This window comes from Cucumis sativus, chromosome 3 (genome assembly GCF_000004075.3).
Source record: "Cucumis sativus cultivar 9930 chromosome 3, Cucumber_9930_V3, whole genome shotgun sequence".
In the NCBI taxonomy this organism is placed as follows: domain Eukaryota; kingdom Viridiplantae; phylum Streptophyta; class Magnoliopsida; order Cucurbitales; family Cucurbitaceae; genus Cucumis; species Cucumis sativus.
This window is the reverse complement of record NC_026657.2, coordinates 23,588,245-23,660,333: the sequence shown is the minus strand read 5'-3', so window position 1 is coordinate 23,660,333 and position 72,089 is coordinate 23,588,245. Positions and strand designations below refer to the sequence as shown.

The 72,089-nt window shown below is 33.2% G+C and overlaps 6 protein-coding genes across 9 annotated transcripts; 1 reads left to right on the top strand and 5 right to left on the bottom strand.

Annotated features, from left to right (window-relative positions):
- Positions 1-15,079: 15,079 nt before the first annotated feature.
- Positions 15,080-22,433, bottom strand: LOC101218866 (AUGMIN subunit 6). 2 transcript variants are annotated; one of them, XM_004145631.3, is made up of 13 exons: positions 22,087-22,433; positions 21,931-21,987; positions 21,680-21,774; positions 21,276-21,426; positions 20,778-20,903; positions 20,511-20,667; positions 19,038-19,098; positions 18,676-18,955; positions 17,675-17,800; positions 16,844-17,008; positions 16,513-16,762; positions 15,908-16,384; positions 15,080-15,792 (listed from the first exon to the last, which is right to left on the bottom strand). In XM_004145631.3, the coding sequence occupies exons 1-13, from the start codon at positions 22,300-22,302 to the stop codon at positions 15,752-15,754; spliced, it is 2,202 nt and encodes a 733-aa protein (XP_004145679.1). In that variant the 5' UTR covers positions 22,303-22,433; the 3' UTR covers positions 15,080-15,751. The 2 variants fall into 2 exon arrangements, with proteins under 2 accessions (XP_004145679.1, XP_031738805.1); XM_031882945.1 differs by lacking the exons at positions 21,276-21,426; positions 21,680-21,774; positions 21,931-21,987; positions 22,087-22,433 and adding an exon at positions 21,064-21,249.
- A 15,735-nt stretch (positions 22,434-38,168) lies between these two features.
- LOC101218627 (lysine histidine transporter 2) lies at positions 38,169-42,241 on the top strand. Its single transcript, XM_004145630.3, has 8 exons — positions 38,169-38,338; positions 40,012-40,169; positions 40,278-40,661; positions 40,762-41,155; positions 41,241-41,346; positions 41,461-41,552; positions 41,706-41,774; positions 41,880-42,241. Exons 1-8 carry the CDS (start codon positions 38,288-38,290, stop codon positions 41,976-41,978), a joined length of 1,353 nt encoding a protein of 450 aa, XP_004145678.1. The 5' UTR covers positions 38,169-38,287; the 3' UTR covers positions 41,979-42,241.
- A 271-nt stretch (positions 42,242-42,512) lies between these two features.
- LOC101208807 (TLC domain-containing protein At5g14285) lies at positions 42,513-43,807 on the bottom strand. Its single transcript, XM_004145669.3, has one exon. It carries the CDS (start codon positions 43,603-43,605, stop codon positions 42,871-42,873), a length of 735 nt encoding a protein of 244 aa, XP_004145717.1. The 5' UTR covers positions 43,606-43,807; the 3' UTR covers positions 42,513-42,870.
- Positions 43,808-46,176: 2,369 nt separating this feature from the next.
- Positions 46,177-53,758, bottom strand: LOC101218392 (transcription factor GTE8). 2 transcript variants are annotated; one of them, XM_004145629.3, is made up of 11 exons: positions 53,380-53,756; positions 51,616-52,972; positions 51,474-51,528; positions 51,242-51,382; positions 50,877-50,944; positions 50,687-50,759; positions 47,884-47,961; positions 47,360-47,475; positions 47,177-47,243; positions 46,957-47,087; positions 46,177-46,876 (listed from the first exon to the last, which is right to left on the bottom strand). In XM_004145629.3, the coding sequence occupies exons 2-11, from the start codon at positions 52,867-52,869 to the stop codon at positions 46,607-46,609; spliced, it is 2,253 nt and encodes a 750-aa protein (XP_004145677.1). In that variant the 5' UTR covers positions 52,870-52,972; positions 53,380-53,756; the 3' UTR covers positions 46,177-46,606. The 2 variants fall into 2 exon arrangements, with proteins under 2 accessions (XP_004145677.1, XP_011651572.1); XM_011653270.2 differs by having other exon boundaries at positions 51,474-51,522; positions 51,616-53,758.
- A 3,429-nt stretch (positions 53,759-57,187) lies between these two features.
- On the bottom strand, positions 57,188-65,360 carry LOC101218155 (ribulose-1,5 bisphosphate carboxylase/oxygenase large subunit N-methyltransferase, chloroplastic). Of its 2 annotated transcripts, none has more exons than XM_031882886.1 (13): positions 64,624-65,360; positions 64,448-64,523; positions 63,857-64,062; positions 63,667-63,753; positions 63,458-63,550; positions 59,193-59,347; positions 58,982-59,066; positions 58,821-58,907; positions 58,619-58,738; positions 58,097-58,198; positions 57,856-58,023; positions 57,673-57,764; positions 57,188-57,569 (listed from the first exon to the last, which is right to left on the bottom strand). In XM_031882886.1, the coding sequence occupies exons 1-11, from the start codon at positions 65,008-65,010 to the stop codon at positions 57,856-57,858; spliced, it is 1,566 nt and encodes a 521-aa protein (XP_031738746.1). In that variant the 5' UTR covers positions 65,011-65,360; the 3' UTR covers positions 57,188-57,569; positions 57,673-57,764. The 2 variants fall into 2 exon arrangements, with proteins under 2 accessions (XP_031738746.1, XP_011651569.1); XM_011653267.2 differs by having other exon boundaries at positions 57,851-58,023; positions 64,624-65,358.
- A 3,436-nt stretch (positions 65,361-68,796) lies between these two features.
- Positions 68,797-71,094, bottom strand: LOC101208567 (pentatricopeptide repeat-containing protein At5g16420, mitochondrial). Its single transcript, XM_004145668.3, has one exon. The coding sequence runs from the start codon at positions 70,788-70,790 to the stop codon at positions 69,183-69,185; it is 1,608 nt and encodes a 535-aa protein (XP_004145716.1). The 5' UTR covers positions 70,791-71,094; the 3' UTR covers positions 68,797-69,182.
- Between the last annotated feature and the right edge of the window lie 995 nt (positions 71,095-72,089).

The window sequence follows — 72,089 nt, the reverse complement described above, 5'->3', positions numbered from 1 at the left end:
TGGTATGAAGAAGAGTACATCCGATCATTCATTTTTCTATCGCCGACCTGATAAGGGTATAGTTCTACTAGTTGTATATGTTGATGATATTGTTATTACTGGAAATGATACATTGGGTATTTCGTCTCTCAAAACTTTCCTTCAGGGTCAGTTTTATACAAAAGATTTGGGTCAATTGAAATATTTTTTTGGCATTGAAGTGATGAGAAGCAAGAAAGGTATTTATTTGTCTCAACCAAAATATGTACTTGATTTGTTGTCTGAAACAGGAAAATTAGGCGCCAAACCAAGTGGCACTCCAATGATGCCAAATCAGCAACTTGTTAAAGAAGGAGAATTATGTAAAGATCCTGAGAGATATAGGAGATTAGTTGGGAAGTTGAACTACTTAACAGTGACTCGACCAGACATTGCCTATTCTGTAAGTGTTGTAAGTCAATTCATGTCTTCCCATACAATGGATCATTGGGCTGCAGTAGAGCAGATTTTGTGTTATCTAAAAGCTGCTCCTGGACGTGGGATCTTATACAAAGATCATGGACATACGAGAGTTGAATGTTTTTCTGATGCTGATTGGGCGTGGTCTCGTGAGGATAGGAGATCAACTTCTGGATATTGTGTCTTTGTAGGTGGAAACTTAGTTTCATAGAAGAGTAAGAAACAAAATGTTGTTTCTCATTCGAGTGCTGAGTCAGAATATAGAGCTATGGCACAATATGTGTGTGAAATAGTATGGATTCACCAACTATTTCTGAGATAGGCTTCATTATTACCGTGCCAGCTAAATTATGGTGTGATAATCAAGCTGCACTTCATATTGCATCTAATCCAGTATTTCATGAACGAACTAAACATATTGAGGTGGATTGTCACTTCATTCGTGAGAAAATCCAAGATGGGTTGGTGTCCACAGGATATGTGAAGACCGGAGAACAATTGGGAGATATTCTAACTAAAGCTTTAAATGGAACAAGGATAAGCTATCTGTGCAACAAGCTGGGCATGATCGACATATTTGCTCCAGCTTTAGGGGTATGTATATATATATATATATATATATATATATATATATATATATATATATTATATATTTATATATATATCATTTGTAATTTTACGTAGTCTCTAGGGTTTAGTTTATTATCTATATAAATATGTAACATTGCTTTGACTCAAAAATAATAAAACAGATACTTCTGAATTCTAGATTACAATTATAACCATAAAACGGTTACAATATTTATAAACACCAAAATAATAATAGTAATAACAATAATAATTAATTTCCAATTCAAACATTAATTATAAATCAATACAATGATAGTCATTTCCAACAATCCCCCACGAATGACTACCATTGCATTCTAGTTAAAATACTAAGAAAACATTTTCTCTGAAGTATCATAAACTTAAACACCGATATCTTTTGATTTGAGTTGATGCATAGGGAGACGGGGCAGCAATCTAACTAAAGAAAGTAAGTTACCTTTTGAACTTTCGATAATTATGATTGAGACCCCACAACATGTTTTACTTCTTAAATTTTCATCGATTCTGCAATAAAAGTTTATCACAATAGACCACTCAAAACTGTGCTATTTAATGCCATGCAGATAGAACCTCGGGTCAACGTGAAAGATCTAAACAAGATCCTTAAACCTTTTCATATATAGAAGATGTCCACACCTTCACAATCATGTTTATTGATTCATTAAGTCTATCACAATAAACCACTCAAAATGACGCTATGAAGACTTCACACGTCGTTCATACCACTCAAAACTGAGCTATGAAGATTTTATAGTTATCCATCAAGTCCATACCAAGACCACCCAAAACTGAGCTATGAAGATTTTACAGTTATCTATCAAGTCCATACCAAGACAACCTAAAGAAGGGCTATGGAATTTTGTAAGGTCTTAGTTTCATCCATCAAATCCATTTAAGGACTACCCACATGTGGCTATAGACCATCAAGTCTACTGCAATAGACCACCCAAGAAAGGCTATAGACCATCAAAGTCTATCATAATAGACAACCTAGAAAAGGGTTATGGACCATCAAGTCTATCGCAATAGACCATCCAAATAAAGGGTTGTGGACCATCAAATGTTTGAGTTTGATACTTGTTGAAAATCCTAAAATTACTCTCCTTGTTAGGCCTTTGGGGAGATGATCTACAAAATTCCTCTCAAACCTTACATACTTGAAGAAGATAATTCTTTCATTCAACTACCATTTTATAGTTTCATGTTTCAAGCGAATATGTCTTCTTTTGCCATAACACACTATTCTTGTCAATACCTATGACAACGTATGAATCTCAATAAAGATATACTGGTATAGAGGCCCCCCACAATGGTACATCTCCCATTAGGCTTCTATGCCATTCATACTAATGTTCCCATACAATGATACATTTCTTATTAAAAACACATATCTAATAGTAAAGCTTACTTCATCATTGTAAGTTATCCGGTTTGCATACACTACCTCTCTAGTATGGTGGACAATTATTAAAATACAAATCAAAATCTATTGTAACCTTAAGATATCTTAATAAATGATGAAGAACAATAAAATAATCTTAATCGGAATTATGTGTATATATACTCAATCTTCTCTCAACACATACAATAACAAATCTTGTACAATTTATAAAGAACATAATACTTTCTATAATCCTTGCATATTCAAGTTGAGAAACACTATCTCATTTATATTCCTTAAGGCTCGTACTGACATCATATGGTGTTCTTACAAGAGCATCAATTAACCTATCAAATCTCTTTAATAGTATTAAATGTGTGATTGACATAAACCAAAACATTCTCAATAATACTTAAGCCCATCACATTAGTCTCTCACATAATTTTTTCACTTCAAAATGTGATAGCTTTATAGCACTACTAACATTTATGTTTGTATCACATAAATCTTTGATATCAACGTACAAACATATAATCATACAATCAATTCCAAAAACTTTTAGTAAACACGTATCAACAATTCACTTCTCAAGCATTGTTTACTAAAGTGTTGTTAAAATTTTTCCTCATCAAACTTTTAGGAACTAGTTAAAGACCATAATGAAATTTGACTCTTCCAAGTTTTCATTGAGGAATATCATCTTTACATACACTTGATGTATTAAAGACCATATACAACTACAAACGCTTTTAAGGCTCTATAGTGGCTAATTTAGTCATATAAAACAAGAATCAAAACATTCTAAATTTCATGTTTGATGCAAAAAAAAAAAAAAAAAAAAAAAAGATCTATAAGTTGCACCTATGTAATGTGAGACTTTGGTTGCATTCCCAACGATCCTTCCCTTGAACAAAGTTCCAACCGAACCTCCACTAAAATAGGCATCCATTAACTCTTATCTAGGCGAACTCCTCTTTAGAGCATACTAACTATTCAATAGAGCTCAACCATGGATATTATCAACAAGGCTAAATCAAAGGACAACATGACTATGATACCACTTTTAGGGACAACTTGGGGTATAAGTTTTCATGCCTTGTAAAATATCACATATTCGATAGTTTAGACAATATCTTAAACTTTTATAAGGTCCTATGAGCTTCATAAATAATGAATTTGCATATACTCATACTACTAGCAAACTTTAGTAATATGTAAATAATGTTATATGGCCAAACTTGATTAAAAGTAATAGCAATACTTTCAACTCCATGGAAATTAATGACCAAACGTGATAAATCATGATGCAAGTCATGCATAAACTTTGTCATATAATATAACATACATGAAATATTATTTCTACTCATGATAACATGCTAATACATGCTCAAGTAGATCACAATAGTGTGTCAATATTCACAAACTAATTTATTGGTTAAACATTTAAATCTCTATGACACTATTATGAGTATAATCAATAAACATAGTCAAAGGCCTTCTATCATATCATAGATTTGATCTTCAACACAAGATGTGCTACCTTAACTAGACACCCCGCATTTCTAAATATTTAGGCGCATAATATAGCCAAAGTTCAACATTACCATTTTGTTGACTAACTCAAATTCATCATAATAGCATTCCATTTATGAACCAATTTGCTTGTCACTGAAATATTTAATATATACTTATCAAATGTAGATTCAATATCATGCTCAAATATAACAATGAAATAAAATTTCAAAATTCTTATGTCTTATATAAAAACTAGAAATATTGTTGAGCCTTAAACTATAGGAAAACCAAATCCACCTTAAAAATGAATCCAAAAAAGCAACAAGTTTTTAAAAAGGTACAACTTACCAACCACTACATTTGATTTTTTTTTTTAAAAAAAATTGAATTGAGACTTGAAACAAATCAAGAACATCATTAACCAAATTTACAAAAACTTGACTTTGTATCACATGTATCATGAGATAATTTGCTACTTATGAAATATCCAAACATATATCCGTCAAGTATGTATATATCAAAGATTAAAACCAGTCAAAGAAATCTCAACAATTCAAAGTCAAAATATCATCAATAGGTTTGAAATCTAAATGCTGATTTATATCACGATTACATATGAAGAATCATTATTTGCTATTTAAATATGAACAAGTCATCAAAATATCATCGCTTAGTGAAAAAAAAATATATATTTGATGATCAATCATAAAATCCATTACACATGCACATTTGAAAATCAAACTATAAAATCTCAAAACAAAGTTCTAAGTCAATATGGTGAGTTATCTCTCTTCAAATCATGGCAACATGCAATTTTGAAAATAAGTACGTAATATTTGAATTTTCTTAATTTTATTCTTAATTTGGAATAAGAATGACAGCTGATTTTAGAATAGAATCATAAAAAAAATCCATAACAAAATATTTTCACAAGAAAATCTCAATACCATTTTTATATACAAGTTAACAATATTTGAAAAAATTATATATATTGTAAGCCGAAAACTTTCCATCACAAAATGATAACTCAAATGCTAAGTTATTGACTAATTTATTTGAGTCATTAATTTCTAATTTAATATGCCCAAATATTCACCAATTAGATGTGTCACATAATGCGAATTAATCAAAACTTCACTCTAGAGGTTAGTTATGCATAATATATTTCAATTTTGTACTATGTTGTTGCTTGAATGCTAACCAACGGCACCAAAAACATGGTTGTAACGTGTTGACTAACTTAGCACATAGGAAATAGGTAAAATGTAGTGTCATGCATATCTACTTCTAAGCAACAAAGATCTAAAGACTTGGGAAATAATGTTGTTGTTTATGTTGGTGTTTCGTTCTACATGATGTGTCATTGATCAGGATCATTGCATGCAAAATGCTTAACAAATATCTCTTCATCATGTATGTCTAAGCCCTCATTGTGTACAAGTTTACCTATTGCTTGTCCAAGTGTAAGTGAAATAGTTGGTTTTTCTAGCTGATCCAAGGTTAATCACAAGGAATTGATATCAAATCATAGTTCCAAAGTCTACTCTTTAATTAGGCGGTATAAAAGAATAAACTATATAGTATGAAAGGGTGTAAGCTTAAACTATATCTACGTATGTACACTAGAGAATTTTGTAAAGATGGTTTGGGTTGGATGAGGTGAAAGCATGAACTAACTTGTACGTAAGAAAGGGGTGAAGGAAGGTCTTGTTCTACCAGGAAATTAGTCCAGATGAAAGCCTTGATGCGATATGAATTACTCAACTAGTTTATGATTAAGGCGAGATCCTCTCGGAGTCTTTAAATACCTCACTTGATCTCCTTTTAAGATCCAAGTGACTAGGACTAGCCAAACAAGGTATATCTAGAAGTGTTCATTTATGAGATTTATATAGCTCCACGTTTAAGGGTGGTAATCTATTGGAACTTAACACTCACACTTTTGTTCTTATATCATGACACAAATGATGGAAGTTATCTCACCAAGGTGAGGTTTGTCTCCAAACGCCTTCTTGCATGCGTTAGCCATTTCCTTGCTACTTGTCCTCTCGAGTAGTTAGCGATATACACTGGCCAAGTGATGAAAATAACTCAGTTAACGTGATAATAATTATAACCAAAACTTTTTATAAAAAACTTATCACAAACCTAAACTACGAATAACACAAAGATAAATTAATAGTAGAGACGTGGATGGATTGGAAAGGTATAAACATACATTGTATTAAAGAATGTAGGCCTTTGACCACTATACAATATGAACAACTGCAATGTAAAGAAGTACAAAAATGGAAAGAATAGAAATGACATTACAAGTTAAGGAGAAATGAGGGCTGAAGTCTTCTTCACTAATATCTCAAGCTTTCACTCATGAACTGATAGAAGAAGAAGAGGAAGTGCTTTACAAATGGTGGAAAGGTTACTCCTTTCCACTAAATCTCTAGGGTTTTACCCACTTCTTCATGTGTTCTAATGACGGTCCATTCAGATGTCACTTCCTCATAGAAAGGATGAAGTTCCATTTTATAGGCAGATTTAGACAAAAAAAATCTTGTCTTCTGAGCATGTCAGAGTTGAAAGTTGACTCTGTCCTAAAGTCACATCAACTCCATCTACCACTTTTATCTTCTAGAGAACCTCTTCTTGCATGTTGATGTGGTCTTCTCGTCTAGTCTCTGCATGAGTTTCACTGCGATTTGCTAGCTAAATCTTTTATTCTTCAGCCTGTGTTAAGACACTAAAAACATAGTGAAACAAATGTGTATGCTTATGTAAAGTGTACTTCTAAATATTTATGTATTTACAACAAAAGTAATGTGTTTTGATACACTTTCTATGCATTTTGGTTCCATTATTCTACCTAAAAGGTCATAATAACTTGTATTTCTACAAGTTATCAGTTATCATTTGTCATGCACGCCCACCCTAAATGATGTGCCTCGGGATCAAATAGAGGGTGTTTCGCCTAGACGCTCAACCCATATTCCCTTTTTGGGGTGATGTGCCAATCGTCTAGTAAGCGGAACAACTATTACTTTAACATTTATGTGCAAAAGGTAATCTTTGAAGGATGGAGAATAGCTCATTAATGTAGATATAATAGTACACGTTACCATGGGTACCTATGTCCCTTCAAAAGAAATGAAATACAACTGGCTCTACTTGCTCGAGTAACCCCTACATGTTATGCGAAAAGACAGTAAGCACTACCAAAATGATGCGATTTTAGGGCACATAAGGCGATTATGAGTGCAAGTTCAATGTTGGATGTCATTCGTCACTTGGGGGGATAAAAAAACGATTGAAAGGTTAGACGTAAACATCTAGTGAGTAGGGTCTTTTTATCTTTTACTATTAACAAATCTAGTCGTTGAGTGACTTCATAATCAAACACGATAAAATAGTCATATAAAAAAGTAACTTCATCATTTCGCAATTCTTCCTATCGCATGCCTTAAAGCATGTTGAATATTCATTTAATATAATAATTCTACACATTTGGTTTACACACTTGTATCATTTTTCCTCAACTCATGTGTTTACCACACTCTTTTGCCCAGTTGCAGTCATGTGGAGTAAACTAAACTCATTAGCAATGCCCATGAATTCTACTACGTGTTACGCGTCTTCCAATGTTAGATCACACAACAAGTATGAGACATCTCATATCGGATCACACAACATGAATAGGATATTCTATTCTAGATCACACAACAAGAATAAAGCATCTTACCCGAGATCACACAGAAATGGTAAGGCATCACATCATCCAAGGTACAAGGTTGGCTTACCTCAAAGCATAACATTAGGCCTCAACATTCAACATGTGATGATACAGTATTTACAACATTAAACCACTCCATTACAACATAAAGTTATACAGAGAGCATATTGTCACACATTCTCTTCATCGATGAACTTACTTATGACAGTGGTGGGAAAACATGCAGAAAATTTTACATCGTTTGAGTCATAAGCAGCTAATAAGGCATTAAATAAGAGTTAGAAACTATTTTCTTATTTCAAAAACTTTTAGTAAGCAAAACACTCATTATTATAGCCAACCCTTTTTGCTTCTCCGGCTATGGTCCCCATGTTGGTTCTAGAATTCTAATCGGAATGAGTTTCCCCCTGCCTCAAATCCTTAAGCACCTTCAAATTCTCTCTCCTAACAAGATTATAGTAAAAAAATATTTTTAGATGACTTGGGCTGTTATTTATAAATTTTTTCAGGCATGTCTTTCTATGTTGAAATGATTTCCCTAACCGATGACGAAAAGTGGTCAAATATGAAAATGGCACGTGCCTCTGACACGTCTTATCTTGAACTCAGATTAGGTAGTCATGCTCCATCAATCATCGATCTACTATCTTTTCCATCACATCACCGTCTGTCAGTGAAATAGATTGAATTTACTTGTTTGATCATCGCGCCCCCTTATGGTGTTAGGGTTCTTATCGCAATTTGGTCATAGCTAACACTTTTGCGATCAGAAAATGTCCTTGTGTATCATTGTTATTGCAAGGCTTTTCGTCGCATTGGCTACATGCGATCGGTGCCTTACACATTTGTACCTTTTATTTACTTATTTCATAGTTTCATAATTTGCAGTATTATTCATTAAGATTTTATAATTTTAGAAATAACTGTAATGAATAAATTAACAGTGGATAGTCACGTTGAATGATTTTAGCTAATATGAATAAATTAGCTAATATTTTCAAATTGAATATTAACATTGAATTATTTTAGTAAATTTATCCTGAAATTTAGCCCAAGTATTATAAGTAACTTGCCAAAGTATTCAGACACATTAATCACATGAATCTTCATCAACTTGATTGAGAAGATCGCAAATATGAATTCTTATTTTGTAGCTCTCACCGTCGAATGGTACTCCAAATTTGTTGCTCTCACCGTTGGCCACTCTCTCGCCTACGACTTCGACACGACAACAGACAAGTTGCTCTTGGTGTTAATCTCTTAATCCTCCATTTACCAGCCTCGATGAGCAAAGACGAGATGGTAAAATCAATTGGTGAGGAGAACACTGTAGACCTAATCATTTCTGCGAAAATCGTACATTGGTTCAATCTGTCAAATTTCTATGTAGTCGTCACTCTAGCTATGGAGTTTTTGAGTATGCGAGGTATGTTCTCTGTTAGTGAGTCTACTAAATAAGTCCTTGGAGGATTGCAATCTTTCTCTCAAACTCCTAGGCGATTTCTTCCTCCACTTCTACATTTCCTTCATTTTTTCTCTAAAGGGCCCAAATTTCTGTTGATGTTCTTTCTTGGGCTCATTTTGCTAACCCTTTAAAATTGGCATCAAACGGGAAATGCGCTCTATTGGAAACCTAATATCTCCTTTCTTTGTCTGGCTGCTTCGCCTTTTCTTTCTTCTTCTTTTGTTCTTCTCACTACATTTTCCTTTGTTCTTGTCTATCTTTTCACTTTTTTGAATTTTTTTGTTATATTAAGATCAAATTTGATTTAATCCCGATTGAAATTGTAAAATGGGTAATGTAAGATTAAAATACCAAATCGAAGTTATATTAAAATTAGTTCAAAATCTTTAAAAATACACGTTTGTATGTTTAGAAGTTACATGAATAATAAAAACTAAAAACATTGTCTCAGCATAATTGCCTAGTATGATCATAGGGACGTGAGCAGAATGTGCAAAGAGGAAAGTTGAACATTATTACAAGCTACGTCAAAAGAAATATGAGGTTGCTTCAAACATAGACAACCATTGCTCTGGTGGTTCCAAAAAATTGATTGGAAAAAGATGAGTAGAAAATGATGAGATTGAGAATTGAACAGGTAAGTCATAGAAACCATGGTGAAACAGGCATGAGAGCTTATGCAAGGTATATTTTAAAATACTTATGCATTTTCAATCAGAGTCAAGACATTTTGATGCACTTCTTCTACATTTTGGCTTCATTATTATATAAGAGAGTCCGCAATAACTTGTATCTCTATAAGTTATCAATGTGTGCGAGGTCCAAGCTAAAGTTTTCAAATATTTTGAGACTTAAGCTTCCTGCATTCTGAACCTGAAAATATTTTCATAGTAGGGATTACCCAATAAGAGTGGAAATCTAGTGGCGAGTGAAACTAAATCGTATTATGAGAAGTTTAGTGGATGCAAGGAGGAAGGTAAAACTTAGGTGTGGAGAGTTATGCTTGAGGACAAGCATAGTTTTAAATTTGGGAGTGTGATAACTTGTAGAAATACAAGTTATTGTGACCTTTTAGGTAAAACAATGGAGTCAAAACGCGAGATAAGTGATAAAAATCTATAGCTCTAATTGCAAAATTGTAATATCAAAAGAATGCACTTTACATAAGTCTCAACACCTGATTAACTATGTTTTTTAGTGTTTTCATGCAGAAATGAAGCTAGGATCACACATTAACTCAGCGAGAAGAAGAAGTCTAGCAATTTACGAGTCGCAAAGCGAGATGCTAGCACAACACCACACGAGATGATTCACTAAAAGACAAGAGTGGTAGTTCGGGTTGATGTGACATAAACGACTACTTTCTGCGCTGACATTTGTAGGCAAGGACAATTGTGCATAGGCGGGGTGGATGTACATGAGCATTTAATTTTTCGCCTATGGGTTTGTTTTATTCAAACAAATCAAACTTTGATTTAGTTAGTTATGCAGATGCCGGATATTTATCTGATCCATACAAACTAAGATTCCAAATAGGTTATGTGTTTACATGTGGAGGAACTTCTATATCTTGGCAATCTGTAATGCAAACCATTACGACCACTTCATCGAATCATGCAGAAATTCTTGTAATTCATGAAGCTAGTAAAGAATGTGTATGGTTGAGGTCAATGACTCATCATATTTAAGAAACGTGTGTTTTATTTTTCAATAAAACATTAGTATTTGAGGACAATACTGCATGTATAACACAAATTAAAGGATGATATATAAAAAGAGATAGAACAAGGCATATCTCACCAAAACTCTTCTATACACATGACCTTGAAGGAAATGGTGACATCAGTGTTCAACAAATTTCTTCAAATGACAACTTGGCGGATTTATTCACAAAGGCATTACCTACATCAACATTTGAAAAGTTAGTGCACAACATTGGAATGCGACGACTCAAAGAACTCAAGTGATGTATTCATAAGGGGAGTAGAAATATTACCTTCAAGGAATAGAAATATTGCACTCTTTTTTCCTTGACTATGGTTATTCCCATTGGGTTTTCCTAGCAAGATTTTTAATGAGGCGGTTATTAATATATAAATTGATGTACTCTTTTTCCTTCACTAGGTTTTTTTTTCCATCGGATTTTTTCTAATAAGGTTTTAACGAGACATTTATTTTACATAATATGGATATCTAGGGGGAGTATTGTAAATATAATTTTGTAGATATCCATAAACTACAATATGTTATCAATCTTCTTATAATTCTCCCTTTATTCCATGTTGTAACATTCATACCATTGAATTCTATATGTAACTCATATCATGTGATGTCATATAAATAGAGGTATGTGGTGCCTTTGTAAAACACACCACAATTGAGTTCAATTGTTCTCTACTTCCTCTCTTCTTCATTCTCTTCCTTGTGTTGTTTCATTGTTTTTATTTAGCTTCTTTATTCTTTATTTCATAACAATAATTAATTTATGCACATATCAACAACAAACAATCTTGAAACTTTCTTTATATATAAATCTACTTAAGTGTGAATGCTGTCTTTTTAAAAAATTTATACTTTTATCTAAATTTTAAATATATGAAAATATTTTTTTTCAATTAAGAACATACTTCCACACATTTTTTCTTTTTTATATCCATTTATTAAATATGTGGTTACCATCGTATAAAAAGTCTTGTCGCAACTCATCAACATCAATTGATGTTCATCAAACATATACACCAGAAGAGTTGCATTCCACCAACATCAATTGCATCTGTTTAACATAATACTTTAATCGTGAAATATATATTTTTATGTAAATTAAAAATTAAAAAAGTTACCCATATTGTTTTTTAGATGGACACCTAGGCTCGAAAAAGTTCATCTCGTCAAGATAACACATAAATTCACTAAAGTCATGAGGGCAACATGAGCATCTAAAAAGTGTCCTCTTAATTATGATCTTTTTATATATAGTATAAGAAATACTTACTACTTAAATAACAACGTAAATTTAACACTTTACTACTTTAAGGAGTTATTTTCAAATATAAAAAAAATATCACTATACATCAATGATAATAATGATAGCACTTATAAAGTGTTAAAATAAGGGGGATTGGGTTACATAGCCCACTCCAACCCCCCTTATAGCACCCGTCAACTCTCGTTATCAACGAGTCGTAATACGTCTCTAAAGCATCCTTAACCCATCCTGAAATCTATTGAAATTCTTTTCCATCCACTCATCATCTTCCTCCTTTCCATTCCATTTTAGTTTTCTTGTCCAAACCTGAGAACCTTCAACATTTTCCCCCACTTTTCCTCTCTGAATCTACACTCAATTTGCATCTTTTCATCTTTCATCCTCGTTTCGGTTTCGTCTCCAAAATCTCATCTCCCTCATTGCGAACCATGTCCTTTTCTTGTCTGAATCTTAGATCATTCAAAACCTTTTCGTTTCGTTGATGGTTGTGTTTCGACGTTGCCTCCGAAATAGTTCTCCTTTCATATTTTTGGTTTCATTGACTAGTTGCGTTTCACATGTTGCCTCCGAAACATTTTGCCCTCCTCTCTCTATTTTCATCCATGGCTTTGTTGTAAGTGTTGTTGCTTCGACTTTCCCTTGCCACTTGGACTTCTCCTTGTCGCTTTGACTTTCACTTGTCGCTTGTGACTTCTCCTTGCCACTCCAACTTTCGTTCACAAGAAGAAAACTAGAACGTATGAAAAAAAAAACAGTTGTTGCATACGTCGAATCACCCTCAACATGTATTCATGCCATCCATGTCAAACAATTCACAATGTAGTATGTTCGATGTGTTCATGCCTTGTGTAACTGAATTTCCTAACATGTTTGTGTTTATTTTCTAGTATGTCAAGTTCTTCGAGGGCCTTTAAGCACTTGTGAACGAAGGAAGAGGAGGCAACCCTGGTTGAGTTCTTAGTGGAGTTGGTCTTCGCTGATGGTTGGAAGTCAAACAACGAAACCTTTAGACCTAACTACCATAGTCAGCTAGAGAGAATGATGGCCAAAAAGATGTCAGGTCGTAAGCTGGTAGCTCAAGTGAGGGTAGGACTGCTTCAAGTGGGTTCAAGAGGAAGCAAGGAGGACAGGCGATAGAAACTGCATTATTCACAATGCAATGGATTATGCAGATGATTAGTTGAAGGCCATTGTATAATGGCTGAAATTACAACGCCAAGATGCAAACGACCCATGTGGAAGTCGTTAGACAATTGGAGGGGAACTAAGTAGATACGACAGGGTGCGCTGTATGTGGATACTGATACCAAACGTGGACAACATGAAAGCATTCTTGGACGTACCCGATGAGCTTAAATTGAACTATTGCATGCTCATTCTCGAAGATAATGCTTCACTGCAACTCAATTTCCTTTGTTTGTCCTATTTGTCTACTACTTCATCTGCTTCACTGTATTTTTCTAGTTTTGATATATATTGTAATTCTGCTATTATATGAACATTTTTTTTACTAATGAAGTTATGTTCCACGAAATTCGTATTTCAAATGTTATTTGCATTGTTTTATAGGTTTATGCATTACGTGTGAAAACCAAAATAAATAAATAAACAGGGTGAAACATAACGATTTAAAAACAATTTATGGAATAAATGTCGTAAGTAAGAAAAATAAGGCAAATGATTTTACGAAAAGTAATATGATTTAATAAAATAAATATATGAAATTTGTGTATTTGATACAAAAATTAACATAACACTATATCATAATCCTTTCCTCGAACGCCTACACTCATAACACTACTATCATAATTCTTCCATCAAACGCATACGATCATAACACTACTATCATAATCTTTCCATCAAATGCATAACACTATCTATAATAATCTTTCCCCCAAACGCATACTATCATAACTAGGATTATCATAACATTAACCCTCAATAAATCAACCATTCTCCCAAAAGGCCCTCATATAGTCTATCGTTTATAAACTTTGACAGATTTTGTTATTTTACAATTTTTAAAATATTGTTATATATGTTAATCTTTTGAATCTAATTATTATACATGTCACCATCCATTTTCTATTCGTCATACTTTTATACTTTTTGTCCAATTACTTCTTTTTCTGAAAAATAATATTTTTTATTAATCAAGTAATGATCTAATATACTCTTTTAAAGAAAAAGTTATAGTATAAATATTTTAATAAGTTAAAACATTAATGTTTTCAACCAAATCGTATAATTCAAGTTATTTTTACCTGAACAAAGAAAAGAAAAAAGAAAAGAAAAGCACATTTGACTCCTATATATTCAAACACCAACATTCGTTTATCTTTACCCAAAACACTAAATTTCACGTATTTAATACTCAAATATTTAATTTTCATAGTTCATCAAATGGGCTCAAGCTCCCACTCCACCATGCTTTCAAAAGATTTTATATTCAAGTTGTGGGTTAGGTATTGAGATTCAAAATAAATTCTAAATTTATGAACAAATGAACTAATAAACATTAAAAAAAAGAAAAAGTCTAAATTTGAACTAATTCCTGGGATTCACGATTCCATGATGCTATAATTTGAACATAGAAAGAAAGAAAATCCCTCAAAGCGCAGCTAATATGGTTTTTTCCTCCCATAGGACCATGTTTGTTTACACATAACGTTGAATTTCTCCATTCAACTCAGCGCATAACGATTTCCTTAATGCTGTCCATTTCCTTAACACCTATCTTTTCATAAATGGCTGCTTATACTTTTCTACGCATGCACCTTCTTCAATCCTATAAAGTAAAGTCAGCTTTCAATCAAATAAAAACAAAAGCTACAAAATCTGTCTATTTCACTGCTCAGCTCAGCAGTCCTCATTTTTTGAAAGAGTAAACAACCAATCCAAAACCCTTACCATGTGTTTTGAAAATTTGGTGAGAGTTATAATATTGGTCCGTAGGGCTTACCCGAGAAACAGTTGTGTGTTCCACTGACAATTGAACAACAACCCAGCACAAAGATGAACAAATAAGGAACACAATTCTGGTAGGAGAATTTACAGATAATCGTTCTGAGGTACAATAATTTCTAGTAACGCTACCAAATCATGTAATAACATACAAATCAGCAAATATGTAAATGAACTCCTCAATCAGTGTTAAATGTTTAAATCAAACAATAGATACAAATGACTTCCAATCCCAAGCTTTGATCCAAATTTAGCATTGTAGCCCAATGTCTGAATGGCTTACCACTTGGATGCACTTGCTTTAGCTAACTTTAGAAATTAGACCTCACTTCAATGGGATCGGAAGCTGTTGAGAAACCATCACAGAAAACCAACCGAGAAAAAGGTTAAATACCAATTACCATACCAATCTGAATCTGAATGACCATCCGGATCATGGCCAGTCCATGAAGAGCCCCGCCCAACTTTGAATTTTTTGTTCAAGATCTATGTCATCCATTTATTGCATAGCTACTCAGTTGGCACATGGCCACCACAAACATTACAAAAACCCATCCACTTGTGAAGCAAGGGCAACGAGGTTATCTGTTGTATACACCTCGTAAAACAAAGTGTCGAGATGTGAAGAATCTCAGACTGTAGAATGAAAGGTTGTCTTATTTCAACTTAATGTTCCATCATTGCAGTTTCTGTTTCAGATAGGGGAGCTGCAAAGGATTCAGAATAGCCATCAATAAATTGGTAAGTATACTCGTGGACAAATACCAATGAAACAGAATATGAGATGCAAAACTGGGATGCTTTCTAGCGTAGCTAACTTACCAAGTAGATCCTCATAAGAATCCGCTAAAAGTGATGAGTCCATCAGCAAAGGTGGTGAGAATACTTGATCCTGAGCTTCATCGAGGTCAAAAACTAATTTTCGACCATCTGAGGTTGCAGTATTTGATCGAGAAGAAGAAAGAAACCCATTTAATTCATCAAAGTCGTTAAGAGAATCCAGATCATTCAATGCATCAGTAAATTCATTGAAATTGATTCCATTATTAAAGTCAAAAGCAGGACTCTCAGGCACACAAACATCTATTTGAGGAACAGACAGCCTTCTACTCCTTGTGGAAGCTCCTTTACTGTCTGGGCCTAACCGAGAAAATCCAGTTCCAGAAAGAGGAACAAAAAAGTGTTCTGCACTTCCATCAGAGGGACCTTCTTGAGGTGGTTCTGGATTGCTGTATTTCATTGAAAGAGCAGCTTCCCTGACTGATCTCTTTAAATTCTGAACATAAGAAGTCTCTGTATCTATTGATGACAATGAAAATTGAACATAGATGATCAAGATGAGGCTCAATAAGTTTAACCTATTGCTGAAGTTAAAATGAGATTTAGTCAGCCAGCTGAAATAAAGGATAGGAGTGAATGCGCCAAACCTTGTGACAGGCTGTTTATATGATCGTTTGAAGAGGGCTGGTCATGTGATTTGTTTTCAGATGAATTTTCTACTTGGCTGGTTTGAGATGCCATGGTGTGTCGCCTTTGTGTATTTCCCATTTTTCCAGAAGAGTTTGGTGTCAAACTAAATAATTGGGGGAGCTTTAAAGTAGGACTGGCAGACACCTTGTCAAGTTGAACAGAAGACATTTTTGAAGTCACCTCAGAAACCTCATCAGTGCTACTTACCTGAGTAATTCAGAAAAACAGAAAATGCCGTTAATCAGATTGAATCACTTTGGCTGTCATAAACAGCTTATTAACAATTACCGATGTTCGTCCACTAGTCTGTGCTTGCATAGGTGATGACATAGATCGAACAGGATGTTTGGTCACTGGAGGTAGACTTAAGGATATATTGTTCACTTTCTCTGTACACTCTGTTATTGATTTCTGTATTCCTGGAGCAACTTCCTTCAATTGATTAATGAGCACCTGCACGTACAAACAATCAAACATTGTTGTCAAATATTAGAAAACACACACATAAACAAACCCAGTTATCCCCCAACAGACAGGGCAATTTTAAAGCCAGGATTGCATACAGAACACAGAAACCAACAAAGAAATATGATTCATAAAAACACAAATTTCAGTACCACAATTTTAAGAGCATCCACATAACCAGCCATAGAAACCTAAACAACTTTCTAATTTAGACTCTGCCTGGAATATTTTTTAGTTTGCAGGAGCTAAAGTGATTATGAGAGAATTTTAAGTATTTTTTGTGTTTGTAAAATCAATTATAGGTTAATTGTAGCTTTTGAAAATTTAATGTCCCTTGCAGGACTTCATACAGAATCCAATTTCTCTTGGTTCTAACCAACAATTTAAAAAAATTAAAATCTCATTTTATTCTACCTTTTCAGCTCCCCCACCCACCCACCCACACACGCAAAAAGAGCTATATGAAATTTTCGAGTAAAAAGTACAGGGTCCTATCATTTTCTTATGATAATAAAGATAAAAAGGAAAAAATATTTATAGACAACACCCTTCGGCTTTCAACATGGCCAAGCCCACTATTTCGGAGTACTTCAAAAAAGACAAAATGTTGGTTGCTCACAATTACTGAATTACAAAAAGGTGTTTGATAAAAACCTGTAAGCTTGCCAGGTGTTGTTGATGTTCAGCAAGAGTTGCTGACAAAGACTCAGCATGACCACTTGTACCACCATCGTGTGCACCTCTTAAAATTTCAGGACCTTCTCCATCATTAGCTTTTGCCTACAGATCAGTTCATGACAGACTTTTAAATCCCACACAAAGAAAAGTATATAAAAATAATTGAGCTAGAGTCTAAAGTTCGTCCAAAAAATAAGTAAACCACACAAGAGAAAAAGTTAAATATATGCCTGCTAAGTTATATATATAGGGATAATCCTACATATTATACTGTCGAATAACATGTAGCAACACATTCAAAACAATGCAGCATGTTTGAAGGAAAAACATTAGCCAAACCAATGAAAAATCAAACTCATAGAGACAAAATCAGGAAATGGTAAGACAAAAATTCATAGACAAGTTATTATAATTCATTCCCAAAGGTTCATATTTCATAAAGTTACACTCATCATTCAGATGCTGCAACTGCAAAAGACTTGGGGCTTTGCGATTTTGCAGGACCTTTGGGATGAGAACTATTCGTTAGAGTTGTGATGTCTACAGATGATGTCCATCTTTTGTTAGGTCTAATGTCTCAGTTTTAGATTCTACAGGCTCAAAATCTAAGTATGAAAAGATAGTAATGATAGATCATTGTTTTTTTTTTTTTTTTGGGAAAATTGCAAAAACCACCCCTCAAGTATGATGTCTACAGATGATGTCCATCTTTTGTTAGGTCTAATGTCTCAGTTTTAGATTCTACAGGCTCAAAATCTAAGTATGAAAAGATAGTAATGATAGATCATTGTTTTTTTTTTTTTTTTTTTGGAAAAATTGCAAAAACCATCCCTCAAGTATGATGGTAGTTGCAAATCATCAAACTTTCAATTGCAAATATCAATTGTCAATTAAGTCATACCAATTCATATAGAGATTGAATGACTTCACAATATCCCACCTACCAAAAATATAAATAAATAAATAATAAGACATACCAGATGGAGTGACTGTTTATGAATACGCTGTAAAGCATGAGTCCAACGCCTTATGATTTCTGCAACGTCAACAGTGGGATGGACTCTTCCACTCCGATCATCCATCCATGAGACTGAATCATCACTTACTTGTGAGCTGGCATATGACTTGTCACTCTGATCTTTATCATCCACAAACACTGAATCTAAATCACTTGACTGACTAGCCAGAACGTCCGTGTAAGGAACCTGAGAGCTCTGATCCATGGCTGCACGTAGAGATGATCCAGAAATGCGATACCTAAAGGTGAATATTACATAAAAGTTAGCTTAGAATATGGTATCGCCTCTTTTTTAAACTAAATTAAAACAAAATAGTGCACCTATGCTCCCGGTGGGCAATCAAATCCTCTATAGGACCTGAAGCAAGGACTTCATGCTGACCTGTAAATCATGGAGATATATATTTAATTAGCAAAAGAATATTGAGCAACCTCACTTCGATAATGGTTGTCAAATAAAATTCGATAACGAAAATAATGATCTACAAGCTAAACTGAAAAAAGTTCAGATATTTGATCCTCAAAAAATGATACGGTAATGGATTTCCATGCAAGCGAATTTGGCCAAAAAAAAACCCAAAGTGACCTTTTATATTTCATAAATTTGCATTTTTGACACACAAAACAAAATGACAAAAGGAGCAAGGAAGTTTTCCTAGATCACCAATTACTAACAAAAGCAAACTGGCAAGTAGCTCAATATTCGTTGCCGGCTGCAAAGCCCAAAATAGAGGCTGTGAAGAAAACCTAGAAACCAGCTATTGTTCCCATTTTCCATTTAAAATATCTCATAACTAATCATGAATAAAAGATTAAATCATTAGAAAGTTTCCAGCGGTACAAGCATTGAAAAACCTCTACTATTCACAGAAATGCAAATCTAAAGTATACACTCTTCAGTAGGAATAGTATGAAAGAACAAAACAGAATGGAAGCATCACAAATGACAGTTTTGTCCAAAGGAAATGAAAACGGAAGCATTTGAAAAATAAAATAGAGCATGTCAACTATTTAAATTAAATGCCACAAGAAAATATACCAGTGTCCGAAGTCTGCAAAAAAATGAAAGGCAGATTTTTCTATAAGAGAGAGATTTTTTATGTAGAAAAGAAAAAAGAAAATCAAACTAAAAGTTTGGTACCCAAAATGAGTGGGTTTTGTCCAGTAAGTATCAAAACTTAAAATATATATAATATGTTACTATAAGTAATTAAACTCTGAATTTTGTATTTAATAGGCCCTTGTACTTCAAAAAGTATATAAGTGAAGGACCTAATAGGTTCAAAATTGAAATTTTAGAGACCCATGATATATAAATTGAAAGTTCAAAGACGAACTAGACCGTTTTTAATGCTTAGATACCTATTAAACAGAACATTCATAACATTGAAAGTTTAGGAACCTATCAACTATTATAAGCTTAACTTAAGAAACCTATTAGACACAATCTTCAAAGTTCAAGGACCAAAAGTTCCCTAGCATCTAGTACATATGACATGAGAAATTTACATCACCAACTTGCATATATTGGCCATCCAAAGAATAAAGAGCAACTTTAATGAAAGAAAACCAATAAATGAAAAAAACATCAGTTAGTTCTGAAAAGATATTAACTATTGGAAGGTCTATCCATGAATCCCTTGTTCCTTCAATGGGAAATAGTTATCCTATTCAATTAAAATGAATTTAAAAACAAAACCTAAAATATATAATCTGAGGGAAAAAATCAATTCACAATGTAGCTTGAGAGTTTAGGGACCAGATTGTTGTACTAGAATGAAACATTATACTAACTTTTGCGTGCCAATATAGACTCCCACAAACGAGTAGCCTTTGAAACTAAATGTGAGTTTTGACTTGAACTCGATACAAGATCATCCCACAGCTCCCCTTCCAATTTTACTTTGTTTCTTAGATCATGTAGTTTTTCTAGCTCTTGCTGCAGATAAGCCTGGCATCCATGATTCAAACAGTAGGGAAGAAAATGATGAGACACAATCATGAATGCCAAAAGATATCTTAAAAGGGATAGCTAATAGATTCTTAGGAAACAGTAAAGACCTCTTCAGCACAAAGGCCACGAAACTCAGCAGTCATTTCATGAGCCAAATTAGACCACATGGCTTGACGTTGCACAGCTGTTTCAGCATTCTTCAGAAATCTTCTTCTTTCAAGTGCAATTCTAGCCTATTTGAGATAAAGAGATCAAATAAATGTTTGCAGATAACAATAAAATGTTTGGAATTGACCAAGTACATACAGAAAGCCAGAGACACAAAACGTTATATCCTGTTGGGATGAAGGGCTTGAGTCACTGTTTCATAAAGCTACAGGCAAGTAAACTCACTGTTTCCGTTACTACAAGGCCTGTATTGGATGTTTTCAATATAGGTCCATTAACAATCTGGAAAGCCACTTTGTATGTGACAACTAATTCATACATGACAGATAATTCTTCAACCTTTGTGCATGGACGAGTGTAGCTTTGAAGTTCATCATTTGGTTCTTAATTACACTGGAGAATGAAACAGTTGTCTGATGACTCTAACTAACAACTACCTTCGTCACAGGAAGTAATGTAGCAGCATGTGAAAAGGCTACATCCGTCAACGGTGCAGGAAGTGGATTAGATGCAACGTCAGCAGCGAAAGTGCGTCTGTGAACCTCCCGCAAAGCATGCAAGGAAAGTTGCCACAACAGTTCAACAAACCTGCACACAATTATCCAACTCAAGTGACTCTCTATTTGTTTGTTGGCATGAATGCTATCCCAAACTGAGTTGTAAGTTTGACCCAAATGTTAGGATAATTGCTGGAACATGCCTACTAAAGATATAAGCAGTGTTGCTTATCTCTACGAGTAGCAATCTTTAACCCATCATTGACTCTATACCCAAAAAAACTCATGAGAAACTATTCAGAAGAGCGGGAAATTACAAACCATAAATAGGATCATGAACTGACCTTGGTCCACAGCAGGTGGCAAGAGACGAAACCCTCGAATTACTCCTGGGTAATGCACCTTGAGATTCAAGCTCACTGATGATCCCTTGCACGACCTAAAAAAATATTCGACCAACCAGAAACCTAAATTAATCCGAAAAGTAAAGTTAAAAATCGAAATACAAATTACATCCATCACACCAATTCACCAGAATTGACGAGCAGGAAGAAAGGAAAGAAAAAAAAAACCATAACGAGATCGAAAATTATACCTTCCGGAAGTCCCTGGATTGGGCGGAATCAAAGATAGGCCAAACCTTATCGAAATCCTGTCAAGATCCCCAAAACAAGCAGCAGATCGGAGGGAATTAGAAAGCGAAGACAGCAGTAAAATAAAAATTAAAGAAAGAGAAGAAAGAAAATGTTACTTTGGCGGATTGAGCGGGTCCTCGGAGGGAAGATAGAATGAAGTAGAGGAGCTGTTCGCCAAGTTTTGGATTGGAGTGACGGAAAAGACCAACTCGAGGGGTACCGTTGGAAGCTCCGACGCCGATAACGGCCGGATCGAGACCTAAAAGCAAACAGTTAGTGTACATTGCACTTTCGAGCTCAATCTCCCTCTCCTTCTCCCTGTCCATCGTCATCACCAACTCAGAAACCAACCTCTCTCTCTTCTCTAAATTTCTTGCTTTCCTTTTTTCTCTTAGGTTTCTCTCTCCCCTTTTGCGTCTGCACGATTTCGAAAGTTTTTTTTTTTTTCTTCAAAACAAAATAACAAAAACAGATAAATATTATTTGAATCTTCAATTGCATGTTGGTCCTTCAAATTTTTTAATTTCCTTTTAGTCTCTCTACTTTACCATCTTTGTTTAGACCAAAAGCAAGTTTTTTTTTTTTTTTTACTCTAGACTGTGGTTCATATTTGAATTTTAAAAGAGGTACAAAACTTCAATTTTTCTTAGAATATATGCCTTCAATTTTATATCCATTAACGTTTCTTAATTCTAAATACTTATGACAATTTGAATTAAAAAAATATAGAGTTATTTTTAGAATGAAGTAAAATATTTAGTAATTATAGACAGTGATATTTTGGTATATTTGTAAATTTTCAATCGTGGTATTATTAAAATAATATTTTAAATTTTAAAGATGTCAAGCAGACAAATAATCGTATGAATTACACGTAAATTTAAAAGATTAGAATTAGGACATACAAGTTTCATTCAAACTGGGTTAGTTAAATAATTATGCTACCAAATACGTTTTTAATAAAAGTAAAATATATTTTTAACAGAAATTGTAGGGATTAAAATGGATAGATGTTTTAATCACCCGTGAGAAACTTAGGAATAGGAGATAGGGGCTTGAGAATTTCTATAATTATGAAAGATGCCCAAATTTGAAAAAGTTGGGGGCATTTTTGTGAATTAGGGAAAGGTGGTGGGGTTGGATTTGGTGATTAAAGAAAGTGTGTGGGCCCGGGAAATAAACAAGACTTTGGATGTCAAAATTCTTTTGAAATGATGAGAGAAACGATGCTAACGTGCGCCCCATTTCTCTTTCTTCTTTTCTTTTCTTATCTTTTTTTTTCAAAACCCACCAAATTGTCTTCTAACCTTGGGAACAAGTGTTAATTGTTGTACCACGACCATCTATAACTTCGGTGCTAAATTGTATATGTTAGTTGCTTTTCAAGGTTAACGCAATCTCACAACTCAAATGTATACTCATTGAAGCAAGAAATTAAATCGATAAAAATATATTTAATAAATAAATATTTAAGAAGAAACGTTGGAGAGGCGGAAGAAAGGAAGAAAATAAAAGAATGTCCTTCTTTCAAAACCTAAAACTACCCTTTAAACAAAGTAATTGAAAATTTAAAAGTAATAACTATTTTAGAATTAACTGAGATTAATTCTTGGAATAAAAAAAACAACTAATTCTTCCAACCGGTAATTAAACCTTTTTTTTCATCTTATTTTCTTTGTTATGTTAGTCATTCTCAACAATTCCATGACTTGTATAGCAAACAAAATAAAATATTTTATGAAACTCGTTTTCTGAGCAAAGTTAGAATAGCAAAATTAAACATCAATATCTAGACGATTTGAATCGATGCATAGTAAAATTAGGCAAAACGTTGTTAGAAAAAGTGAGTTACCTCTTGAACTTTCAATAATTATGGTTGAGACCCCTATAACATGTTTACTCTTTAAATTTTCATTGATTACATGATGAAAGTGTGCTATTTAAGATCATGCACATAGAACCTTAGGTCAACATGAAAGCTGTAGAAAAATACCCTTAAACTTTGATTTTCATAAAAGACAGTCACACCCACGTTTAGTGCTTCATAATTCTATCAGAATAGACCACTCCAAAATTCAGCTATGAAGACTTCACATTTAGTCCATACCAAGACCAACTTCATCAAGTCTATCAAAGACAACCCACTAAAAACGGAGCTATGAAGATTTTACAATTATCTGTCAAGTCCATACTAAGACCACCCATACAAGGGCTATGGAATTTTTAAAGGTTTTAGTTATGTCCATCGAGTCCATATTTGGAACAACCCAAATATAGGGCTATAAACCATCAAGTCTATAACAACAAACCGCTCAAATAACAAGGTATGGACCATCAAATGTTTGAGTCCCATACTTGTTGAGATTACTAGAATTTTTCTTGTTAGACTTTTGGTGAGAGGATCTGTTAAATTCCTCTTAGTACGGGTGTAATTGGTTGGGTTAGGTTGGGTTGTCGGGTTGTATTGTTTTTTTTTTTCTGTCTCTACTCTCTAATGATTGTAAAGTTCAAAATAGTGAGGAGAGAGTGAAGGGATGCAGCATGAATGATACTCTGTGCGTGAAGGTGAAGAAGAAGAGGAAGACCTAATTTTTAAAGTTTTATTTTATTAAATAATATATATATATATATATATATATATAAAATTCAGGTTGGGTTGGGTTGAACCGAATTTTTCAACTCTCCAACTCTCCAACCCTCCAGCCCGAGATCCAACCCAACCCACATTTTAACTCTAACCCAATCCATATAATATGGGTTGGGTAGTCCAGGTTGTCAAGTTTAATTCATATTCTTACAGCCTACCTTTTAGACCTCACATACTGTACTCCAAGAAGATAATTTCATCTTTCAATAGTTGTTTAATAACTCCATGTTTAAGTCAATATGCATGCGTCATTGTAACAATGTTTCCTTTGCAACATAAGAAATATCATTATATTATCCCCCCACAATAGTTCATCTCCAGTATGCTTCTAAGCCACTCATACAGATGTCCCCAGATAATGGTGCATCTCTCATTAAGAACACATATCCACTAGTAAAGTTTACTTCGTTAGTCTATGTTACCTGGTTTGCACGCACTACCCTCCAATATGGAAGAAAATTACTAAAATGTGAACCAAAATCTATTGTACCCTTAAGATACTTTAATAACGACGAAGAGCAATCATATAATCTTTATAAGGATTATGTATACACACTCAATCTTCTCACAAAATATGCAATAACAAATCTAGTATAGTTTATAAAAAAACATAATACTTCATATAATTTTTGCATATTTAGATTGAGAAACACTATCTTTTTATTTTTATTAGGCTCGTACTAGCATTTATAAGTTGTTATTACTGGAGCATCATCAAACTATCAGATCTCTTTCACAGTTTTCAATGTGCTATTGTCATAAAAAAAAAATCAAATTTCAGTAATACTAAGCATCACATTAGCCAAACAAATCTTTCGCTTCAAATTGTGAGAGCATAAATAACTTGGTATCATTACTTATATCTATTTTTGTATTAAAGATCAATATATAATCAACATACAAACAGATAAGCACACAATCAATTTCAAACAACTTTTAGTAAACACATGTATCAACAACTTACTTTTAAAGATTGTTTACTAAAGTGTGGTTAAAATTTCCTTATCAATTTTCAAGAACTAGTTTAAGACCGTACAGAGATTTAAGTGAGTTTGAATACCTTGTTTTCTAGACCAACAATGTGTCATTTATATTTTCTCTTCCAAGTTACCTTTTTCAACCAAACGTGATTAAAAGTAATAGTAATATCTTCAACTTCATGAAAATTAATGACCAAACGTGATAATTCATTATGTAAATCATGCATAAATTTTGTCAAATACAACATACATGAAATATTATTTTTACTCATGTTAACATGCTAATAGACATGCTCAAGTAGATCACAATAGCGTCTCAAATTTTCACTAATTGATTTATCATTAAAAATATAAATCTATATGCAACACTACTATTATAGGCATAATCAATAAAAACATAATAAAAAAATTTCAATTTTACCATAGATTTTTTGAACACATGATATGTTACCTTAATCAGACACCCCCACACTTTCAAGTATTTAGATGCATAGCATATCCAAAGTTCAACAATACTAGGGGAATAAATCTCATGAACAAATCCCTTTAGTTCACAAAAACTCTATTCTAAGGTATTCATCATCTCTTTGTTTAATTGATTTTCTACTTCTAATTGTATGTATAATTCATGTAAAATATTATTTCCATCTAAGAATGAAAAGACTAACTCAAATTCATCACAATAGAATTTCATTTTTGATATTAATAGCAATACAATAACTATGAACCAATATCCTTGCCAATGAAATATTCAATATATACTTATAATCAAACATATATTGAATATCATGCTCAAATATAGCAATGAAATAAAATCGCCAAATTCTCATGTCATATATAAAAACTTGAAATATGTACACATGTGTATGTTTAACATCTTCTTTAACCATGCTTAACCTTATCCCAATACCTAAGACGCTGACTAATCTGGATTAGTAGCTTTACTTAAATTTCCTAACTTCTTTTCCTTGCCTAATCTAAAACACAAACTCTCCTTGCATTTAGCTAACCGAAACGCGTACTCTTCCTCTTGTCGCTTAGCTAGGACACATAACTCTTCCTCGCATCATTGATCAAAACGCATAACCAAAATGCATCTCTCTTATATTTAGTCATTTTCACTCCCTTTACCATATAACGCGAGATACTAACTAGCTTCCTTCTCTTCAACCCTTCTATCAGAACACGAGCTTCACAAACAAAACGCCTACAACCTCTCTGGTCACTTGGCATCAAAAATCAACTTGGCATGCTCTTCAACTAAATCTCGCTACCTAGTCTTTGACACATACAACAAGTCGCCTAGCCCTTTGTCCGCACACTTCATGCGCCTACTCATTTGGCTACCTAAATAACTCACCTAGCCTTTGCCTTTCACCATGCCACTTAGCAAACTTTGTCCTTTAGAGGTTCTTTGGCATGTTTGTCTCTAATCATTGCCTTCCTCACCTAGGGTGAAACTCTTGTTGCCCAATTCTTGTCTTAATTAGAGGTTTTCTTTAACATGGTTGGCCGTCCAACCATGTTCAACACCTAGCATCTATGGATGTTTAACACTTGCCCTTTGGAGGTTTTTAAGACCCCTTTTGGCCACCAAGCACACCCAAAACACCTACCCTTCTAAGTCCAACACTTGACGACCACAATTTTACTTGAGTTTACACCAACTATGTTGTCTTTTAAAAAAATTAGCATTTATGAGTGTTGACCCCAACCAAATGAAATCAAAACATTTATACTCAAAGAAGATTTTCACATCAATTTCTACGGGAACCTATTTTATATTGATTATCAAAATGCTTGGTACAACACATGTTTTGACTAAATAATGTTAATCATTTTTGGTTTATTATTGTTTTGACAAAACATGTATTCAAAATTTTCCATAATGGTTCAATGGTTGGTAGATTATATTTTGCCTAAATAAAGTTATTCTACCATATCCAATTTCGAAAAGTTTTAAATTCTTTTACAGCAATATTTTTCAATTTCTTTTGATAAGTCCCATGTTTTTCAAACTCATATTGCATGGATTTTTTGTTGGAATTATTCAATCACATAAACAAATAACACTTTCGCCTTCTTCAAACATATCGATTCAAATGGTGGGATAAATTCTATACAATAATTAAACATGTAGTAGAAAAATGATTTTTAATCGTCCTCACAATATATAAAACCAAACCTAAAAAAGAATCAACTACTTTTAGCTCAAAAATCAATATCGATGGAATTCATGACTCAAGTTATAAATGAAAGAACTCATTAACATCATTCAACAAATTTCGTCTCCCTCCACTGTCAGCCAGAGCCAAAGTAGAGAGCACTTCCAACATTTAAGAAAAAGACAAACAAGATGAATGTACTAGTTTTATCTATCATATCTCTATACTGAAAAAATTAGCCAATCAAAACCGATAGAAGGCAAATAATACTTGAGGACTAGAACCAAATCCCTATCTACTCGCGTAACTTTTACTTTTAAGGTGTTGTTATATGTGTTAAAATGTGTCCTCTAAAAACGTAGTTCATGAAAAACTTCCTATTTGTATATAAAGGTGACATATAGTTCATAGCTAAGGGCAAAGTTGATTGAAGTGAATGCGAGTGTTTTTGCCTTGAAAGAAAGAATAGTTTGTACCGTGAAATTTTTAATAAGAGTTCTTAGTTTCTTCACACATTGTGTCATTGCTTCAGCTTACTACTTTTTATATTTCCAAAAACTACTTCGACAATAATTTCTTATCTTTCGTTTTATTTACAATTTTCAAAATATAATTCAAATTCTTTATTATGTATTTTTTATCATTTCATCTCACATTTATGTAATTCTCTTTTTCATACATTCATAGCTTCACACATCACATGTATCCTAGACTGTCACCTCATGCTTCACTAATACACCTTACAATATGTGTGTATATATATCTCACATAATTTTCATATATACATATCTACCTTTAGTTATTTTATAAACAAATATTTCGTTTTATATAACAATAATACTAATCCGATAAATTAGAAGATAAAGTATTATTTGAAACAAACTTATACACATTTGAAAGAGAAAAGATAAATGTAGACAAGGAGAAGAAGGGGAAGGTGGCATTATAGGCAATGAGTGAGAAAACTAAACAATTTTAGAAAGAAATAAAAGAAAGACCAAATTTAGTAGACATGATTTGCATATTGTGTACTTTCAACTATTGTTTAGAATGGCCATACATTAAAATAGGAGCATGAGCATCATGGACTTTTGGGCTTATGTAATATTGATCCAATTTGGAAGCTGCTTTCACGGCCCTTAGTTTCGGCTTGAAGCCCCAAACCACTTTTTTTTTTTTTTGTTTTTTTGTTATTCTCTTCTGCCATTATCAAAAAGTTGTTGAAGCTTCGATTCTGAGTCTCAATCTCTACCAACTCTGTTCCTTTTAACTTCTTCTTCTTCTTCCTCAAGTGCTCCACCAGGTATCTTCTCATCGTCATCCTCATCGACGTCACCTTATTGTTTTCCGATTTCAGTGTCTAGGGTTCACTTTTATTTCATATATTCCTCGTCATGTTGACAAAAATGAAACTTCTCTTTCCACAAATTCCAATTGTATTCTCATTCTGGAATGTTTTGTTTTGTTCTTCAACCATGCAATGAACTTCAATTTCCCTTGTGGATTTTGCTTGTTTTAGGGTTCTCCTTCTCTACCTAATTTCCCAAATGGAATGAAATTCGATGTTAACTCATCACTTCTACATTGTTCTACTTTCTTTGTTTGATAAACTATGATGAATTGGAATATTTTATGATGCTTTTAGTGCAATAATGTTTTTTCCTTTCTTTTAACTGCACATTCAAAACAAACCCTCCAAATTCACTTTGGTTTCAAATTATTCTAACTTTTAATCTTATTATTTCAAACACAATCACAATGTATAATAATCAACTCAAAGCCCTAAACACGTGAATGAGAATTCAAAAATTAGGTATGAATATGTTAGGAAGAAAAAAATGAAATGATTTGTTTTGTGTCTTTGTTGTCCCTTTTCTTTCTTTTTTTTTTTCAATTTCTCCTTTTCACATTACTGGTGTGTTCAAATTCTATTTTGATGTCTACATAGAGTTAGTTTTGGGTAAGCACATTAAAACCCCACATGTTCACAAGTGGATATAATTGATTAATCTTGTTATTGTTATATGTTCTCTTTTGCAAAAAGAGTTGAAGAGTCAAAGTCAATCCTCTGAAATGATATATTGTTAGCAATAACTACCAAATTAAATCTTAAAAGAGGGAGCTGTGTGTGTAACCCATTTTCTTATTGTCAAAAGTACACTACAACTAATATCCTTTGCTTTACTGCGCATTCTTTTGTTGAATCTAACCAAGAATTACACCCTTTTTAAACTCCTATTTAGTATTGAAGATTTTCCTCATTCCCTGCTCTCTCAATTTCTAAACATTCTACTTTCAATCTCGAATCTCGTGGGAAGCGATCTGTTCAATTATCATTCAACTAAACTCGTTTTAGCTTATATTTACTACGTTGATTCTCACTTTTATTTTAGTTTTGTCTAGTCAATAACGAAAGCTTTGAGTATACAAATAGAAACGTGATTTTAAGCTACTAGATGAAAAACAAAACTTCACTGTTTTGTTTTCTCACAAGTTTAGTTAAGATGAACTTTTCTAGAGATGGAATTGTTTTAAGTTTTCAAATATGAAAATTTTGTAAGGTGTGAAGAGTTGTTTAGTGGTTGGATATATAATTGATGATTCTTTTTTCTCTTCTTCTTTTGTGGGCCACGAGGTCCTTGTGGACCCTGGGAGATTAGAAATCAAAATAAAGTAAATTTGAAAGTAGAAAGGGAAGGATTGTTTATGTAATCAAAATCTGAAATACTTACGAAACTCTTATGTCACACTGGATTGATTTTATATTCAAGGTTCAAATGAAAAAGAAAGCAAAAGAAGAAGATTTCATATGGTATAACAAATAGTAAGGCGTAGTTGATGGTTCAAGGGGTTGCATTCACATCCAAATGGTTGAGTATGACAGGTCAACTTTGTTGTCCCAAAACTAACCAAGGATACTCATGGAATATAATCAATCCATTTTTTTATGATCAAACTTTTATTTAAAAAGAAAAAAAATACACAAACATATAACAAAGATATATATAGCTTTTCATATAAGGCGTCAATAGAAAGAAACAATAAAGAGTCCCATCAAGGTATCAACTACGGGAGTATTGGTTGAGTAAAGTAAAATTGTTCGGTCACATAACATTTCTTTTGTGTATATGAGATTTATGTTTTTTTCTTTCTTTTATTTCCTCTCTCCATTTTCATAATTATAAATGCTATCTCTTCAGCTTTCAAAATTTTTAATTTTGTATTTGATCAATTAGACATAAAAAAAAATTAAAGAAATTAGAGATCATGTTTGAAATTAAGTTTAACCATGTTTTCATCAATCTAAACATACAAGAAGTAGTCATGGAAAATGTTAAATTTTAATATCTCCAAAATATCCATAATTATTAACTTTGTTTGTTATAGTTAGTTGTTTATGTATTAAGTTTTAGTTTCATGAGATTGTAAATACTTCTAAAATATTTGATAACAAATAGATAATTATCTCATTTTGTAACTATTTGATATTGAAAATTAATCTAAAAACATGATTTATTATTTACATTTTTTCATTTTTTTTTTTCAAAAATAAAGTGAATAAAAACAAAGAAATATAGGTTTTGGTTTTGGAATATTGAGAAGAACAAGTGTTGTAGGTAAAGAAAATGTAAATAAATAAAGAGGAAATATGTTGTTAGAAGTAAAAGAAAAGAAAAAGGTGATGGAAGAAGTCAAAACAATGATGAAAGAAAGATATTTGGAATTTATATATCCATCCCTATGAAAGATTAAAATATAAATTTTAGTTTGTGTATTTAAGAAATCATTCAAAATCCTCCAACTCGCTTTAATTGTTCTGACTTCAATACTCAACAAACCAAAGTCATAGAGGTGTTACTTTGTCCCTACTTTCACCCAACTATTTTCCTCCAATACTCAATAATATTATTTTATATTTCCTAAATGTGCGTCCACATAATTCATTTTTATTTATTATATACTTACCCGGTTTTTCTAAACTAAAATAAAACGTATAAATATTTACAAAACACAATAAGCTTTTAATTTAAACGATCGTATAATATAGTCTAAAAGTTTGTTTAGACATTGATTAACGATCGTTTAAATCTACCATTTATCTTTTTGGGATAGACAATGATAGTGATTTATCTTTGTCTATCTGAGATAGACGAATGATCGTTTAGATATTGATATACTTATTTTCTAAATGATCTTGGACCAAATCAAAACGATTATGATACACGATCATTTAGATTTATCATTTATCTATTTGAGATAGATAGTGATAGCAATCAATTTATATCTAAAATTATCGTTGGGTCAAATGTCCTTTTTTTATTTTGTAATTTTTTTCTTTTTCTTAAGTTTCATTGATATTCTAGACTAATAAACAATTTATTTATGGTCTAATTAACCATAAACCAAGTCCCTCTTGTCTCTCTCGGGTTAGTCAGAGGGTGGGGACTCATGAAATCAACATTTGAACTAATCATCTATTTACCCTATATGATTATGAGTGAATTTTATCTCGTGAAGTTATATTTTCAGCTCCTTTAAAGATTACATAATCAAGCAGCGGAATCAATAGAATCTAATGGAGCTCAAACGTTGACTAATTTAATGTTGAAATCAATGATGAATTGATTGCAAACCATTACCAAAGTCTTCTATACTATCCTCTAGGCTTAAGACTTGGGTCGTAGAAAAGAAAATGTCAATAAGATAGAGTAATTTCTATCAAATTACTTATTGTTCATCAATTTTAAACTCAGTCAATTTTCATTTATATATAACTAAGTTCCATGCAAATTAATACCATATATTAATTTGACACTTAGCATCATGAACATAGAGGGATTTGTGGAGAATTAGGTGATGAACTCTTTACCACATTAGTCATGGTCCAACTCAAGGTTTGGGTTTTTCCACTCACATGCCAAAGTCTAACAATTTGACTTTCCAAAGTTTTTTATTTTTAATTTCATTATATCTCAAATTTAATACTAATTTAATACTAATTAATCCTATTTAATTAAATAGTAATATATAATTTATTAAAATTATATTGGAACATTTTTAAAATAGCAAAATAAATTAAAATATTTATAAGTTATAGCAAAATTTTGGATTTTTTTGAATGTAGCATATCAATGACTATATACATGATAGAATTTAATGTAGGTTGTAAATATTTTGTAAAATCTACTATTTTAAAAATTCTCCTATTATATTATTATTTTCATCACGAGTCCCAATCAATCCATTTGACCTAATTTGAATCTCTACTCAAATTTTTTTATTTAAATCTGATTTAAATAACATTTTTTTCTCAATTTAGAATCATTAATTTTATCTAAATATTGTTAATGGTTCATTTTCTAAATCAATTCGAACGAATTAAATTTCTCGATCACATTGTTTTAAGTTTAACTCCATAATGAGCTAGCAGGGAGATCTAATGGATGTACATATCAATGAGCTACAGTGGTCTGAAATTAACTGATTGAACACTTTAATTTAGCTAACTAATACGACTCTTTAACTCTTTAACCCTAGCTAGCTAGAACGATCAAGAATTATTATATTTTTTTGTTGTGCTAATTCCTTTGAAAAAAATTTGTTTGCTTTAATTTTTCAATTCTTGCCTTGTTACCTCACTAATTAAACCCCATCCCATGGTAACTCGTGATTCTTGGATTCTTGAATTCTTTCAATTTCAATAACTTAAATTGTTAATCCTATCCAAGAAATACCTTAGGTTCGACCTCTTGCTTGCTCTGTTTTACATCTTTTGTCAATATTTTGAGTGGTAAGATTGGGTACAAATATTGTTTTATGGCTCAAAATTGTGGCATCATAGACCCAATCAAATATGGCATATTCTTCGTCCTTTGTATTGTGAAAATGACCCCTGTTACAAGCTCCATAAAAAATGGCACTTTTGTTGGGTATTTTCTTACAATAGGTAGCAATTCATCTTGACTTGAAAGTTCTTGAAACTTAGAACAAAAAATAGATTGTTTGTGATTTTTCACTTCCCTTTTGTTGCACGACCTACTTCTCCGAGGACATCAAGTTTGATTTTTTGAAGATATAATCCAAGAGGAATGACGACTTCGAAGGAAGAAAGGAGAGAAGGATGAAATCAACACGATCATTTCCTTGATCAAAATCAATCCAAGAGGATTAGAAGGGAACTAAGAGCCAAAAAGAAAAATCATACGAATTAAGAATGATCTTGATCTTCTTCTACAACATCATCATTTTGTCTTCATATGTTCTACATTTATTAAGATTTGATCGCACATCAAACTCAAATCTTGTAAATCATATTCCACTTAATAATTACATACGCCTTGAATAAAATTATTGTAAATGATTAGAAATAATGTAATTTAATAATAAACATGCAACTTCTTTTCATTTTCAATTTCTAGTTATTCATTATAAATAATTGTTAATGATATTTAATATTTATGTGAGCAAAATGAGGATGAGACAAAATTGTCCACTTTTTTTTTTTTTTTTGTAGAAGATAAAAGTTGACTTTGACTTAGAAATTTTATATGTATAGTATTATTAATTAGTTAAAAATAGATTATTATTATTATCCTTACCCTTCTTTTCGTCTAACGATGTTATCTATTTTTGACATAAACTGCTTTTGTCTCAATCGTCAAATTAATTTAATAAATAACAATCACATAGCCCTGTTTTCTTTTTCCCTCTATTTTATTTACTTCTCAACAAAACAATGAAGAATTTATTTGTTAAAATTAGGGAATGGACACACCATAATAAACATGATTTTTTGAATATTTGATTATAATATTACAATAAGCATTTTATAACGTGAGACAATTATTTACAACAACGTTTACCTAAATTAGTGTTTACCTAAACTGTTGCAGCAATTAATCTCCAAATCATGTCTTCTAATCTTCTAATTTTTACATTGTCAATTACCACATATATTTAGAAATTTTGAGAATTTAAATTGAAATGTAATTGCACATATTAATAATTTAATCTAAAGGTTCAAATGTGGAAGAAATTTCGCAGAAAGAATATATATATACACACAGATATTTGTGTTGAAACTTAGGTATACTTTGATAGGGAAAATAATATCATAATTGACTAATTATTCAATTCTGTTGGGGTGTGGTTTCGTGCATTTTTCATTTAGACGACTCTACAAGTCAATGGTTATTACTTCAACGAAATCAGCAATTTATAATCTTTCATAAATTAATTCATTTCAATTCTCATAAAATATTTAAGTAAACCATTAACTCTCAATCATATTTCCCTACCTCACAATATAGAGTTTGTGTAATTTATATTTTATGACACACGAATCCATTTTAATATCCTCAATTTTGATGTTTGGATCAATTAATTTGTGAACTTCATTTTTTCAAAAGAGAAAAAAAAGTAAAATTATTAGGAAGTAATCATTATAATTAAAACCCTAAAATTGTTTGTGTGAATCAATTGAGACTTTTATATTAAATTAAACTTCAATTTTAAAATTATTTATACACAAATTTTATACGAATTCTTATGTATACGAATTCTCCAACTTTTCTCGAGAAAAAAACATGGGAGTCAAGAGGAAGAGGGTAACAGTCCTTTTCATTTAATTTTTAATTATAAGGTATTCTTCTTTTCAAACCATTTAAAAATATCATTTTAGAATTTGATCCGTTAAATAGATACATATGTTTAATTTGAAACAACGCCTATACGTTTGGACGAATTTAAAAGTTGATATTTTCAAATACACCATATGAATCAAAAAATTTACAAAATATATCAAAATTTCAAATTATATCATTAACCAACGTCCGTAGATTTCTATCATATCTATTAATACACAATATTTTTTTAGTAGTTTTACTATTTAAAGTAATTTTCCAAAATATATTTATATTTATATTTAAAATTATCAATTAAAATGGTATATTGTATGGTAAATTTATTTAGGTTGATCTAATGGGTAGATTTGGGTGGTGAAAAAGCTTTTCACAAATTTAAAGACTTTTTTTTTGTTCGGCACACCTAATTCCTAAACTAGTTGGTTTAATTTACTTTGGTAACTTGAAAGCAAACTTAAAGTTGTGTTTACACTATAAATTAATAATTATACGATCCATGTTTGAAAAACTATATAGAGTAGCAGCAATGACTCTATTGATAAAGTTGAATTAACTTTGAAGAATTTAATTATGTAGGATAGTTTAATTTACTATCCCAATTGCATTATTACAAAATGGATATCTTAATAAATTCATATAGAAATATAATTAAGTTGGTTAAAAAACTATTTAGACAAAATCTTAATCATTTCTTCATTTGCTAAAATAGACTTAAATGTGTGGAAAATTTAAGTTGGAAGGAAAATAATATTTGAAATCCATGAGATTTTACATTATAAGTTAACCCTAAATTTCAAAATTCAACTAAACAAAACCAGTCCAAACATTTTATAAAATCAGCTTTACCAAACAAAATATAAATATATATTTAATATAAACAATATGAGTGGTATTAAGTTTTTCTTATAAGCATTTTGATGAAGAGGGTTTGAAGAAAGAAGAGATAGTAGTGAGATTGGAGAGAGGGAAAAAAATAGATTTGTGATCTTTTCCTTCCTTTGGTTTTAAGAAATAGATAGGGGGATATATGATGCATCTTGAAGACGTGGATAAACTCCACCAGACTCGACATTGTAAAGAGAAGCATTGAAAATGGTTGGAACCATTGCGACGTTTCACTAATTGAGTTCATAATGGTTTCAACTAACGTACTGCACAACGTCGAGGAAAATTCAACAATTAAACAATTACGTGAGGAAATTGCATACATTCTTCGACATCTAAACATATATGTCAGGGTTGTTCTCCGATGTTGAATGGTAGAACATTCCCAACGTTTTCTCTCCCAACGTCAGAAATGTTTCGATTTCTTATAATGATTTCTTCAACACAAAATGTTTTTTTGCCAATTCAAGTATTTGCGTTTGATTTTTTTATTTGTATTTAATAGTTTATTTGTATTGGACTGTAATTTGTAATTGAACCAATTCTTGTTTTCTTTTTCCTTTTGCCATAAACATTAATTTTTTTCATTCAATTAGTAATGTGGCTTTCTAAGTGTTATTATAATTTTTTGTTTGGAGTAACTTCAACTTCTCTTAATTATTATTTTTACTATTTTCATTTCTTTAATATATTTTGTTAATATATGATTGAAATTTGGAAAAAAAGATACATTTTTTATTAAGAAATAAATAAATTAAATTAAAAAAAATTTAATTAAAAAAATTGAAGATCGAAGATTGAGATATTTAAATATAGAAAGAAAAAAAGAAAAAATAAATTAATTAATTTAATAAAGAAAGATATTTTTAAAATTTAAATGTTTAATATATATATAAATAATAAGAAAACGTAGAATGTGTGAAACTCATCCATATATATAAATAATAAATAATGAAAAAATAAAAAGGTGTGAAATCGAGTATAATATATATATATAAGAGTAAAGTAAAAAATAAAAAATGTGGGATTCCTCGCATGAAAATGGTGGAAGGTACCATTCACCTAAACTCAAGTATTTTTGTGAATAGTGTTGCATTAACACTATTTTTAACATATTTTTCAAAATCACTCTTTTTCCTTTTGGTATGGGACAAAAGCTCAAAGTCAACAAAGAATTCAAACGTAAGCTTTCATGGTAAGATGAAAAAGAAAAGTTAAATATCTTGTCTACAAATTAAAATGCAGTAAATATTTTGTAGGACCCAATTAATATATTAATACAGTTACAATACCCATTATTAATTAAAATAGAATTCTCTTAATTAATTATTATTGTTTAAGATTTACAACAATAATCTGCCTACGAATCACCATCACTTGGAATCAATCTAAATATGGCAATATGTTAATCCATGGATTCAATGGAATTACTTGGAACAATCTAAATTTCTACACTAAGAAACAATCGTTCACTCAAAAACATAATTGTTTTAGTTTAGAATAATTAGAATGATAGCAATTTTAGAAATAATAACTATTTTAATAAAATTATTACTATAGCAAAAGTGTATGGGAGTAAAGTTATATTTTCATGATCAATCATACACTTTTATAATTGATTTTCTTATATTTACAAAAATTCAAAAATTTTGTAATTGTGAGATTCTATCAATTAATGTGAACGAAATTTGATAGCCAAGTTCTCGAAGAAAGAAAAAAGGAGACAATTAAATTGTGGTCATATTAAATAATGGCAAATTGTTGTGTGGAAAATTCAAAGAATATGACATAAAAGAAATAAATAAAAAAAAATCTAATGATGATACGATGCTCCTCCTCCTTCTTCTCCTTCTCCTTCTTTCTCTTTAAATAGAGCGCCCTCGTAATTCGTTCTCTCTTATTTTCTGAGGAAAAAAATACTTCACTTATTTAATTAATTTCCTTTTTATTTCTTCTTCCTTCCAATCTCTTCTCTAATTTTCAGGTTTTAGTCATTAATGGGAACTGAAGCTCCACCTAGAACAAGGAATGACGGTGGCGACACCCATGTTGGTTTCTCTTTCGCTTTCCTTTTCAATTCAATATTTGGATCAAATCCAAACCCATTCACGGTTTTCTTTCCAAATTTCTTATTTCTGATTTTCTTAGCTAAACCCAAATCCTCGATCTTCCTTGGTTCATTTTAGGGCTAAAGTTCTTGATTCTGTGCCCCATTTATCTTTCAATCTGTTTTTCTGCCTTTGATTTTGGTGTCTTTTAACTCATTTTGAATTCCATCTTCTAATGATCGTCTTCTTCTTCTTCTTCTTCTTCTTTTTTTTTTCAAACTGTACCCTTCTTTTTTTGTTTTATTGGATTTGGGGATTCGGCACTTTTGTCTCTATATATTATGCCTTAACTAATTGAGTTTACTCAGTCTCACATACTATTTTGTTATCATATTGTGTACTGTAATCTTTTTGCTTTTTTTTCTTCTTCTTGTTGCCTTCGTAGTTTGATCTCCACCACACAAAATATGTATGTTCCCTCTTAGGAGTGTCTACTAGGAGTGTCATGTAAAAGAGGAAATACATCTCAATAAATGACTAAGAGGTTAAGAGTTCTACTTGTTGTGACCACTTATCCAACATTTCATCTCTTATAAGCTTTTTAGAATTAGGTTCTTATAAGTTTTGTTGACATTCAAATCTTGAGATTGGATGGTTATTAGTTGGTTATTAGTTTAAAATTAGCAATAAGCTCTACTGACATTTGTGGACATAGCAAAATTTGTTTTAGTTGGTTATGATGGTGGTGGTGAATATGATGTATAATTTGGGACAAAAAAGAAATATGATTCATGGGAATTCTTGTTATGAACTGTTTTTAATTCATTTGATTATTCTTATTTGAACACTACGATTGAGAAACAAGAGTTTTCTAATGAACCTTTTGGAGTGATTTTAAAATGTTTGTTACGTTAAAAAAAAACTACTTTTAAGAAAGATCAAATTTGAGGTATTTTAAAATCATGTATTTTGTCTGGTTGTAACAGCAACAGTTGTAGTTTTTAGTTCATTTTTCTTATTATGATGGAGATACGTAGTTTCTTTATGATAGAGATTGGACCAACTGTCAAATTTCTTGACTTTGATGAATCGTGTCACTTTGTGTTTGTGGCCAATTTGTCCACACATTTGAATTGCAATATCGATTGAATCAGCGGTATTGACTTTTAAGACTTTGCCAAAATGGTCTGTGGGTCCAATTTCCAAAAAGATATTTAGGTTATTTGTGCAGTTTGGATCATGAAAAGAGAACCTTTTTGCCACCCCTTTCAAAAATATTTGGAGAACAAAAAGAACCCATATCATGGTTTAATCATTACTTTAATCTACTTTATCTCCCTAAATTATAATAATATCACTTTACACCCATGAAATTGGATGTGTATTTACTGTTTCTACTTATTACTTGCCATATTATGCTCTTGAGAATTGTGTCGAATCCATTAATATTGTAAAATATTTATAAAGAAAAATTTCTAGGGTAAACAAATAGAATATGACGGTGGAAAAAAGTTTATTGTTCAGAATGGTTTCTTTGACCAATTTCAAACATTATCTTTGTTTAGGTGTTGGTTCGTTAAGAGAAATGGATTAGAATTTTATTTTCTCTTTCACTGCTTTCTTTGTTTTTTGCTTGCCATTGAAATGTTTTCTCCCGTCTATGTGATTGATAGATCACCAATAAGACTAAGGAACAAAAAGCAATAGATGATTGGCTTCCAATTACTTCTTCAAGAAATGCAAAATGGTGGTATTCTGCCTTCCACAATGTCACCGCCATGGTTGGTGCTGGCGTCCTTAGTCTTCCATCGGCTATGGCAAACCTTGGATGGTAATCAACTCAACTCGAATGGTAGAAAGAACATGATGAAACTTCAACATAATATAAATGTAATCACTATGAATTGACCTAACAATGACCTCGATTATGAACTTGCAGGGGTCCTGGTGTGACTGTTTTGGTATTGTCATGGATTATCACCTTATACACATTATGGCAAATGGTGGAGATGCATGAAATGGTCCCTGGGAAGAGGTTTGATAGATACCATGAGCTTGGCCAACATGCTTTTGGTGAGAAATTAGGCCTTTACATTGTGGTACCTCAACAATTGATTGTTCAAGTTGGTACCAACATAGTATATATGGTCACTGGGGGGCAATCGCTGAAAAAGTTCCATGACATCGTGTGCCCGAGCTGCAAGAGTATCAAATTAACTTACTTTATCATGATCTTTGCCTCGGTTCAATTTGTACTTTCCCACCTTCCTAGCTTCAATTCAATGTCCGGTGTCTCTTTGGCCGCAGCTGTTATGTCTTTAACGTATGATATGCTCTCAAAAAAAAAACTTTTCATAGTCAAATATATGAAAATTGAATAGAACATACACAAAACTGAGCTTGATTTTCTCATTGTTTTGCAGTTATTCGACGATTGCCTGGACAACTTCTGTTGCAAAGGGTGTACAACCTGATGTGGATTATGGATTCAGAGCTAGTACCACAACAGGGAAAGTTTTTAACTTCTTAAATGCTCTGGGAGATGTGGCTTTTGCATATGCAGGGCACAGCGTGGTGTTGGAAATCCAAGCAACAATCCCATCTACACCGGAGAAGCCCTCGAAACGAGCTATGTGGAGAGGAGTTCTTGTTGCTTATATAGTTGTTGCTTTGTGCTACTTCCCTGTTGCTTTGATTGGATACTGGACGTTTGGAAATTCTGTCAAAGACAATATTCTGATCTCACTAGAGAAACCTGGATGGCTTATTGCATTGGCTAACATGTTTGTTGTTATCCATGTTATAGGAGGTTACCAGGTAGGTAAACTTCTCAATATATGTCATTTCAACAATTTGTATGAAAGGGCCTTAGACGAAACATAATACAATTATATGACTGCAGATATATTCAATGCCCGTGTTCGACATGATAGAAACTGTATTGGTGAAGAAAATGCATTGCAAGCCTAGTTTTTTACTTCGATTTATTGCTCGTAACGTTTATGTCGGTGAGTAAACTTCAATCTTTTTATTGCGTATCAGACAAGGAAATGACATGAATCTATCTAGCTGAATCTGAATTCGTTCTGCTTCTAATCTTTTTATCCTATGACTCACTACAGCACTTACAATGTTCATTGGCATTACCTTCCCTTTCTTTGGTGGTCTACTTGGATTCTTTGGAGGATTTGCCTTTGCCCCCACAACATATTTTGTAAGCCACAACTTCTCACCTTGGCCATTTTCTCTCTTTTTTTCCAAGTATCTCAGTCAACAAACACAAAAAAGAAACCTATCTAAAGGATCTTTTACAAAGAAGTTAGAATACTTGCCTACTGATCCTTCTCGTTTCATTTTGCTTCCTCAGATTCCCTGTGTTATATGGCTTCTTATGTACAAACCCAAAAGGTTTGGGTTATCTTGGTGCACTAATTGGGTAAAGTTCTTGGACAATGCTTTCATTTGTTCTGTTCTCTGTTTCTTTATACAAATTCTTCATATACAAGTGGAGCTAACATTTTCTGTTCATTTTCGGTTTCAGATATGCATCATACTCGGAGTGCTTCTAACTGTCCTATCACCTATTGGTGGATTGAGAAATATCATACTTCAAGCCAAGAACTACCATTTCTACTCATAAATTGCCCTCCAGTTGCTCCAGAGTGATATATGAATAAAATAAGCAGATGATGCCACTATACTGTCCATAAATACGTTTGTTGACTGATAAAAATGTCATATTTAGTTGAAGATTAGAAAGAATCTAAGAGTTTAAAACTATCTTAGATAAGGATTTTACACTGCTTATTTCTCTCTTCAATGTCGTTGCAACTACCAGTAATTTTCATGTTCAAAATTTTTTATCTTCTTCCGCAATCAATATAAAAATTTTGCTTCTAATTACTTGGCTTCAACTCTCTCTTTTCGTTTATCAATATCAGATACACAACAAACAGATGGGCAACAAAACACCTAAAAAATCGAAATACTCCATTCATTTTGTCATATTTTTTTGCCATATCAAGCCTAGTTGTACAGCTCCAAAGAACAGTCAGAATCTATAAATTATTAAACAGATGTGTCGAAATCATATCATACTATATAGTAGCACATGAATTCATAATATATATGTATATATAATATATTCATTCATTTTATTTATATATAAACAACATGGAAAAGAACAATAAATTATGAAGAAGAAGAAGAATAGAGATGTTATATCCAATTGAGGAATGAAACAAAAACCACTAACCACAAAACTTCTCTTTTCACCATTGCGAGATTTTGACACCACTTTCTTTGTGTAAATGACAAATGAATCAAACAGCAACAAATAGAAGGTGAAACCGAATTGCTTTCCCTACTTTTTCTTCTTCTTCAGATGTGAGTTAATTCCTCTTTATCCATTGTTGCAGACCAAAAAAGAGAGAAATTTCAATATCTTTCTCCCTGCTTTCAATTATAAGAAAATCTAACTACCATAAAAAAAAAAAAAAAAAAAAAAGTGAAGAAACCCCAATGGCTTCCTCCTACCTCCCCTTCTTCTCTAATTTGCTGCTCCTTTCTCTGTATAACTCAACCCAGAGATTGGTAATCCACAAAATACTCACAGAAATGGCAGCAGCAACAACAAATATCCAAGACATCCATACCCATGTAGGAATCACAGTCTCAGCTCCTCCATTGAAGAAGAACTCACCCATCTTGTAAAGAAAGTAAGGCCCAACAAAACCCCTCACAATCGAATACAGCACATAAAAAGGAGGAGACAGAATATTATAAACTCTATCAGCGAACTCAACATCGGCTCTTCTGGCTCTAGCCAACGTCCAAACGTTCTGGCAAAAACTGGTAACCTCAGCGAGAATGAGAAGAACAAGAATCGCATAAGCGCCATGAGAGACAAGGTAACGGCAAGTAACGAAGACGAAGAGAGTGACCAAATGATGAGCGATGAAGAGCAAATCTGAAGGGAAGAAGATGAGATAGTGCAATAGATCCATTAGAAAATAGGCGATGCTGTAATCGAGGACAAGGTTTTGAAGATCGGAGTTGGGTGAGGCAAAACCACGACCGGCGTCGGAGAGAATGGCGCCGGAGGCTAAGAAGACGGCGGGGGTGCCATGCGCGAAGGAAATAGCGCAACTGGCAGCTTCTGGTCGGATCTTAGGGCTCCAATTGCGAAACAAGAGGAAATAAGCAATAACGTAGATCGTGAAGAAGATTGAGAAGAAGAAAGGGAGAGGGTTGAGATGGGTTTCCATTGAAACCCGGTATCGTGGTGTGATCGGAATCGGAATCCGAAAAGGAAGAAATCCGATGATCGTGAAAAAAAATTGAAAATCGGGGAAAAGGGAGGGAAGGGATTGGGTTTTTTTGAGGAAAATCAAATGGAAATGGGATTTTTAATTATTCGGAAAGATCGAAACCTAATAAATAAAGAATCAAAGAACGCAACTTTTTTATTTTATTTATATTTATTGAGAATCTAATAAAGAGCCACTGAAAACGTTGTACCTGTTTTTATATGATTATCATAACAACAAATACATTAATTCAAATTTAACAATTTCCTCTCTAGTTTTTGTAGTTTTATCAATTTTAACAATTAAATATCTCTTTTCAAATTTTTTATCATACCAATTCAAATTTTGTGATCTAAAACACTCCTTCTAAATTAATGTTTCCAAAATGGAAAAATCATTTGAAAAGGACAAAATATAGTTCAAAAAATGTAGGGAGGAGGATATTAATTTCATTGCCTCCAAAAATACATTTCAAGAACTCATTTTCAACATAAATTATTGAAATATCCATACCTTCTGGAAGAATCTCAATATAAATCTTTATCATTAGTTTTGTAAATAGTTTCAAATTGTTTTGCTTTTTACTTTTTAAAATATCATTAGTTATATTTTCTCCCATCAATTAACTTTTGAAATATTTAATTATTTCCTTATTGATATGATTTTTTAACTTTTGACGTTGTTTTTTTTATTAATGTATAATATCTTCAATTAATGACTTCTTCGTTTTAGAAGACTTTGGTTTATTTTCTTCTATATATTCCAGGCTAAGAATTGACCACTACTACATTCAATTCAAATCTCAAGTATATGTCAAATACATTGAAAATGTAAATGTACATTACATATATCATTTTTTATGTTTTTTGTGTTTACAGATATAATACAAAATTGGATATATGATTCAATTTATAAGATAATATATTATACAAACTATGTTGTTCATGCATTAATCAAATATATCATAGTCAATCAAATGTATAACATTATATAAATCAAAAGTACCTTCCTACTTTTTTTTGTTTATCTTTGTTTCATTTATGTGGATAACATACTTGTACATGTTTTTTTAAGAAATAAAAACTATTTTCAAAGTTCGTTTATAGCATCAAACTTTGATGTTTTAAATTTTGGACAGCCGTTAAATGAGAAATTTTATATATTTAATGAATTAATAAATTCTTAAAAGAAAATACTACTTCTACTTTTAATTGTTAGAAATTTAAATTTTTTATTTTATGAAAATATTTTATATATTTATGGATTTCTTAACAATAAAGTCCAAATACTATTTTTGTTTTAAAAAAAGATGTACTTTTCTAAAATATTTATGAAACTTTAGCAAAAACCGTTGAAAAGAACACTACTCCACCTTGAAACCAAAATTTTAGATTTCTACAATTTTCAAGTTATGAAAGATTTGTGAATCTCTTTTCTTTTCTTGTATGTTTTAAGCTTTTAATTCAGAAATAAAATTATACTAAGGGTACTTTTGTACAAATATATATATACAAAATTATAATATGGTAATAGACTAAATTCATGCTCAAAGGAAAACATAAATCAAGAAAACCAAATTAATCACAATGACTAATTAATGCACTTAATATAACATGTGTTATTAATACGTTAATCAAATCTCATACAACGATACTCTACCGAGTTACGAATCAACCAAATCTTACTATTTAAATTTAGTGTAAACATTCAAGTGAAACATCAAAATAGTATCTTCTGTGCATATCAAGTCGAGATAAAAGAGAAGAATTGTTATTTATGTGGGTGAAACAGAGAAAGAAAAAGAATTTATAGAGGTAAGAAAGGAGAATGTGAAAGTGAGATTGAGATGAGAAGAGTGGAGAGAAGTTGAGTGGAAAGAGAGTGTTGAGAGAAAAATAGAGAAATTAATTAAGAAAGAGAGAGGTTAATTAAACTTTTTTTAAAAATATATTAATTTCCTTAATGTATTAAATTCAAATTCATTTTTAGTTTTGTTTTATATTTTATTAGGGGAAAATAATTGTAGAGAAAAGGTGACTTCAGAATATAACATAAATAAAATAAAATATTTTAAATATAAAATATAAAATATAATTTATAGGGTATGGGAGAGCAAAGAGTTATAAGCTATAGAGGGTGACTACCCAATCTGTTCTTAGTCCATACCTAATTGCAAGTTTCTTATGAGTCTGCCTTCGAAATTATGAAACTGTCTATCTGATTTCTAATTACACCATGAATGACAAAAGATATAGACTAATTGAAATTTTAACATTCTTTTTAAACACATAACATAAAAGATATTGCAAATGATAATGGATAACCAGTAGATTAGATTAAAATGTACATTTGAAATCAGATATTGAATTAAAATAGGACAAGATAGAATTGAACAACGTAATCTAGAGGTCATCTAATTCATGCCATTTTAATTATTGGGGTTAATTAATCTGCAAAAACATGCAAATAAATAAGACTACTGGCACTAAGTAAAATACAATCAAGAGGCAAAAAAGAAGAAAAGAAAGATTAAAAAAAAAAAGGGTTTGTACTAAATCCTGTTTTGAGAGACCCATATTGTTATGTTTGAAGTATCAATGTACAACACACAGACAGTACATAAAAGGAACGAAGGTGAAGGAGGTGAAGGAGGTGAAGGGGGGAACACTTTCACAAACTAATACTAAAACTAAATCTAAACTAAATTAATATGCAAATCCCCAAGCGAAAGCCAAACCCCCAAACCAACCAAATCAGAAGCCATTCAAAATGATGCTTCTTCTATTCATAAAATCTGCTCTCTTCTTCTATCCTATTTTTACCTAAATAAATTTAATCAATGATCAGGACGACTAAGAGGAACAGCAATTTCTTCACTTTAAAAAGGATGGATAAATTCTATTCATTGCCTTGATCAATTCTATCATTTAATTCAACATCACACGCTATTTTACCCCCCCTAATCAATTTCACCTTCTTCTACATCTTTTATAGAGTTTGACACGAAATTTGGCTCGATTTCCTCATCCTCTTCATCTGCTTTAATGAATAATCCAAGTTGTTCTAATGGATTGCTCCCTACAAATTTGAAACTGCCCAGGCCGTCTTGCGAGTGATCAGGGCTTGTTTCATCCCCAGAGCTTGGCAACTGCTCCGCAGGAGCCGCTCTAAGCATCTCCAAGTCTTCAAGAAATTGGGAGTTCTCATCTATTATAACGGTTTTCTCAATCTGGCATTATAAACAAGTAATTAGCAAAAAACTTGGAAGTTTAGGGAGACTGCTCTGAACTTGGATTGATTGTAATTTACCTGGAGCAATGCTTGTCGTGCTGCTTCTCTATCAAGTTCCCTCTTACGTTTAGCCTCGGCTGCAGCTTCTGCTTCGGCTCGTCTTTGTGCATCTTGTGCAGCCTTTGCTTCTGCTTGCAATCGTGCTTTTTCTGCATTTCATGAACAGAGAATTTTAACAACACGGGAAAATATTAGATTCAACCTAAGGTCAATCAAATTGATAAGTCTGTCCAATTACCTTTCCTCTGCTCCAGCTCCAGTTCCTCCCTCTCCCGCCTCAACTTCTCGGGATCACCCTTGTCACCCTGATCTCAGTCCAGATCAAAATGCACACCATCCAGATCAAAACTCGCAATCTCTCATTGCAAAATCCATAAAAAGTAGTAGGATGTTAAACAAGTAGCCCATATTTTGAACCCACCTGTGTCATCGTCTTTTCTTTAGCTCTTAAAATTGTGTCAGCAAATCGATTTTTTAGCAGAGCAGCCCGGTAAAGCCTCTCAGGGGAGACCGGCTTCTCAGATGCAGTGTAGTTACCTACATTTTTTATCAAAGAATTAACTGAAAAGTAAAAGTTATCACTCTTAGAGTATGTCATGCATGCCATACTTTTCAAAATAATGCATTATTCACATTATGTTTAAAAGAGCTTTCAGTAACTTTGGTTGCACTACATTCAAAAGCGATTTGGCCAATCTCAATTGTGTGTGCGGGCGTATTTTGATTTTTTTTCTTTTTTTGGTAGGAAGTGATTAATTAATAATTTAAAGTCACATTTTGGTTGATGAAAACGCAAGTGTTTCTTCTTCTAAAGGAGTTTCAATATCGAGTTTCCTTAAATGTTATTCTAAACATGTTCTACATTAGCAATTCCTCTAGAAGTGCTTACAGAAAAAATAATTCCACCTAGTAGTTTTTTCAAAAGCCACACCGAATTCAACTCACCATCTTGATTGCAATCAGACTCAGTAGAACTAGGCTTGCTGGAAGTCTGCTCAGGTTGTTCGTAGCAACCTTCGGATTCTGTAGGAAGCCATTAAATACCATAAGTTACAAGGAAAATGCTTCATTAGTCATTGCTATGCCTAATAAGTGTATAAAATTTTCAATATATATACATATAACAAGTATTAAGAAGATTGATATCAAGAGAATTAAGTAATTATTTAGAGACAACTACCAAGATTTAAATTATCTAGCAAACACAACATGAATCAATGGAGAGGCCAACTAAAGCCAGTTTGCTTCTTTGTACTAGCCATCGTTGAAAAAACACTCCAAAACAAGAGAAAACCCGAGCATGAATTTGTCAGGATAGAGGGTTCAATCAGATCCTAAAAAGCACAAATCAAACTCAGCTACATTCTCTTCCAAAACATATCTAATACAAAGACACAGCATGAACACGAATTCATGATAATACATAAATTCTAAAGTAAACATATTTTATTATTATACATTTCAACAATTCATGCTAAAAACTTGTTTTGAATTTTTTTTTTCCTATTTAGTAAGAAATCAAGCTATCAAAATGAATAATATATACACACATATACATACAAGGACATACCGAAAAAAATACAAAAAAGCAAGAGTCAAACATTTATGGTACAATGTTTTATGCCAATATAGATACATTCATACCACTTTTCAACTTCCTAATTAAATAAACATCCTTTCTTTAATAAATTAGTCATTGTCCAGACAAACTTGCATCTAGACTGTTATCATGACGTGATAAATGCTCAACCATATTTCAATTGTTTGTGAAGAGAACTCAAAAGGATTTAAATTAATATCTCAACAAGGGCATGCTTGATGTGTCTGAAAAGTGATTGACATGCCCTTAATAATGTCAAAATCGTATGTAATTTGTTCAACTAGAATCTAGAACATGTCCAGCATGTTTAACAAGTGTCTTAACACATTTTGAGACATGTTACCAAAAGAAAAGTAAATCAAGTATTAATTAGTAATGCCCATTATAATTTATAACATGAATACACAATTTATCAAACTATGTCAAGAAGAAAGAATTGGTCTAAGGATATCCATTGAGATCTAAATTATAAGGATATCCATTGAAATCTAAATTATGTAACAAATTGATGTACCACACAAAGGAACACACTAATACACGCTTTCTTCTATTTATTTGTGATTAGATTTTTTGATAGATTAACAAAAACAAAAATGCACCCTACCGACAACAATTGTACCGATTAAAATATCACATCTAAAGAACAAAAGATTATAAAGCAATCAAGAAATCCTTTTTCGCTGATCCATGCATACCACAATCAACATAGTATATACCAATGTTGCCAAAAGAGAATATTAATTAAATAAGAAAAATCTAAGAAGCACAGGCACTGAGGCACAAGCGTCACATGTTTAAAATGAAGAATTTTTAGTCTCCAAAGCTCGGTAAATGGTAAGAAAATTATCACTAAGTTCTATTGACCTATTAGATGCTAAGGGAAAAATATGTAGCAGTTAAACCTCTGACTATACTAGCTGATTAGGCAATATTATATTAGCTTAATAGTTTATGTAAGCGTCCATTTGATTCAGCAATTTCCTCCCTCTATTTCTTCTCTCTTTTATCTCCCTCTTCCCGTCTGCCCCCATCCCCCCTCGCGGTTTGAAACAAAAGGAGAAAATCCCTTCATTTCAAATTTGAAACCCCCCCCCCCCCCCCCCCCCCCAATTAGGCTTTTTCACTAAATGTGTGAAGAAATGGAAAAATGGAGAAAGGACGAAGAAGGGAAAAGATAAAAAGAAAACGAGAAGGGGAGGAAACAACAAGAGATACAAAGAAGAAACAGAAAAAAGAAAGCAGCCGCCATGGTTGCAAGGGGAGAGATTGAGAAAGAAAAACAAATACAAATAGTAAAATATACTTTTTTGAATTAAAAAACGACAATATTTTAAAAGAAAAACCACCAGCTTTCCACTAATACTAATGGAAGAACCACAACCACTTTCCCAAATCTCAAAGGTTAAAAGGACGAGACCAAAAAGCTTCCAAACCCAAACTACATGAACCAAAGTGTACTTTTTTTACTACGAAAAAGATATATGTATTTTTAAAGGTTAAAGCAACACCTTCAATCCCTAAATATTCATTAGGGTAACAACTTTTATCCATAGACTTCAGTCCGTAAATGTTTATTTTTATACTAATAAATTGGAAACAATTTAGTCCCTATATATAACATTATGCATAAAATAGTTAAATCCTTGTATTTTAAAATTTTGTAACAATTTAATCACACCGTGAAAAGCCCCATCAAGGTCACACTTTGTCTTTTCTGTTGATAAATACATTTAGTCTCTAATCAAGTTACTAATCTACATAAGTAAGAAATTTTATTGAATCTTAATAATATTTTTAACCATGTGGATTAATTGTTCTGTTTAAAGTATAAGAATTATATTGTTATATACTAAAGTTTAGGGACTAAACTAAGACATACTTGAAACAAACTAGAGCCTCGTGCCTAAATTATTGCTTAACAAAATGTTTTTAACCTATAAATGTATATTTAACATCTGTATCTTTACCACGTCCGCATTCTAAATTTTATAAAAATGGCATTCCCCACCCGCGTCTAGAGAAAGAACTAAAACCTGATGTTCAAAACTTTTCCAACAAGTAAGGAGTTACCAATTCATGAAGATTATATATAGATATCGCATAATCCAATTTCTTTCTAAGATATGAAGAAAGGATAAGAACACCCACGATTCCTTTCAAACGGTTCGTCTGAGGTTGTAGTTTCAATTATTGGACCTTCTGAGCCAATGGTTTCTGGAACCTGTCAATGTCCAAAGAGAAAAATCAAACACCCCCACATCCATTAAACAATACAAGCAACGCCAGAATGCAAATTGGTCGGAAGCCAACCATTTGACCCTAATAATCAATATAATACCTGCTCGTGTACTTGACTTGGAGTTTTACCACACTCGGAGTCATTTTCAGAACAAGAAGAATCTGAATCTGCTTAGAATAAATGAGATTGTCGAAAAAGTAGGTCAGATTACAAAAAAATTGCAAATTAATCAATGATACTCTACTTATTTACCAACACATGCAACATATGGATCTTTTAGCTGGTACTATTATTACAGAACTCTTTTAGTGGTGTTAGAAGCTATATTTGACAAGTATTTTTGAGTTTCAACATAGCTATATTAGGTAAGTTTTACTGCTAAAAGATTTCTATCTTGCAAAATGGTGATACAACATGCCACAACAGAGGTACCAATAAAAGATAGAAAAGGCAATTCGACCAACCCTTTGAATTTCTTGAGCTCGTGCATTTTCTGTTCCTATGGATAGCATCCATAGCACTTCTCTCTATTTCCATAGGAGCACAACTGGAAACAGGAGCTTCATTTCCACCACCATTCAAATCCTCATCAATCGGCTCACTCCCTAATATTCCAATGGGAAGAAAATAAAGTAAAAAAACTACAGGAAAATCATGTCGTTAGTATTCATTATGAAATCAAGGTGGGCTTAAGACCTTTAGATGGTTGCATTGATGAGTTGCTTACTCCAGAGTCATTCAACATCTGCAACTGAAAGTAATAAATTACTTAAAACAAAGGCAGTCAAATAAACAAACAGATTACAGTAGAACACAAATGTTGAATTGTTATTAATACCTCAATCACACACGGTTCAGCACTAGCATTGTTCTTTTGTTTCTCCTGAAAATGATCATCTAGTAGCTTCCGTAATTTGAAAAGTGTATCATCACTGAGATCATCAATATCAATCTCAAATTCATCTTCTCCGCATTCCCTTCCACCAGAGCTTTGCTCTCTCAAGAAATCAATTATATGCAAGGGCATTTCTCCTAACAGTGACTCCAGCTCTCTCCCCAGACTAAGCTTTTCTTCATCCGTCATTACAAGCTTGGAGGGTATGGGTGTTACTTCTTGGGGCCTAGAAGCAACTTTCATCTTTTTTAGAGGCACGTTTTTAACCGTCTCAACATCCTCTCGAGGTCTAGATTTAGTTGGCAATGAATGACCATCTGTTTTTGGCAGTTTCTTCTCAATAGCCTTCCATCTCATGTCAAAATATGAATTTAGAACATCAGCCATAACATGCACGTCATTGCCAGGTGGGTTGTAAGTCATCGCATTAGAGAAAGTAAGCCTCACATCAGCAAGAAAATCCAATGGACTTGAATATGCTCCAGAAGATAACTTAGATTTCACCGTTCCCAAATCCATCGGGTGTTTGATAATTGTGAAATAATCGGGGAGATTTAACTTTACTACATCAACAGGGGTGTTAAATACCCAGGCATACTGGTGTGACATTACTCTTTTCAAAAGTTGTTCACACTGTTTCATCAAAATTGCTGAAGTTGCGGTTGAAGTGTTGGAAACAGATGCTTGTGCAGCAGGCCCAACTTTATCTGAAGCAACCCGACTGGATCCTTGTCCTTTCTTATGGCTTGGAACGTTAGGTTTCTTTCGTTGCCCTGAAGTAGGATTTGCGGTATTTTTAATGCATTCAGCTGACGGCCCATTGCGTACATTGCTACAGCTAAGAATATCACTAGAAGATGAAACTGTAAAACTATGTGTTCTAAGCAATTCTACTTTCTTTCTGAGGGTCTGAATCTGTTGAAGTTCTTTTCTCAACCTGTAAATCAAGTCCTTCCTCTCAGACTGCAACAGGCTAGTCAAGGGAAGAACTTGGGTTGGAACTCGCAAACCTTCACGGTTATCAGAACTAAAACTGACACATCTCCTCATTGGAGTGCTAGACACTTCCGAAGCAGCAATCTCAGGGTCAATTCTTCCCGAGCTGCCAGAACCCTCTGATTCACCGGCAGTGCGATAAGAACTATTTCCATAGTATCTCTCCGGGTATGTAATATTTTTTTCTGTCCTCATATCCATTTATGCAAACCACAAGCTGGCTGCTTCACTAGCGCCCTGGATCAATTCCGCTTCTTCAAGAATAGAGTTACTAACTGAACACGGACGTGATCATAAACCTCCACTGCAAACACGCCAAACCATTCAGGCTAAACCCTGAAGAAAGTGTAGACAGCTAGAGCGAAAAATTTCTTCACCGCTCAGCTGAACTCAATACCAATACTTTCGTTCATAAACTCACGAATGAAACCACAAAAGACAATAAAAAAAAAAAAAACATAAGGAAAAGCATATAAACAAATCACGCCAATTCCTTCCCTTTTTTTTTAAATTCTAAAAGAACTACTACAAGTCAATAGTACAAATTACGAAAGGAGAAAACAGCAGATCACAACCCAATACTCCTCTATTTACAAATAAACCAAGTACAACAAAAAAAAAAAGAAACCCCAAATTTGACCATCTACAAACGGCCAATCTAAAAAAAAATAGCAAAACTGAAAAAACAGACCACAGCCCTAGATGAATTACCAGTAGCTTGACAAACTTTCGAGTAAATCCGTGGAGCTCGACGGAACAAAACCCCAGGCACTGAGTTGAATCGAAAGAGGAATCCGAGAACAAGTGAAGAAGATAGAAAAAACCCAATCGAAGAAGGTAGATCAGAAGCCGCCAGTGAAGCCGAGAACTTGAAATCGAAGTTCAAACACAAATAGAGAGTGATAAACAGAACATCCGAACCTTGAATCCCTGAGGAGTTGGAGAAAAAGAAGGGAAAGCGAAGTGGAAATTGGAAGATGGAGGAGAAGCGCGTCGAAGACCTAGATAGGAGAGAGAGAGAGAGAGAGAGAGAGAGAGAGAGTAAGAAGGGTTCTCTCACTCTCTAGTCCCCTCTACTATGCTAAAAACGCAATACCCGCGATTTTTGCATACGGGATGGAGGGAATTGGACGGCTTAGATTGAAGACAGCGGTGGGTAGATTGGGTGATTTTAGCCGTCGGATGTGGATCCCAGTGGGGACGGAGGGAAGGAGGGTTCTTTTTTTAACTGTTGCCAGTTGGTGAGAAAAGTAAGTGAGGGTGGGAATATGATTGATTGGTTTAAGAAGAAGAAGAAGAAGAAGAAGAAGAAGACGAAGAAGACGAAGGGAATTGGGTAAATGGAAATTGAACACGGAATTGAAAAATGTGACGTACTCCTACTACTCTGATTGGAAGGGAAAGCGATGCATAACATAGAAACCTAAATCTCTGATTGCTCATCTTTTCACACTCCATACATTCGCTGCCTCCCACTCTTACTACCTCAATCTCTGATTCCTTTTTTTTTTTTTTTATTAACAACATTTTCAATCCATTCTAATCATTTCATCTATTTAAATTATCAATTTTCACTCTCTATTTTTTCCTTTTTCCTTTTTTCTTTTTTCAAAAGTATTGCCCAACCTTTATCATTGTTCAAATTAAATTCACCATGAATCAATTTTAACATTCTTTCCCTCAAATCATCTATCTCTCAAACCTAATTTAGGAATGTTTATTAGATGCATGTTACAAATTTTGTTAAGTTGTTATATTACGGATCTCATGCATGAATCCACCTTATATGAATTAGAATGTCTTTGTGTTACATCTAAGTTTCTAACACCAATCATATGTTCCAAAGTAAAAAAAAAAACTGTAGTTAGCGTTGAACTATCAAATACAAATTAAATTGTGATGAACACAATTGAGGTAATTCTAGTTATAAAAAAAAACAAATTCATCTATAGTTGGTTTCATTTGAATATACACAATAAAATTAATTAAGTTTTTGATATATTTCAAAGTTTTTTTTTTAATTTGTAAACATATTTTGCTTTTTTAGTATGTTCTCCTTTGGACCCATCTATATTTTATTTTGGATTTGAGCGTTTCTGTAATTAGGGGTAGAATGAACTTTTTAAACCACTTTGATTAAGCAAGATAAAAACGGAACACAATAAGATAGCTTTTGAAGTATTGAGCCAGAGCTACGTCAATAATATTTAAGAATGTTTTTATCAACTTGCTTGTGAAGTGTTTGAACTTGGAATAAGAAACAAGATATCTATATCAACTTGCACGTAAGATATGATTCGAAATATTTAGAATTTGTTGTTCCGAATTAACAAAAGAAAATTTTCAAATTTATAGGATTATCATATAAAAAGGAAAAAGAAGAAACAAACGATGAGTTAAAATATTGTTTTAGTTTCATGCTGTAAATTTTATTATATTATAGTTCACATCATTATGAATAGAAAATTTGTTATAAATACTAAAATATTATTTTAAAAAGTTAAATAGGCTATAAAGAGATTAATAGATTTTCTTTATTTTGTATATAGTTTCGGTATTTTGTTATTTTTAAAAACGTTCGTTCTGGATATCCAAATTTAATTAAATCTAAACTTTTTAAATGCCTACAAGAAGTTCGTATATTTGAAATCTACCTTTTAACACTAATTGCTTTCCAAAATTGGTCAAACAAAAATAATTACTTGTGTGTGCGTATTGTCTCTTTTCTTTTTTCCTTTTGAGAAACTCATAGATTGTTTAGAGCATTTAATTGAATACATATGTTTGTGGAATTTATATGCTTATGGAGTTTCATACATTTGTCTTAGAGATTCACATTGTTTTTTTAGGAAAAAATACATTTTTTTTGTTTCGTCCAGTTTTTATTTAGTCTTCGAAGTATTACACATTTAGTTCTTGAATTATAAATTTACTTTCAATTCAATTTATAGGTTTCAAAATATTATAATTTTACTATTGACATTTAAATTTTGTTTCACTTTCGTTCCCAAATTTTAATTTTACATTTTTAACTTCAAATTTTCACTAAATACTTATCTTTCACTTTCACCATTAAAGTATTTAAAATTATTAAATGAACTATAACTATTTTTCATTACTTCTAGAATTCAACTTCATAACCACTTTAAATTAATTAATAAATATTGAGATTAACCTTTGTAGGGTCATGTGTGTTTTAGAACTACAACATTCAACTCATCAAATCAATGAGAGCGGTTAATACTTGCTCTCAATTCAACGTATTAAAAATATGCTCATATGTGTTTTAAAATTTTCTTAAATTAATTACAGTTTTCCAGACATAATAACTCTTTGAAATACAGATACAAATGATCAAATCTTTTAAATAACAATAATTATAATTTATTAATTGTTTTATTTCTTACTTTTCAAAAATGATTTTTTCTACAATACATAAATCAATAATTTGATGTATATTGACTTTCAAGTATGAGGTTCAATCCCCATATCCTACGTATGGTTAGGAAAAAAAAAAAGAATGAAGTTTTAATTTTATCCAATGAATGAAAAACTATATGTAGAATGAAAAAAAAGAATGAATTTTCGATTTTGTTGAATGAAAAATTTGTAATTGAAGATACAATAAATAAATTTCATGGTAATTTAAAACATTTGTCATTTTACGAAATATAATTATTTGGAATACTTATAATTATTTATAATTTTGTTGTATTTAGATTAAAAGAATAAAACGATGTTTTTCTTCTAAAAGTCAAATGTTTATTCTGATCTTCAAATTTGCATAACAATTGCTATACATAGTGTCCAACACATTTGTCAATTTTTTATAGTTAATGTAAAGTGTAACTACAAAATATTGTTAACTAATAATCTGAAACAATCTCGTGGAGGTCGCTGCCGGAGTTGGAGACCAAAGGTGGCCAAAGTTAGTCGCTACCAGAAGTTGCTAGAGGTGCTGACTGGAGTGGCAACAAAGACATCGATGGTGATGAAGGTTGACACTAAGTTGGTGGACATAGGTATAAAATATCATGACATACAAAATTGAGCCCCCAAATACCGATATCCCAACTCACAGTAACTCACACCTTCACCATCAACACCCCTTTGACGATAAAAGACTAATTTAAGATTTATTAAAAATGAGTGGTAATTTGAACATTTGAAAGCCCTCATTTGCATAAACCAAAATAGTATTCTCAAATAGAGACAGGATTACCTGAGGCTATTCAAACAGGCACAGGTAAATTAAATGGTATTCCCATAGCAATTGGGGTTATGGAGTTTAAATTTATGGGGGGTAGGATGGGATCTATAGTAGGCGAGAAAATCACCCGTTTGATCGACTATGCTAGATTAAACGTTTGGCTTTCTTGAAAACAATGGTCCTTTCATTTTAACCTTTCACATCAAAAGGGAGGGGAAAAATAGTACAATTGCGGAGATGATGTGAGATTAACCAAATAAGATGCCAGGTTGGGATTGAACTTCGAAACTCAATCAAAGAATGAGTACATGTCAGTTAAAAAAAGAAATCTATCTCATTCTCCACTATTGTTAGTTATGATTGTTGAATTTTATCCAAGAAATTTGACATTACCAAAGAGAACTAGTTATATTGAAAAGAAGATATATAGAAAAGGAAGGGGATCCATTGAGAGAAGAATGGAGTAGTTCTGGTTATTTACAGGGTGCAATGGACAAAGTGAGTATCAGAGACCGTAAGTAAAGCCACGAATGTTAAAGGAGAGAAGGAAGATGGCTTTACTTGGTAACTTCAAATCCTTGGCCTCCAAACTTTTTGAACTTATAGTCATTATTTTCGTCATTATCTTCAATACCTGACCACTCAGAAACAACAGCCATCCCATGTAGTGGGGCAGCTTATTTAGATTTACCTGCCAAATAACAGCATAAGCAGGATTTTCAGAATTCTCCAGCTCAAACCAACCAACGGTATGCTAATCATACACCCGTTGAGTTACTAGAGTTCGTACTGACCTTTTCAGCTTCATCATGGGATGGAGGATTTTGCTTGGAATTGCGATATCATAAAACAGACATACGTACCGCTGCTGGAAGAACATCTACAGCTACAAGTGGAAGGAAAGAGATGATGAAACTAGTACAACCGTAATAATATGAAATTCCATAATAAACACAAGTGATATGTAACTACCTTACTTATCTCAATAAGGGGGCATAGGGAGCAGGGCAGGGAGATACAGTGTGATCCGGTAACTGATTTATGAAATCAATTGTCACTTCCAAGCATGAATGAAGTAGTTTCTTTTCTAACCTAACAAGCTGGGTAGCGACTCTCTTCTTTGGGTTCAAATTACCATCAGCCAGCTGATCAAATAGATGGGTAAGCAAAAGTGAAGAATTTTATAGGTAGAGAAAAAAAAAGAACCAAAGGCCTTACCAGAAATTCGTCTTCACTCAAGGTAGTTGGGTAGCCAGCCAGTCGTCTCTTGAAATAGTCAGCAACTTGTTCCAACATTGCTCTTTCCATGCAGGGGCTCACCTACAAAGAAACGTTTCATCATAGGTGGATTTCCAAGATTAGTTTACAAGTTTACAAGTGCTTTTATAAAAACTGTGTAAAAGAAAGATGCAGAGATTGGACTGGTGATCAACATATCATATAATTGATGTGTACAAGCATCTGAATCTAGGCATCATTATTGGAGTCCTTTTCTGTTATTAGTTTTGGTCGCTTTTTGTTTAGACTTCTTTTCTCATGTCCTTGTGTGTGTGTTTTTTTTTTCCTTTTTTCATTTTTCTTACTGGAAGCACAGTTTCTACCCAAAAGAAACAACTAAATGTTGTATTATCAAATACTTAAAACACATGCTATATTATAGAGTTTTCAACTTAAAAGGTTCTACTAAAGATCCAATCCTCAAACCAGCAAAGAGAAATAGTGGGGACAAGAAAAACTTACTGGACAGACTGGACCTTGAGAAGAAATAACAGACTGCATTTCTGAAGGATGAGTAACATAGCCAAGTCGAAGATAAGGAAGCATGTCTAGGACAGCTTCTTTCTCCTTTCCGGCATAAACCTGAGTCAGAAATAAAATTTCATGAAACAAATTAAGTACAACTTAAAACCTTCACAGTTCTGTCAGCATTTTGAATTCATACATAAAATGCTTGTATTGATAATCTGCCATTTCTTTGAGCAACCATTCTTTTATCCTGATATTGAGGATCTTCAGTGTTCAAAGCTGCCTGAAACACTAAGGACAAGAACATTACGAGACCTTCCTCCAAAATATCACTCACAAACAAACACAAAGCTTTACCTCAACTACTAAGCGATCATAGCGATTATCTTCATCAACAAATCCATAATTTAGGAGTAATTTTGAATTAGGCTGTGGCCCACACCTGTCCTCAAGAGTTTGAACAAGAATGAAAATCTTGCAAAATCAATTAAAAATAGGGTGCACAAACATTAATAGTTAAGCGATCCTGCAAAAAAATCGCACAATTTCAATCATGTAACAAACTTACCAAACAGCTATTGATTCCCCAGCCTTGTATGGACGATCAACCACTAGCTCCACAGCACCATCAACAGCCGTTAACATCGCCTTGCAATTGCTTCTATAAGCCAACAGCGGAGGGCCAAGAGGAACCAAAGCAAATCTCCGAGCCAAACTTACTTTCTGCATTCAAAAAAGCCTTTAGATAATCAATTTAAAAACTTCTTAAGAACAGAGAAAAGTTTAACAAAAATTCTTTCTGAAGAAACTAGGTGAACTTTGGTATCTAGAACAGCATACTTTTAAAATATATAATAAGAAAGACTTCTTAATTTAGTTATAGCTTATAAGCAAGAAACACTTGTAACAATGGAAAACAAATAGAAATAGAAGTTAGATACAATATTGGCAAGAAGCCATGGACCAGATACCGCTTATGAAATAGTGATATAGCTACTGTTAATTATTTCCTTTTTTGTATTATATTTTATTGTATTGGTTCTATTATATTTGCCAAAATTATTTTTTCCTTATTTGTAATGGGTTGTTCTATTTAAGAATACCCTTCTCTCTTTGTGAAATACACAGAAAATTACATTTTTTGGCATGGTATCAGTGAAGGTTCTTGAAACCTTAAAAAAAACGTTAACTTTTTTCAAAACCAAAAGAACCCTAAAACTCTTACAGCCCGCCGCCACCGCCCACGTGCTCTGTCACCCCGACGATTGTTCCCGCTGGTTGAAATACTCCAACCGATCGCTGTCACCGACCACCACTCGTTGGACATCGCCAGCAGCTGCGTTTTCTTGCTGTAAGTTGGTGTTCTTTTTTCTTTGACGTCGTTTGCCGTGGTCCTTGCTGGTCGCCCCTTTCTGTGCTGTCCGTTGCTGGTGACGAGTTTGGTTGGTGTTTTCATATATGTTCTCTCCATTTTTTATCTTTATTGCTTGGACTATGTTGGATACTAAGTTACTAATGGCTAAAGTCGACAATCGTGTGCATTCCAATTGCCCCACTATCCAAATCACCACGATCCAACTTAATGGAGACAATTTCTTTGTTAGTCACAAAGTGTTAAACTGTATATTTGTGAACAAGGAAAAATTGGCTACGTTATCAGAGAGAAAACTGCCCCAAAACCAGACGACCCTTTGTTTGCTGCATGGGATGCTGAAAACTCCATGGTTGAAAACATCGACTGTAATTACGTGTGCTACTCTACGACAAGGAACTGTGGGATAGTGTGACCCAAATGTACCCTGATCTAGGCAATCGATCACAGATATTTGAGTTGAATCTCAAATTAGGACATGACCAAGGAGCTAATTCAGTGACACAATACTTTCAATCACTAAAAAATATTTTGCAAGACCTAGATCTCTTTGACACATACGAGTGTAAGTGCACCGAAGATCAATAGCATTACAGGTAAACTGTAAAAGACGGTCATATTTACAAGCTCCTTGCTGGCGTCAATGTTGAGTTTGATGAGATTTGAGGTCAAATTCTTGGAAAAACCATTCTTCCATCTATTGATGGATTAGGTGGGTTGTCCAGCTACTAAATGCATTTTTGTAGGCTATTTCCCCTAAGAAAGCTTACAAATGTTTTGAGCCTTCGCCCAAAAAGTATATTGAGTATGGATGTGTCGGAAAATCAACCCTTTTTAGCCAAAATTCTCTTTAGAAGGAGACATCCTTGAAGATAATTTTTTGAGACACTTAACCAACCTATCCCCAACATAATTGATTTGAAATTATGAATTCTAATTCTTTGATGCCAGGTGTGGAGAGTTCTTCTTCATGGTGAGAAACACTACAGATTGACTTGACCACTTAAAAACCTGAACTACAGATTTACACTAGAAGAAACTTGGCTCAAAGGAATCGAGAACAGACACTTGATCTATCGAAAAACCAATTTAATACCTCGATATATGATTCTGAAGATCCATATAACATACATTCTCCTTCTACTTCTTCTAATTCTCCCGGTTCTTCTTTTCACAATTCCTTACTTGACGTCTCTGACCTTGATATTCCAATTAACCATAGGAAGGGTACTTGTAATTGTGTCAAATATCCAATTGCGAACTATCTTTCTTATTATAGATTGTATGGTAGTCATAAAGTCTTCACATCCAAAATAATCAACCTGCTTGTTCCAAGGAATATACATGAGGCCTTGAATGATTTGAATTGGAAATTAGCTGCGATGGAATAGATCAATGGTCTGAAACAAAATTTCACATAGAACATAGTTGAACTACCAAAAGATAAGAAAACAATAGGATGCAAGTGGGTGCTCACGGAGAAATGTAAAGTTAATAGTAGTGTTGAAAGGTACAAGACTAGATTGGTTGCAAAGAGGTTTACTCAAACCTATGGAGTGATTATCAAGAACATTTGTTCCAGTTGCTAAAATCAATCTATCATAATTTTGTTGTAAGTTGCAGTTGACATTGACCGGCTTTATCGACTGGATGTTAAAAATGTCTTTCTCAATGGGGAACTTGTAGAAGAGGTATTTATGGACTTGTCACCTGGTTTTGAGGTAGATCTCGAGATTAAGAAAGTGTGCAAGTTAAAAAGATCATTATACGGAACTTAAACAGTCTCCTAGAACCTAGATTGAATGCTTTGGAAAATAGTCGCGAGCTACGGATTCAGCCAAAGTCAAGCCGATCATACAATGTTTTATAAACATACAAGAAATGACAAGGTTATGGTTTTAATAGTTTATGTTGATATCATTCTTACAAACAATGATGAGACAAGACTGACTTTCGTGAATACAAAAGTTAGTTGATGATTTTCAAATCAAAGACCTAAGAACCTTAAAGTACTTAGACATGGAGTTTGCTAGGTCCAAAAGCAGCATTTTTGTCAACCAAAGGAAGTATATTCTTAATCTGTTACAAGAGACAAGTTTACTTGGTTGCAAGGTTTCAGAAACTTCCATTGAGCAAAATCTGAAATTGGAAGCTGCAATAAAAAATAAGATAAAGGAAAGAGAAAAGTACCAGAGACTTGTGGGAGACTCATATATCTTTCTCACACACGTCCTGCCATCGTTTTTGCAGTTAGTATGGTAAGCTAGTTCAAGAATGCTCTTAGGCTAGCTAACTTTGATGCAGTTTATAGAATCCTAAGATATTTGAAAGGTACTACCGGAAAAGACATTGTTTAAAAAGCATGATCATCTGAAGTTTACACTGATGTTGATTGGGCAAGTAGCACGACTGATAGAAGATCCACGTCTGGTTATTCCTCCTTTGTTGAAGGAAATATTGTTACTTGGTGAAGTAAAAAAGTAGAGTGTGGTTACAAGAAGCAATGCAAAAGCAGAATTTAGAGCTTTAGCCCATGGTATTTGTGAGGGTATAGGGATAAGAAGACTATTGGAAGAATTGAGAATCACTTAGACAATGCCCATGCACGTTTATTGTGGATAACGAGGCAACAATTTCAATTGTCCACAATCCAATCCTTCATGACCAGACAAATCATATTGATGTTCATAAACACTGTATAAAGGAAAAGAACGATGCAGGAGTAACATGCATAACCTATCTTTTGACAATGGAACAAATTGCAGATGTGTTAACTAAAGGCCTTCCAAAGTGGCAATTCATCAAATTGATTGACAGGCTAGCAATGCTACTATCTTCAAACCACCTTGAGGGGGATTGTTGATTATTTCCTTTTTTGTATTGGTGGTATTATATTTGCCAAAATTATTTTTACTTTATTTGTAATGGGTTGTTCTTTTATTTGTGAAATGCACAGAAAATTACATTCTTTGGCAGCCACCCAACTATCCTTTCCATAGATACAAGAACATTTTACCAAAGCAAATTAAATCAAGAACAGACATCTCAAAGAGAGAAAACAATAAATTCTTGTCCACAGTCAGTTTGGAACGTTTCCGATAAAGTTAGTAATTTGAGTATATCAGGCAACTCTATAGCCCGTTAACAAATAAAATATTCTTTCGTGCATGAATCTTTGTCTCATAGAAACATTTAATCTAATTGAACATGAAGGTAAAAATGGGCTTTAAATTGTGAGAATCATGGAGGCGTATGTGCTGGTTGCTTATGCCCATAATTTCACTGACTGCAGTAGTTGTAATGATAGAAAAAAAATCTAGATCGTAAATAAATCATAACAATCGAATCTAAAACTGATGCATTCCCAATTTCCCGCTAGAAACAATTTAATAATCTCAACCAGTTTTCAAAAATAAGTTAAAAAGCATTGAGGGATGGTGAAACTAAAAAGGTTGAATTACCTGCAAATGCACCACACATGACTGAACTGCAACAAAGGCTTGTTTGAAAATCTCAAAGGAAAATGCTTCAGTTGGAATATCATAAGGGTATTGCTGCAAATTTCCCAATAAAAACTAGCTTTAATGAATCAATGATCATCTGCTATACTCAACAAAAGCTGCTATTTTTCCTCCATCGAATGGTTTAACAAATTACATAAGGGCATTACCTGAAACAGAGAGCCAGCCATAAACCATACAGTATCGAGTTCATTATACTCCTTCTTAATTCCTTCAGCCCTTTCAAGAACTTCTTTCTGATCCATCCAAGTACAAATATTAGGCAGAAATTTTCCAACTCAGAATGAGTAATGGTGAACTAGACATACAATAATTTACTTATCAATCTTGTTTTGCTACCTTTGTTGGACTGCCTGAGAGGTAATCAAGTTCATCTTCAGACCAAAGAAGAGGTGACTCTACAGCTAGCTGGCCCCTCCCACGTTGACGATCAAGCTCTCTAATGTAAGGGTACCAGAAAGACTTCTTTCCTTGTTTCTTCTCATACATCAAATACAAAGCTAAGCATGCCAACTCTGACAACTTATTGGTAGTTAACAATTCGGCTGCAAGAAATCCAAACAGCCATTACAGCCAAAGTTATTAAATCAAGATTGCCTTCCAGCTTCCAAATTCACTGTAAAACTTAGTTTATTATGGGGTTGACTGGCAAATGGAACACTAATAATTTGAGCCAATAAAGCAAGTCTTAAAACGAGAGCAAAAACGTTTGATATACAGTAAAAAAAAAAAAAAAAAAAAAAAACATAGCATGGTTGAATCCACATGAAGACTATAAACATTCCACTTCCAAGCTACAAACCAACCACGATCAGAAAACAGAATTTATTTCACTTGTTAGTCTCCAGTAGCGACTTTTAAACTTCCTCATTAATCTGAAGAACTAAGCAGCAGCATCACTAAAATGTTTTGTGACAGAAGAAATCATACCGACGGTCTCATTTCCTAGAACTCTCTCAAGCGTGACGACCAAAGAATTCGGAACCGAAAATGCAACATCACCCACCTGAAAAAGAATAACCCCATAAAAAGCTCCACCATGAAACCATTGAATCGAATTGACAATTAAAAGGAAAACCCCGGATAAAAAATCTGCAGAAATTCACCTCAAGATCTTCACTGGCAGCCACGTAATGTATAGGCCTATGATTCTTATCATGCGAAGGCTTTTCTTCAAGAATGACCTTGCAAGGAGGAAGCCCATTATCGTGCATCCAAGCCTTCAAATCTCCAAACTCATCATCTTCCTTCTTAGTAACAGCTTCTCCAGTCTTACCATTTTCCTTACGCGAGCCGGCAACAAGGGTTTCGGAGCTTGAAGCAGAACAAACATTCCAGCGACGAATTGGGCTAAAAGAATTCGAAAAATGGGAAATTCTGGGCGCAGAAACGGAAATTTTGGAAAGGAGAAGAAGGGGCCGATGAGAGGAAGAAGAACAGTAGGAGGGTGAGGGGGAAGGAAGAAAAGTGTGGAGTAAAGGAGAAAGGTCCATGGGAGGTGAGTATAACTAGATACAAGGTTGAGATTAAGCCGAAATTTAGGGTTTGAGGTGGATGAATGTACAGAGTAGAAGGTTGAAACTGAGTGAAGATGAAGAATTGATGGGAAGATATTTGTTTGGCTGTAATCTCCCAATCTCAAATTTGTAATGTGATTTTTGGATTTGGATTTGAAATTTTGTCCAAATGTTGGGATAAAGAAAGAAATGCACAGGAGTTGGAGGGAGAGAGACACTCAGTCGTTCACACAGCTAGAGAGTTGTACATTTAGCTGGGACCGTCCCGAACCAGACCCATCAATCTTCCAATGCATGACGATTTGGGGAGGGAGTGAGATTATTTACTCCGGTTTACATTTTGGGAGCTAAAGATGTGGAATACATTCCCTACCCCACCTCCAATCAAAAGAAATATATATATATAGATCAGGTTTTTTTTAAAAATATAACAAATACATAAATATTTACAACAATTTTGAAAATGAAAAAACCCACCCACCCATAATAAAATATATAGAAGAAACACTAATTAATTTAAACGATAGAGTACAAATATGCTTGGGTAATTATTATTCTAAATAATCGATTGTGTAACCAAATCTAAACGATAGTTTACGAATATGCCAACAATTTTTTTTCAAGATCGTGTACCAAATATAATTTTTTTCTTGGGAGAATTCTGCCAAAGTTAAAGTCGTCGAGGTTGGGGGAAATCGTCTCTTCTTCCTTAATGAGCTTAGACTTCCGTGTCTTTTCTTTTCTTTTTCTTATTCTTACCATGTCTTCTATAATTTGCATGAAAGCAAAACACCTTTTGGACGACACCAAATTTTTATCTCCTTCGACAAGTCATAAAGATCCACATGTGTCATCTTCAACATACTCGTCTTTGTTTTGGGTGTATTTCTTTTGAATCTATTACTGGAATAGAAGAACTATAAGCTTGAAGGTTCTAAATTTTGGATAAAGCTTTTTTTTTTTATTATAGGACGCAGGCAATGTTGACTTGAAGTTATTTGCACTATATCGTGATTTGTTTGAGTTATTTCATCAACATCTAGTTCAATCTTCTTTTCATGAGCTAACCTTACAACTCAATGATACTTGCAGCAATTAGGATCATCTACTTTTTTTATATTGTTTTGAATGCTTGCATTCTATCAGTTAAATAAATTGTTTGCCTAGTAATTGCTTTAACATATCTAATATGTCTAAGTGAAATAGACGACTATAAAATTTAAGTTAAGGGTTAAGTTTTTTAGAAAACCTAAATTCCTTTTTTATTGTTGTTTTTTTTTATGGAAAACTTAAAAAAAAAATTCATACTAAATTCATTTTTTAGTCGGTACTACAAGGTAAAAAAACTACCATAACTATGCGAGCATTTATCATAATTGTGTGCTCATTGCATTCCAAACAACTAATTTCATCGATACGACTGGCCATCTTAACTTAATTGCTTCCTCCATTGCTAACTTTATTTCTTTTGTAGCAGTATTTCATGTTTGATCTTAACGATCGAGCACTAAATTGGTTTGTTAAGCATTAGATGCTTAGTGTGTGGAAGGAATTCAGGGCAATTAATCATCGCCATTTTAAGAAATTTAGTAACCTTAAAGAAGCACGAGCAAACCCACCCCGAGACTGGAAAATCGGATGAAAGATTGGCACTTTCTATGTGACCATTACATCACTCGACAGTTTCAGGTAATTATTTATATACTTTTATGTTACAATATTATTTTATTTTTTGAAAGTATAACTTTTGATCATTATCATTTTTGGAATGTAGGAGCAATCAAATATGTGTAAGACGGTTAGTGTGCGACAACCTTACAACCATAGGAGCAGCACAAAGTCGTTTCTCCAGCGACAAGTAGAGTTCACTGAACTGCACGGCCTAATAGTGGCGATTTCATTTCACCAGCTGCAGAGAACAGTTTTGTAAGTTTTAGATTGTGTCGAGTTATACCTTTAATTCTATGTTTTTAAGTCATCTCTCAAATTACTTACAAGCTTATCTATTGTGTAGAATCATATGGTGGAACTGCAGTCTCAGCCCGCCCCAGAGGGTTCTGAACCAATTACTGAGAATAAGATATGCGAGACAGTTTTGGGTAGACGACCGGACTACTCAAAATATCTTGGTTGGGTCCAAAATCCAAGTCTAGGACTGCCGCTTCATCTTCTTCCTCCAGTGTGTATGACTACCAGGCACACATAGCAGAGGTTAGCGAACTCAGAGCGAGCCTTGACAACGCTAACTGAATACTCCAAGAACAACGCATGAGGGAGGAAGAGCGAGATCGTCAAATGGCAGAACAAGATCGACAAATGGTAGAGCATGCACGACAGATGAAAGAGATGAAGAAAATACTCGAGGAGATGAGTCGGACACAGAGAGGCCCGTGATCACTTGGATACACACTTTTCAATATTTAATTTGTTTAACTTTTCATATGTGATATTCTAATTAACAATACTTTCATGTTATTTGCAGGTTTGACGTCCATTGCACTTGAAGTTTTTTTTTTATGTAATTAATTTTTTGTATTGAATACATTTAATGTATTATTTCATTTCATAATGAATAATATTTTCATTTTAATCAGTTTATTACATTAAGTTTTATTAATGCCTAAATAATGATAATAAAAGTATTTAAATATATATATATATATATATTCCACGACGCCGACGTCGCGAAAGCCTTATGCGACGTAATGGGTCGTGGGCGGGGGAAACCTTTCTCGACGTCATGTCGAGATGCGTTGCAGAAAGTATCTCCGACGTGTTTTTCGTAACGTGATTGCCAACGTCGTTCACGACGTCGCGGTAGCCTTCCGCAATGCAATTTAGGGTTTTCAGCGACGTTTCTGTGCAATGGAAAAGACCGTTATTATTATAGGGATAACAGCCAGGTTAAAGACAAGGGATTGAAGAGCTTATTCATGGAAAAACTATCAAACATTGTGAAAGAGGTACCATTCACTCGAATAAAAAGTGAACTATTGAGAAAAAAAGAAAGAATTGTACCAAGAAAAGCTAATTCACAATTGAGTCAAACAAAGCTCCAAGGTTCACAGCTCATACTTGTTTTCAATTACTAAAGCCCTGTTTACACTCCTAAATTTCTTGCTTTTACTTACATTATACCAATGTATTGAAAATCAAGCCAAATTTTGAAAAACTAATCAATAGAGTTTTTAAGAACTTGCTTTTGTTTTTGAATTGCCTAGGAATCCAACCCTTGTAATTAAGAAAATGGGACATTGTAGGAAAATGAGAGAGATAGAATTTTCCAAAAACTAGACAAAAAAATGAAAGGGTTATCGGGATAAAGTCTAAATAAATCTATTTAAAAGCTATTTCAATCAAGTGCAAAAAGACTCCAAATCTACCTTCAAGCCTGCCTCAGTAAGAATTGCCCAATGAAGGTTTCTGAACTCAACCGGGATGCTTCTAATAGGTGTGAAAGAGGAAGGAGTGATCGAAGCTCTAGAGAGATTTCAGTCTCACCCCTCGACAATGTGCTAGAGGTCAACCTGGAAGATTTATCGAGTTTTTCAAAATGGAAGATGGGTTGTAGGTACTTCCCTGACCTCATGGCATTGGAGCTAGTAGCGAACTTGTAATGTGGGTCAGAAAAGAGAGGTCATCCAACTTAAAAACCTACCGACTCTCATAGCATAGTAGTCAAGAGAGACCTAAATTTACAATGAGTGACATTTAGATAAGTCAAGAATCAACTTCCTCACAGAAGATATCTTGCACGTCGAATAAGCCACAATGTATGTTATAAAAATACTAGCACAACTTGTATTCCTTTGGATGTACCTTGATGAGAAAATTTGTACACCCCAATGGGCACATCACACATCTGAAAAACCTCCGTTCGAAAAAAATAAATACCCAATTGTGCTTTACATTTGTCAACTATGTTCAAAAGGATATCTCAATAACACGGCCCACACCCTATTCATCCGAGATGGTGTACCAATCAATATCTGGAGCAAACAAACAACTGGTTTTAGTAGTTTCTTTCACTTAACCTTGAGGGCCAGAAGAGAGAACGGATTAATATTTCAACGTACAGAACATTCTCTACATGAAATGCTAAACCTTCAGGGCAACACAATGGGTAGATCTGTGCGTGTAAAGAATTTCTACCTAAAAGTTTCGATCAATATTTTTTCGAGAATGTTTGCCTGTTCATTCACATTAGAAACAAAATGTGGTACAAATAAATTCCACGCTTTAAAGTCAACAGCTCCACTTGAGATAATCATTGAAAGAATATTAAGAAGTTCTTCTCTTTTTCCCAATTTGAGGAGCCCTTCAACCAATATTAAGTAAGTAGATTCGTTCAGCAAGCATCCCTTATCCAACATCTCCTCCACTACTTTAATCACCTCCTTAGCTTTACCAACTTTAAGGAATCCTTTTATCAGCATGTTATAAGTAAATTCATTAGGCACACAACCCTTTTCCAACATGTCATCCCACAACCTAGCGGCTTCACACAACTCCCCCATCTCACACATTCCTGCAATGAGCGTGTTATACGTCAATAAACTTGAAATTGTGCCTCTTTCAAACTCATTAAATAATTTTCTTGCTTCCCATATATTCCCCTCCTTACAAAGCCAATGAATAAGAGTACTTGTAATAGCATTATCTGGAGTACAGTTTTTCTTCAAAAGCTTCTCCCACATCTTACAAGCTTCCTTCACCCTACCCTCACCGCACAAAACATCAATCACCTTACAGCAAAGTGCAGAATTTGGAATATACTTCTTTTCAAGCATATCATTAAGCAGGTTAAGTGCTTCACCAGACTTTCTCTCCTTACAATAACCTAAAATAATGACTCCATAAGTAATATCGTTTGGCTCGACCCCATTTTCCTCCATTTCATCCATCACCTTGACAGCATCAGTAAACCTACCTTGCTTAACGTACCCATCCATTAAAATTGTGTAAGTAGTCGCATCAGGAAGCCACCCATGATCAAAAAGTTCACCAAAAACTCTCTTGGCACCAATCATATCACCTCTTGAAACATAACCGCCTAAGATTGTAGTATAAGTAACCACATTTGGAACAATACCCATGGAAGGCATTTCGTCAAACACCTTTCGTGCACCCTCAACATCATTCTTTTTGCAAAGCGCTTTAATCAAAATGTTACAAGTAAACACATTAGGCACAACCCCAAATTTGGACTTGGAATACTTAAACAACAAATGAACCGAAGAAAACCGATTGTTCTGCACCAAAGCGTTGAGCAACGTGTTCAACGACCTCACCGAGCGTCGAACACCGAAGGTTTGAATACGTAGAAACGTTTTCAGAGCCATTTTGGGCCGACTAGCAAGCCCATAGCTTCTAATCACAGTAATGAACAAGTCCTCACTGCAATTGATACCAGAATCCTGCAATTCCAAGAGCAAAGACTCGACAGGTTCAAAAGCTCGAGCGCGAGAGAGACGATAAATGATGGCATGATAGGTATCGTAGTTGTGGGTAAAAGCGGGGTGATATTTGCCGGCGTAGTGGAAGATTTGAAGGGCGAGGTCGAGATTCTGTTGGCGACGAATCATAGCGACGAGGCGGTTGGGAAACAGACGCTGCGGCCATGGTTTAATGGGCGGCGTGACGGTGTAGGACTGAAGAGGAGTTTCGACGGCGAAGATGAAACGAAGAGGGACAATGGAAATTGGGGTATGGAGTGAAATGTTTTTGAATCTGTTGGAGCGGAAGTAGCACCGCATGGTTGAGTTGATACTTGACACTGAGTTCTGGTGCGGTCTCAATGGCGAGTGGAAGTAGAGGATGAAAGGAAGACGACGATGAACGCACGCTTTTGTTTTAGAAAACCGCAGTTTTATTTTTTTTTGGTAAATCTCGACCGAGTTCAACACTCACATCCATTGTAAATTTTTTTTAAAAAAACTATTTCAACAAAATTTCTCGGTTACTCTCGATCGAGTTCGACATTAAGATTGTGTGTAAAAGAATTAAAAATAAAGAAATTTATCAAATAATCAAAATACGGTTGGTATCCCAATAATTTATATGGTCGTTTAACGATGTCATTTTGCATGTGACTAGAGGAAGCCATGAATGGGAGCTCTTATATTTGTGTTAGCTATTGAATGGAGTGTTTATTTTGATAACTAGTAGAAATACAAATTATCGTAGCCTCTTAAGTAAAATAATGAAGTCTTATCACATGAAAATAGAAGAAAACAAAGGGAAAAAGTAGGCAATTTGATGAGAAGCTTAATGCAAAAAAACTTCATCCCTGTTTTACTGCATTTTAGTGCTCTTATCCCAAGATTCTAGGCGAAAAGAGCAAAACTCGACGATGAGCACGATATACGCAAGGAGACTCAGCCAACCGCTTTAGCGTTAGGAAGTACAAGCTAGGCAAGTAAGCCACTGGCAAACAAAAGAAGTTGGCGGGAAAAAAAAAAAAAAAAAAAGGACAGTTAGGACAAGTCATGCAGACAAGACAAAATAGGTTACGTAGACAGAACATGTTGCACAACATAGCCACAATTTTTCAAAGATCTTAATGGCGTGTGCTGATCAGTCAACATCACTCCTTGTACATAAATAGAGCTTCTCACTCCAAAACAGAGTGTGCACATTTGGCCGGAAAAGCAAGCTCATTACATTGTCCATCCTCCTCTTTTACCTTGAAATTTAGGTGAGAGCCTAAATCAAGAGAGAGAGAGATCCATCTCTTCCATTTTTTCCTCAGATATAGGTAAAAATCAAAGTCAAAGAGAATGAGAGATCAAACTCTACGGCGTCACACATATGTTGTATTTCCATTTTGTAATTTTTATATTGTGTTATTTGTAAGTAGGGTCTCATGGTTGGAAAGCCAAACAATTTATTTATGAAAACAATGCATTTCTTCTTCCACTCTCCCATATTTCTTGTCTACTCCATGTTGACTTAGTTGGTTAACTAAATAGTTATAAATAATATTTTTGATAAGCAAAGCAAGTGGTAAGCAGAGTGTAGCAATGCATTCCTGCCGCTAAACTTATCCTTTACAT

Coding starts and splice junctions, on each gene's coding strand:
- LOC101218392 (XM_004145629.3), bottom strand. CDS start 52,869: ATGGATATGAGGACAGAAAAAAATATTACATACCCGGAGAGATACTAT. Junction 47,476..47,883: donor GTCTGATTGCAATCAAGATG/GTGAGTTGAATT, acceptor TAAAAAATGTAG/GTAACTACACTGCATCTGAG. Junction 47,088..47,176: donor GGAGCTGGAGCAGAGGAAAG/GTAATTGGACAG, acceptor CATGAAATGCAG/AAAAAGCACGATTGCAAGCA.
- LOC101218866 (XM_004145631.3), bottom strand. CDS start 22,302: ATGACGATGGACAGGGAGAAGGAGAGGGAGATTGAGCTCGAAAGTGCA. Junction 18,956..19,037: donor ATTGCCCACCGGGAGCATAG/GTGCACTATTTT, acceptor ATTCACCTTTAG/GTATCGCATTTCTGGATCAT. Junction 17,801..18,675: donor ATAAACAGTCACTCCATCTG/GTATGTCTTATT, acceptor ACTGATCTGTAG/GCAAAAGCTAATGATGGAGA.
- LOC101218155 (XM_031882886.1), bottom strand. CDS start 65,010: ATGGACCTTTCTCCTTTACTCCACACTTTTCTTCCTTCCCCCTCACCC. Junction 63,551..63,666: donor TGGCTGGCTCTCTGTTTCAG/GTAATGCCCTTA, acceptor GGAAATTTGCAG/CAATACCCTTATGATATTCC. Junction 59,067..59,192: donor GGGGAATCAATAGCTGTTTG/GTAAGTTTGTTA, acceptor TCTTGAGGACAG/GTGTGGGCCACAGCCTAATT.
- LOC101208807 (XM_004145669.3), bottom strand. CDS start 43,605: ATGGAAACCCATCTCAACCCTCTCCCTTTCTTCTTCTCAATCTTCTTC.
- LOC101208567 (XM_004145668.3), bottom strand. CDS start 70,790: ATGCGGTGCTACTTCCGCTCCAACAGATTCAAAAACATTTCACTCCAT.
- LOC101218627 (XM_004145630.3), top strand. CDS start 38,288: ATGGGAACTGAAGCTCCACCTAGAACAAGGAATGACGGTGGCGACACC. Junction 38,339..40,011: donor ATGACGGTGGCGACACCCAT/GTTGGTTTCTCT, acceptor TGTGATTGATAG/ATCACCAATAAGACTAAGGA. Junction 41,775..41,879: donor TATCTTGGTGCACTAATTGG/GTAAAGTTCTTG, acceptor TTTCGGTTTCAG/ATATGCATCATACTCGGAGT.